The 57,690-nt window shown below is 36.6% G+C and overlaps 2 protein-coding genes, 2 long non-coding RNA genes and 1 pseudogene across 4 annotated transcripts; 1 reads left to right on the top strand and 4 right to left on the bottom strand.

The window, feature by feature from the left end:
• Positions 1 to 12,715: 12,715 nt before the first annotated feature.
• Positions 12,716 to 17,574, bottom strand: LOC112011174 (uncharacterized). The gene is made up of 4 exons (XR_002882845.2): positions 17,250 to 17,574; positions 15,973 to 16,034; positions 13,915 to 14,761; positions 12,716 to 13,526 (listed from the first exon to the last, which is right to left on the bottom strand). It is a non-coding gene; the product is annotated as an uncharacterized LOC112011174 (long non-coding RNA).
• A 6,144-nt stretch (positions 17,575 to 23,718) lies between these two features.
• LOC112011164 (germin-like protein subfamily 1 member 7) lies at positions 23,719 to 24,688 on the bottom strand (annotated as a pseudogene).
• Positions 24,689 to 28,584: 3,896 nt separating this feature from the next.
• On the bottom strand, positions 28,585 to 29,501 carry LOC112011139 (germin-like protein subfamily 1 member 7). Its single transcript, XM_024043530.2, has 2 exons — positions 29,387 to 29,501; positions 28,585 to 29,120 (listed from the first exon to the last, which is right to left on the bottom strand). Exons 1-2 carry the CDS (start codon positions 29,499 to 29,501, stop codon positions 28,585 to 28,587), a joined length of 651 nt encoding a protein of 216 aa, XP_023899298.1.
• A 14,121-nt stretch (positions 29,502 to 43,622) lies between these two features.
• LOC136069664 (uncharacterized) lies at positions 43,623 to 45,940 on the top strand. The gene is made up of 3 exons (XR_010630897.1): positions 43,623 to 43,915; positions 44,043 to 44,102; positions 45,826 to 45,940. It is a non-coding gene; the product is annotated as an uncharacterized LOC136069664 (long non-coding RNA).
• Positions 45,941 to 55,588: 9,648 nt separating this feature from the next.
• Positions 55,589 to 57,230, bottom strand: LOC112011119 (hydroquinone glucosyltransferase). The gene has a single exon (XM_024043513.2). The coding sequence runs from the start codon at positions 57,159 to 57,161 to the stop codon at positions 55,737 to 55,739; it is 1,425 nt and encodes a 474-aa protein (XP_023899281.1). The 5' UTR covers positions 57,162 to 57,230; the 3' UTR covers positions 55,589 to 55,736.
• Positions 57,231 to 57,690: the final 460 nt, after the last annotated feature.

Here is a 57,690-nt window from a genome sequence, read left to right as displayed (position 1 = left end):
CCGGCTGACGCCGAACTCCATCAACACTTTCAAGGAGCTAAGCGCTTAGTTCACCACGCACTTTATTGGGGGACACAGGTACAAGAAGTCCACGGCATGCTTAATGAGCATCAGGCAACGAGAGGATGAGACGCTGAGATCTTACATAACACACTTCAATAAGGAAGCGCTCTCGATCGACGAAGTTGACGATAAGATACTGGTAGCAGCCTCACAAATGGGTTACGAAAGGGTAAATTTTTGTTCTCCCTATACAAAAATGACCCGAAGACCATGTCAGAAGTACTCTACAGGGCCATTAAGTATATGAATGTTGAAGACGCGCTGCAAGCCCGTGAGGAAAAGCCAAGAAAAAGGGAGAGGCAGGAAGATGCACGACAAGACCAAGGGCAGAAAAGGCCGAGGATAGGAGATCGAAGAGATGAAAGGCGTTTTAAACCCCCGGGGGGAAGGTTCACAAGCTTCACCCCGCTAACCATCCCAATAGATCAAGTCCTAATGTAAATCAAGGACGAAGGGGCTCTGACCTTTCCTGGAAAGCTGAAGGGAGATCCTAGCAAGCGTTCTAGAGACAAATATTGCCGCTTCCACCGAGTTCACGGCCATGACACAGCCGATTGTTATGACTTAAAGCAGCAAATTAAGGCCCTCATAAGACAAGGAAAATTACAAAAGTTTGTAAGCAAGGAAAGAACGGATGCACCACCTCAAAAACAGCCCCCCCCCGATGGGATAATGACCGTCCTAGACCTCATATCGGCGACATAAGGATGATTGTAGGAGGAACGGCTACCGGGTCATCCAAAAAGGCTTGGAAGACTTACTTCAGGATAGTCCAGAATGTCCAGCTGATGGGCTCAGTACCAAAAATAACACGAAGAGAAAGCCCTATCATCGGGTTCTCAGAAGAAGATGTGCGATGTCTTCACCATCCGCACGACGATGCACTTGTTGTCAGCCTACAAGTAGGGAACTACAACTTGCACTGGGTGTTGGTCGATAATGGTAGCTCGGCAGACATCCTGTACTACCCAGCATACCAGCAGATGAGAATCGACAGAGAACGATTGATTCCGACGAATGCCCCACTCGTCGGTTTTGGAGGAACAAGGGTGTTTCCCCTAGGCACAATCACATTGTCTGTAACAACAGCTGACTATCCTCAACAGATCACGAAGGACGTGACGTTCCTCATGGTCGACTGTTCGTCTGCCTACAATGCTATCTTAGGGCGACCCACCCTCAATTCATGGAAGATGGCGACCTCGACTTATCATTTAATGATCAAATTTCCTACCGAATACAGAGTGGGAGAACTACGCAGAAATCAAGTGGCCGCACGCGAATGCTACGTGGGTATGATGGAAATGGATGATCACATCCAGGCCATGAGCATAGAAGAACATCAGAGTGCGACGGAGCCCGTTGAGAAGCTTGAAGAAATACCCCTTGACGACTCCAGACCTGACCAAACAACAAAGATTGGGACCCTCGCAAGTCCCGTGATCCGACAAACACTTACAACCTTCCTTAAAGAGAATCGGGACATATTCGCCTGGAGTCACGAGGATATGCCAGGAATAGACCCTTCAGTCATGGTGCATAAGCTGAATGTGTCACCCTCCTTTCCACCCGTCAAGCAGAAGAAGCGGGTGTTTGCCCCAGAACGAGATCAGGCCATAGCGGAAGAAGTCCGCAAGCTACAGGAGGCTAACTTTATTAGGGAAGTCTACTACCCTGACTGGCTAGCAAACATAGTGTTGGTCAGGAAAGCTAGCGGGAAGTAGAGGATGTGCATAGACTTCACCGACCTAAACAAAGCATGCCCCAAAGACAGTTATCCCCTCTCGAGGGTCGACACCCTAGTAGAGTCTACAACTCAACACCAGCTATTAAGTTTTATGGACGCTTTCTCTGGTTACAACCAAATCAAGATGCACAAAGCCGATCAAGAGAAAACTTCGTTCGTAACTAGCCAAGGCCTCTTCTGTTACAAAGTAATGCCATTTGGTCTAAAAAATACGGGTGCAACATATCAAAGGCTTTTGAACAAAATGTTCGCACAACAAATCGAGAGAAATGTCCAAGTTTATGTAGATGATATGCTAGTAAAAAGCCGAAGAGAGGAAGATCACTTAGAAGACCTTAGGGAAACATTCGACACTCTTCGCTCTTTCAACATGAAGCTTAATCCAGGAAAGTGCGCCTTTGGGTGACGGTAGGAAAATTCCTAGGATTCATGGTTTCCCAGAGGGGCATCAAGGCCAATCCGGACAAGATCCGGGCTATAATGGAGATGGCACCACCAAAAGATGTGAAGAAAGTACAAAGCCTCATTGGCAAGATAGCAGCGCTAAATAGGTTCTTCTCAAGGGTAACGGATAAGTGCTTACCCTTCTTTCGCACACTGAAGAGATCTTTTGAGTGGACTGTCGAAAGAGTCCTTCTTTCCCCAACACTGTTAAGTCTCTCGCAACCAGGTGAAGAACTCTTTCTCTATCTTGTCGTCTCATCAGCTGCCATTAGCGCCGCCTTGATCAGAGAAGAAGAGAGAGTGCAGAAACCTGTGTACTACACTAGCCGGGCACTTTGCGGAGCCGAAGAAAGATATCCGCCCATGGAGAAACTCGCCTTCGCTTTAGTTACAACAGCATGCAAACTCAAACCATACTTTTAAGCCCATACGGTGATCATCCTAACCGACAAGCCTTTGCAACGGGCAATGTGAAACCTTGAAGCCGCGGTACAACTAGCACTATAGGCCATAGAATTGAGCGAGTTTGACGTCCAGTATCGCCCCCGAACCGCCATCAAAGGACAGCTCATCATAGATTTCATAGCTGAGTTCACAAATGGCGAGGACAGAGGGGCAAAGGAATCTCCTCTATGGAGCATGCATGTAGACGAATCCTCCAACAGGTAGGCTTGGGGAGCCAGCGTCGTACTACAGTCACCCAAAGGAGACACGGTCGAGTGTATGGTCCGCCTTGAGTTCCTTACTACCAATAATGAGGTGGAGTACGAAGCTCTGATAGCAAGGCTTGACCTCGCCAAAGCTGTAGGAGCCAAAAGAGTGATCATTTATTGTGACTCTTAAGTCGTGGTCAACCAGATAAATGGGGATTATGAGTGTAAAGGCGAAAGAATGAAGAAGTATCTGGACCAAGCAAGCAGGAGGGTAAACGTGCTGAAGGTCAAAATTATACAGATCCCCCGGGGAGAAAACGAGCAAGCTGATCGCCTAGCCAAGGCCGCTTTGACCGAACATATGGCCACTCCTGGTAATGTACTCTCCTTCGTTCAACTCTCTCCATTTATAAATTCGGTCGATGTACAGGAGCTTGGTCCTGAAAGTGACTGGATTGCGCCATTAGTTTCTTACTTGAAGAACGGCACATTGCCAGACGGAAAGGAAGCTGCAAGAAAACTGAAGGTCCAAGCAGTGAGGTTTATTCTGAAAAGAAATGTCTTGTACAAAAGAGGTTTCTCCTGCCCCGACCTACGATGCTTAGGCCCTGAAGAAGCAGACTACGTCATGAGAGAGGTGCATGAGGGAATCTGCAGAAACCACTTAGGGTCAAGGTCACTAGTACACAAGCTAGTGCGAACGGGGTACTTTTGGCCAACCATGCAGAAGGATGCCGAGGCTTATGTAAAGACCTGCAACAAGTACCAAAGGTTCAACAATGTCATAAGATAACCACTTGAAGAACTCACCCCGATGACGGCGCCATAGCCGTTCGCTCAATGGGGACTGGACATCATGGGGCTATTCCCTACGGCAATACGACAATTGAAGTTTCTAGTAGTGGGCATTGACTACTTTACGAAGTGAGTGGAAGCTGAAGCCTTGGCCACCATTACGGAGAAGAACATACAGAGTTTCGTCTGGCGATGTATCATACGCAGATTTGGCATCCTTAGAGTCTTAGTCTCGGACAACGAGAAGCAATTTGACAACGACTCCTTCCGGGACTTCTGCTCGTAATTGGGGATACGGAACCACTACTCCTCCCCCGCCCACCCTCAAGCCAACAGACAGGTCGAAATCATGAACCGATCCTTGTTGAAGATTATCAAGACTCGGCTCGAGGGGGCAAAGGGTATATGGGCTGAAGAGTTGCCGAGCATACTTTGGGCCTACAGGACTACGATAAGAACACCAATAGGAGAGACACCATTCTGACTAACATACAGGAGCGAAGCAGTCATCCTAGCCGAAGTCGGCCTCACAAGCTACTGGGTGCACAACCATGACGAAAGGAAAAACGACGAGACCATATGTCTACAGCTCGATCTGGTGGACGAAGTCAGGACAGCGATAGAACAAAGGCTCGCACAGTACCAGGACCGCATGGCCAAGCACTACAACTCCCGGGTCAGACACAGAGACTTCTAGGTTAGAGACCTTGTTCTAAGGAAAGTCATGGGCGCAGCAAGAGACCCAACCCAAGGAAAACTTGGCCCAAATTGGGAAGTACATTACCGAGTCACGACGTGGCTGAGGAAGGGCACCTACCATCTGGATACACTAGACGGATGGAAGTTACCACATCCTTGGAATGCTGAACACTTGCGAAAGTACTACCAGTAGAGACGACGACGTGAAGAACAACCCCCCCCCCCCTTTTTTATTCATAGTTCACTCAGATTTATTATTTACTTTAAGTATTTGCTACAATAAGCCTAAGTGGCAGGTTTTTTCTACTTTGGTATTTGCAACAATAAGCCCAAAAGGGTAGGTTTTGTTTTTGGACTACTTTTTATATAGATGCATGGCAATAAGAGGAGTTTATTCAGAACTACTGAAGTTTCTACTTACAAGTTCAAATTCACAAAAAGTGGACGACCTTGAATCTACAAGAAAAATGGCCAAGTCCACAATAAACTCGGCTATAAAGTTGGCGGTCTAAATAAAAGACTAACGAATTGGCCAAGTCCACAAGATGGATGAAGCTGTTAAGCTGACGGTCTAAATAAAAGACTAACAAATTGGCCAAGTCCACAAGAGGGACGAAGCTGTTAAGCTGACGGTCTAAATAAAAGACTGACGAATTAGCCAAGTCCACAAGAAGGACGAAGTTATTAAGCTGACGGTCTAAATAAAAGACTGACAAAATTGGCCGTCCACAAGATGGACGAACGGTCTAATAAAAGACTGACGAATTGGCCAAGTCCATAAGATGGACGGAGCTATCAAACGGATGGTCTAATAGAAGACGCAAATTGGTCAAGTCCATAATATGGACAAAGTTATGAAGTTGAAGGTCCCACATAAGTGACCTCATCACAAAAAGTAATAAATTATCAAAACCTGGTTAAGTCCATAAGGTGGACGACCTCGTCCCGGGATAATAGAATGTTGTTAGAACTCCTACAAGCAACAAATTAGAAGTCTACGAAAAGGAAAAATCTATTTGATCCATAAAATAGACGAATCCCGCTTAATAAAATAGACGGAGTCAATAAGAATAACGGGCTCACCAAAATGATTGTCTACTCGTAAAAGTTGTCAATACTAACAGCTTTATTAAGTAGACGGCTCCACTAGAATACTTAACGTAAAGTCAAAACTGACAGTTTAATAAAGCTGACGGCACCATTAAGCTAGACGGTTCCGTAATCGTGATTCCGTTCCTTTAAATCATAACCTACAACTAGATGAGCCCAACCTACGACTGAGAAGTAGCCTTAGCAAAGATAGAAAAAGAAGCACTCGAGTGAATGGCCATACATACATGTTCAAAAACGACGGGTGCTAAGTATCATAAGCAAAAGTAAATTAATTTCAAATAGAAGCCCCAAAAACCAAGGGGGCACTTAAAAACATTTTTTAGAACAAAATACAACAGTTACAAGAAATAAAACTACGGCTGGGAAGGAGGAGCGTCACTTGAAGCCTTTTTACTTCTTTTGTATAGGAGGGTTTTCTGCATCTAGATCCTCCACAGAAGGATTGGAAGTAGTGACGGGAGGGTTCGCAGTAGGCTGCGGCAAAACAACACCGTCATCTTGAGGAGGATCTCCGAAGTCGTCACTTTCAACGTTGATGGGGTTATTAGCAGGCGTCACTAGTGGGAGTCCATCTATAGTAATTCCTAAAAGATCCAACTCAGGAAAGGCCGACCCAACCTGCTGAAAGCAGTCATCAAACCCTGTTCCGTAGTATCCACCACAAGAATTAATAAAGGAATCTGACTCCTTGAACTTTTGGACCGCGTCAGCCACAGCCTGCTCCACCTGTTTACGAAGGGCCATCAGTTCTTGTTCTAACTTCTCCTTCTAACAGTCTGCCTCTTCAAGCTTTTCCCTAGTCTCCTTCAAATCAATGTTCAAAAGATGAACAGCCTCCTTGTACTGAGCCTGTTGGTTCAACAAGTTGGTATTTTGCTTCCTAACGCGATTGACGACCCCCTCCTTAACCACGCAATGGTCTTGGAGTGCTTTTACGCGTACTGAAGCCTAAAAAGAACACAACCGTCGGTCAATAAATAAGAAAAAGATAAGAAACAAGGGTAGCTATAAAAGACGGCCTACTCGTGCCAGGTCAAAAATGGCTGACACCCCCAAATCCTCCGTCCCCATCTGAGCACATGGGTCTATGTCCATCGGCTTTATAAAGGATTCTACCTCCTCGATGGCATAGTCCTTGTGCGTTAGTAGGCAACGGGGCCCCTCCAAGATAGGGCCGGCAGAAGTCATCACCCCCTTTCCAACTCCATGGCCTGATTTAGGGGTTGACCTCTCTGAGGGCTCATTCCCAGAAGTGATGGCCACCTTTTTAAGCAGACGATTATCCTTCACGTCGGTCTTCCTCTTTGGCGTGCCTTTGGTTAAGGATTTGGGAGCCAACGAAGATGCCAACTCCCCCTTTGCCCTTTTTTCTTCCTTCTGATGGGCAGCGGCAGCCTTTATTCATTGCTTGGCTAACTCCATCTCTGCAAAGATACCAAATACATATGAGAAAAATTGACGGCGACAGCCAAAGTGACGGGACTCTAGGAAGAAATTACTCACAACGGCGAGAAAAATCTTCTAACTTGCGAGCTTCCGACATCAGTTCAGGACCCCTGCAGTACGCGTGAAGAGTGTAAAGAGTAATTAAATCTCGACACGATCGCTCCTCTAGGGGAATCTCTTGAACCCGACGGATAAAATCCTACTGCTCTTCAGTTATGAGAGGACGAGTGTTGGCTGATGAAGAAAAAAGGTAGACAACATTAAAACACTTCAAAAGGCAGATGGCAAATACATGTAAAAACCGACGAAGGTAAAAGCTGACGGATAAAACCTGAATCCTTGACAAAAGCCCAGGTATTGTCAAAATAACCACAGGGCATCGTCTCCCATTCTTCCTGACGGCACACCTAGTCCGTCCCTTTAACAAAAAAGTATCTACCCTTCCAATTTCTGTTTAATTCTGGCATCTCAGACACTAATCTAAACTCCTTCTCCCTAACAGAAAAATGGTACATCCTTTTAGAAGAAGACAGGTGTTGGGGTTTGTAACAGTAGAAGAACTCATCTAAAGAAAGCTGACAGTGTCCTCCACTTAGATGACCCCATAAAATCTCAGCACCTATAAAGATCCTCCATGAATTTGGAGCAATCTGGCTAATGGACAACCCCAGATAGTTAGCCAGTTGACGGTGTAAGGCCGTCAGGGGCAATCTGAGCCCCGCGGCAAATGTGGCATGATATATACCAACATCTGTGGTTCTCCCTATATAGCACTGTTCATCTTCCCTGGGGAGACGGATAGGGATATGGTCTGGGATTTGGAAACGGATGCGCAACTCTTTAAAGACCTTATCACTTATATTTGGTAAAAATTTATTGACGGTCCATTCCTCATAAAGGATGAAGGGACGGCTACCTGCAGGACTTCCTATAGTCCCCTCACAGGATTCCTAGTCACCTTCATCTCCGTCACTATCCCTCTCTTCTTCCACCTTAACTTCCCCTTCCTCACCTATTACCTCCTCCTAATCTTCGCCTTCATGACTCCCTAGCTCCTCGTCAGGGGTTTGGGCTAATGTTTCCCTCTCTAATGATCAGGAAAAGCTCTCGGATTCATCACCTGAACCAAATACCTCGTCGCAGCCCGCTCCATCGCGGACCGACGACTGATCACTCGACTCGTCACTTAACATCTGACTACCTACAAGTGACGGATTTGTTCTAAGCACCTAAGATGACGACCTCGCTTTAGAAAAATCAATCAAAATAAAGTATACACAAAGGAAGGAAAAGGACTTACAAGTTTCTCAAAATGGGTGACGGTTGAAAACGTGACGGCAGCAATGTAGGCGACGATGTAGGAGGATTGACAGAAGAAAGGCGAAGGATCTTCTCTCCAGGAATCAGAAAAGATGAAATAGGGAAAATGAGAAGGAAAGGTGGATTATATATAAAGGATATATGCACAGAAGATGAAGCGACGCCCTCGTCCAGAAGCGGAGCCAAACAGGATACGCCGCGTGTCCAAGCATTTATTACTGGCTGCATCACATATGAATTTATTTCTCTCTCCTCGCCAAAATGAAAGTCAGCAACAAATAACCCGTAACCAAAATAAAACTCCATAACCCGTCAGTTTTTACTGACGGAGATATAGAGTAGGGGGCAACTGATAAGACAAAATTATGGCACACAATGCACCCCATGCTTAACCCATCGGCTTCACTCAGAATGAAGCCTACAGCTCATGCTGACGGGCTAAGATATAAATGAGGCTAAAGACCCTGAGGCTGACGGACCGTAATAGGCTGTCGTGGAAGGAGGTCCACGAAGAACTTTAAAGGGCTAATTCCCTTATGAGCCTGACGACCCTTCCTCACTGAAGGGAATAAGACAAACTGACGGTCTTAAAGCCAACGGGTCTAATAAAACCATGACTTGGCCACCACGCATGAATAATAAAGAGATGACTTGTATTCCACGTTCAATGTTAGAGTCCTATAAGGAAAGGATTCTGCAATCTACGCTCATAAGGATTCCTATAAGGAAAAGACTTCTACTCCAAGAAAGAGAGGTCCACCCTCTACTACTATAAAAGCCCCAATACCCTCACAAATTAAGGTATGCATAATTAACCTCCCTCTAGCACTCTAGAGTTGAAAGAAGTTCTAACTTGACCTTCGGAGGGTATTTGGCCAGCGCCACACCGGTGCTCTCTGTTAGGTCTTCTCTTTTTTGTTGTGCAGGTGTTATTTAGAGTGTGCGAGTACTGTGTAGCTCACTGGTGGTTTTTTCGGTATCATCAGATAATATGCCTTATATGTGTTGATGGTATATTTAAAAATGAAATGACTGAAGCTTCCATGCATGTTGACTGTGTCCTCATTGCAATGAGTGGCGTAAACTCTTTAAGTCGAATGTTTTAAACTTATTATCTTATTTTCTTATCTTGCATCATTTTATTGACTTTATCTTGATTGATGGGTACTAAATACTTCTTAATGGTTTAGTTAGATTTTTAATGTTTTTATATTGTTGACGTTTACCTTTTTTTGTTCTCTCTTTATGTTGACCCTATATTTTTGTTGCATTTCGTTTAAAATCGAAGATTTTTAACAGAATATTACAGACGAATTCTCATTGCTTACATCGTGCAAAATAATTTTTTGAAAGAGATAGAAAGTGATATTTGTTGGACAAGAACAACATTCCAGGATTAATCTATGATCTAGATGTAAAGTAAACAAGAAGTACTGAATGACACAACCATGTTTGCTGTTACGTGTTAGTGAATTCCCTTAGAATACATTCCAATTTCTTTTACCGACAAATTAAAATATCAGAACAACCTTATTAATTATGACTGCGGATTTCCAAACATTTATCTTTCTGTGAAAGGATCAGCCATTTTCAACTTCTGTGGCAAACACCGCAAGGAAGAGCTGGCATTTAAGAGTCGGGATCAACGTTAAATAGTGATTCGGAAATAGTATCAAATATTAAAAAATTATCAAGTAATTTTGCATGTCAAAAAACAAATGCAGATTTTTCTTACAATAAATTAAATTAATAACGTACTAAATGAACAAACCTCTCACTTTTACGGTGTTTAAGAGAAGTGTTTGGTAGATAGTATTTTTTGAGTCCCACATTATTCTACAGAGTGAGATCATTTATTTTTTTATAAACAATTTTAAGTTACCATTGATATGTTAAAAAAGTGGGCTTAGTGAGGACTAAGGTTTTATCTATATCACATTCATGTGTGCCATCCCATAGCATCTCGCGCATGTGAGGTCCATGTGGTGATTAAAGAGATTATCTGTGTATAATTTTAATCACGTGACTTTTTTTAATGAGAATAAATTGGGTCTGGAGCTGGCGTAAAACTAGTGTTTTACGCCAACCAATGAGATCACGCCACGTCATTATTTCAACAAAAGCCAAAAACACCTCATCGCAGACAATAACAGCACTCTTAAATCCCAAATCACAAACGTTGATCAGACCAAAATGAAAAATCTCCTTTGCAGCTGTGCTTCCTCTTGCCCGAGCCTCCACCCCACCACACAACAACGCACGCCGCCACACAAGTCACTAGATTCGTTTATGGAGCTTGTAAACATGCCAGAGCTACCATGAGCATGGTTTCATGATTCCAAGGTTTGTTTTTCATGATATGCCCTTTTTCCCAATTTGGATTTCAAATTATTGATGGTTTGGATTTTTTTTTTGGGATGTTAATAACTTGATTTGTTATGGGTTTTTCTGTATTTTGGTATCTTGAGTGGTAGAGAAACGGTGACTACACAACAAAGATAGTGGAATGGATGGAGCTCCAGAATCAAATGCGGATCTATGAACTGGGTTCTTTCATCTTTGCCACCATTTTTGTTGGTTTTTGCTGGAAACATAGCCCCAGTGGACCACAGGTGGAACTAGCATGGTCTTGGTGGGGACAACATTCGTGGGTTGTGTAGAGATTTGCATCCTTGTCCAGTGAGTCTCTTGCATTGGAGTGGGAAAGGCAAGGCATGGGCTCAACTCGATGCCAACCACCCTTGCCCTTTGGATGTGGTGTGGGCACCTTATGATCTGTTACAAACTCAGTTTGCTCGAGTCTTAGAAATGGTATAATTTTTTTTAAATTTTTTTTTTTTACCTTGATATCTTGAAACCATGCTCACGGCGGCTCCAGACACTGGTTTTAAAAGAATTGAAGAAGTGAATAAACAAGAAGGAAAGCACTTCAAAAAGCAAAGACACATTGGCAGATTTGATTTTTACATGATTGGATTTATTTATTTTTTTTTAATTTGCAAAGAAATACTGGTTTTATTTAAATAATGACGTGGCGTGGTTTCTTTTTTAATTAGTCATATAACATATTTAAATAATACACATAAATAATCCAATAAATATTGCAACGTAATGGGTTGAACTAAGGTCTAGTTATTGTTGTGGCAAAATATAGGATAGGAGTGTCCACAGGTCAGGTTGGGCGCATGGATGGGGGACAATATTTTTAACCAACCCGCCAATAGCCTGTCGGGAAAATTCTAACCCTCTACCAACCCATCAATCGATAAATTCGACAAGTCGGTTAAAAATCTTAATGGTTTCAACTCGACAAGTTGAGTAGGTTGGATGGGTTGGCAAATTTAGTTGACTATATGAAATTATTTCAATAAAATTGGATATTTGTTTGCTCACTCAAATAAAATTCTTTAAAAAAATAAATAAAATAAAATAAAGAAAGGAAGCACTGCAAATTATTTTATTAAAAATAGTAACAAATGCTACATTGTTTTTTTATGAGAATGACTTAAAATAAAAAGAAACATGACAAAGTATATCTATATATACGGGCAGGTAGGCGGGTCATGGGTATTTTTCGCATAGGCCTAAATTATAGGATCCGGTGTCAACTATCAACATATGATGCCATATGGTTTTTTGTTTTTTTCTTTTGTTTCTAAACAATTTGCTTGTATGAGACTTGACTTATCGATGGAGTATTCGTTCACTTATGTGTAATGTGTGTAGCACTTTGTTTAACAACCCTTGTGTTTTGCAACCCCTATGATTCACATCAACTTGTTTACTTGACTAGCTGATCAATAACTATATATACAAAGGCACAGGGTTCAATTCCTGCAAGAAGAATGTCATGAGTGACACGTATTTGGGTATTCAAATATTCATGTTCTACTTCAAATGCAGCACAAGCTCTATTGTTCTCATCTTGCTTTGTTTTGCTAGCACGTACAGCCAATGAAGCAGAATAGTTGTGCGGTGTAGGTGTATGGCACATTACCGCTTGCTGAGGTGAACATGTCAGCCAATGCCGAAGTTGTTGGCGGTGCCTGTAGTGATGAACTCGTTGGCTGTGATCACAGGTAATCTTGCAGGTTACGGGTTAGTTGATGGCAGCTGCTTAGAAGGTTGTGAGATTGCAAAAATTTGGGTTGGGGATTTCGGTGTATCGCGGCTTGGTCAAGATCAAATTTGACTCTAATATCAGGGGTTTTTTTTTTTTTTTCCAAAATAACACTGATTTTCAAATAATTTCATTAGTTAGCACATTTTCAAAACTATTTAGGAAACTAACATCTCGAGTGTTGAAAGCTCGAAAATGTGTTGAAAACACAAGTGCTATTTAGACCCTCAAATTAAAGTTACGGCTCGATAGATTTTACACTAACTTAATACTAAGTGCGGAATAATATAAATGTGAATGGATGAACAAACAAGCTATTCTAATCCATAATAATAGCAACACAGCAGTAAAATTGAATGTAAAAGAGTAGAGAAGAAAGATGCAAACACAAGATAACACGTCAATGTGTCATCAAAGAGGAAACCGAAGAACTCGGCGAAAAACCTCTCCGTCGGCCTCCAAACAGTAATTGATCCACTAGACAATCAATTAGGATACATAGGTGAGCAAGAGACCCTTCAAGCCTAATCTACCCAATGTACCTAAGCCTTCCAACCTCCTACTTCAACAAGGCTTCTCGGAACCGTGTCTTGTCTAGCTTTTCAGATCCCGCAACAAGCTCCATGTTGCATCTGCCATCCTTGGCTTCTTCCAATACTTTCCAGCAGCACCAAAACCTCACTTGACACTTTGAAAATGTGTGGTAAGTGTTTGGGCTATCAACCTCTCAATGGTATGGAAATAGAGAGGTAGGAGTTGAGGAAATTCCACAAGTAAATGTGTAGAGGATTGTGGGTATAATGATCTCTAAGTCTCAAGGTGTTTGGCTAGGGTTTTCTCTCAAAAGCACTCCTCAACATTTGTAAGTAATGTGGGTATATATAGTGCGGGTACATAAAGTGTGTATCAAATAGTACAGTTTGGCAGAACATAATGTCTTGTGGGTGTCTTGCAGGAATGCCTTACCCGTGAGATACTCATGAAACACAACTGTCGCCATCTGTCCTGACTCTTCGCATTCTAGTCATGTGTAGGGCACATGGCTCACTTCGCAAGATTCTTAGTCGCGAGATACTCGCGAGAGCTCCTCAGTCTTCAGTTGCTTGAGTCTTCACACTCTCTCTCTCTATCACACAACCCTTACAATTAAATCCCACAATAATTACAGGGTGCAAAAGATTGAATAAAATTATAATCAAATTTGGCACGGAATAAAAGCCAACAAAACACATAGTTGTAAATCACAACTTTACAAGTGTAATAAACTCAATTTTGGAATGCCAAATTCAAGTCCATTAGACTCGTTTTCCATCAAATTGAAATTGAGCCGTTCAGACTCGATTTCGGTACTCACAACAAAAATGAAAACTACAAAGAGAATCAATGAAAGAGAAACACAACAACCAAAGAGAAAAGAGAAACAATCAAACAATCAAACACAACCCATTTCCAAAAACTCTTCTTCTCCAACAATCAAACACAACAACCAAAGAGAAACAACGAAATCAACAAACCTAAGACCCACTTGGGGTTTTGCTCGGATCGGATCACACAGGTTTTGTTAGAGTTGGTGGGATTAGATCAGATCATCTCAGAGTTGCTGGAGTTAACTGGATTGGATTGGATCGTTGGTTCTCTCTCACTTTGTCTTGTTCCATATCTCTTGTTCCCCACCGAAGCTCACCTGGGTTTTGCTTGCATCGGATCGGACCTGGGTTTTGCTAGAGTTGAGTTTTGCTTGAACAATGAAATCGTGTGTAATAGGCTCGAGCTCTATGTTGAAATCGACTTCATCGTGCTCGATTTAGAACATCGAAATCAAGTTTATTGCACTCGAGATGTTAGTTTCCTAAATAATTTTGAAAACTTACTAACTAACAAAATTTTTTGAAAATTAGTATTATTTTGGAAAAAAAAAATCCCCAATATTAGTTAAGAGTTGTTGAGTGTCACGCCCCAAACCCGATACCCGGATTTGTGACCATGACCGGCATGCTAATATCAAGCCTAAACATGATATTAACAAGAACCAACTTAACTTTTAATAAAAGCTTTGACAAAAGTTTCCCTCTTACTTTTCATTTTTGTTTCTTTACTTAAATGGTATAATTTTTCACTTGACATTCAGAGTATCTATACTGAACTCAAAGAAATACATAATCCACCAGTTACTCAAATTCTAAATTCCACTAATACATCTCTTAATGCTTTAAGATATACACTTTCATTAGATCCTAAAATGCACAATACTACAAATCTAAACATCATATTGCTAATTTAGGATCTATACATATAAAACTAAAACCAGCTCCTTCTAAAACTCGACTAAGGCTCTCTCTGCTCCAAAATAAAACCTGCTAACTGAAAGAGTGGAAGGGGTGAGCTACACAGCTCAGTAAAAGTAAGATATATGAGAATTCAATAAGGATGCATGTAAATTAAATCATTTCATTCTATGAATATTCGAATAGGAGAACATTTTTCTCATGCATAGTATTTTATACTATTCATAATAATAGCTTATACGCTCTTCATAGAAAATAATTGTTCTCCTTTTTCTTTTGAGGTTAATATTACCAAAACCTTTCGGATTAAGCTTATTTCATTTCCTACAAAGTCACCATATGTATATTCTCATTACAAAATAATCATTTTAACTTAATCAGATAATCGGCAACTTTGTATTAAACTAGAAACATCTTGACCCAATAAGAAAATCTTTCTCTATAAACATTTTCCCAAAAAATATTATAACTTTCACAGTCATAAAATTTTACATTTCATAAAGAACAGGTATCTGATAACTTTTAAACATAACTCGTACTTTCATCAGAAACTTTATCTTTATAGCACAACAAAACTTCAAAAACTTTCATCTTTAATGAACAGCTTTTCTTTTATCAGAAACTTCTTCTTTTCATGAGAGCTTTTAACTTTTCACAATGCATTTAACAAAATAATTCTCTCATGATTAATAACATTATATAGCTGTTCATAAATAACTTATTGGTTAATCCATAGCTGATAAGTCTGTACTTATTTGGGAGGCTTTTAACACCACAGTGCTAGGCATCCAGCATTCCCTACAATGCCAAGTATTCCCGAGATCACATCATAATACATATCTTCCAACCATGGGGGTAGGTTGGCTTCCCCCACAAGTTGGCCGTAACTAACAAGGAGCGGGTACAGCAGAGCCAATCCCACTTATAATGGCCAATCAGATAACGTTTTCCATGGAAAGCTAGTAATTAACCCCTACTAGCAGAGTTCAGATCACCAGAGGACATAACCCAAAAACATTTCATACTTTACATCATATTGACATTTCTTATTTTGCATAATATTTCATTATAATAGCATTTCCATTCTTTTCTTTAAACATCATGTTCGTGGAATTAGTAATAGCATTAATATGCTTAAATCATATACATAGGGTTTCGAAAGCTCACGAACATATCTTTGTCAGAATAATGATTATATGCCGTATCTCTAATCAAAACCTTTTAATGCATCATATACTTTAAAATAACCTCATGACTTACCAAATGCTCATACAACTTATCCCTTACCTGAAAGTAGAGGAACCGAGAGCCTAAAGTCGAAGGAGCTTAGACCTGGCGGCTGGTAACACCTAAACCGAAATCAAAACTTATTACTATCCATAACTTCCTCATCATAAACTTACACATTCATCTCAAAGACTATCTCTTAAAATTAAGGAAATCCTAATCCCACCTCAAAGAGGTTCCCACAAACATATTATGCACACATCAACAAATAATGTATCAACCTAAAGAAATGCCATCATTCTCATATTTATCTCATAAGAGCCAACTTCATTTCAAAAGGTGCTTTGACCTTAGGGCAATCTTGCATGCATAAACATAAACTCTTTTAAGCATTGTCATATAACCATAAACACTCTTAAGGAAACATACAGCATGTTCAACAAAACAGCTTCATAAATACAACCGTCAAATGGTTCTCCTTTGAGTACTAAACCTTGAACCGAGTTGTACAAAATTACTCTATGATCTAGACATATCATATGATGAGCATAATAAATTATAGCTCGAATCATTCACCCTAACTTTAGAATTAAATCCTCAAAGTTAGGCATGTCCCTTACTGTTCACTGTTTCATTCCAGCAGCATATACTTTAATTATAAAATACAAATGGACTAGCAATTCACATCCAAACTTCATGTAATTTTATAGAGAAATTCCCCTGTATGTTCAGTATGTACCATAAAAATTTCGGAGTCAAAGCATAAACCCATGATTTACTAAAAATCACACAAGACAGCATACTCAAATCTGTCCTGACAGAATTTCTTGCAACTTCAGAATTAAATCATTATTTTTCTACTCATCCAAATACTGTGAGACCAATTCCATAACAACCGTATATGTCTTATATTTCATAGAAAATAACCCTAGCATCCAAATTCATAGAATAAAATTTAATACATAATTTATCATGCATGAACACAGAATCCGTTACAGTGACAGCTTTGCAACATTTTCTTGTAAATTTACAAACAATTTTCAAATGATGGTATTTTCCTATGGGGATTTTTATGCACTCATTAGACATGTTAGAATACACTTATATATGGTCATTTAACCATTTAGAGCGAAACTAAATACAACAAAAATCCCAGCAGTAACATGAATAGTACTCATCCTAACTTTTTCTCACTTCCTTAATCATGCACAATCCTTAATTAATAAAAACCCTATGCTGCCTTCAAAAAATCACCAACACACCCATATAAAAATCATATAACCATCACTTAAGTTTAAAATGAACAATAGACTAAAAGTATTAGATTTTCCCCTTACCCTAGACATAGGTTCATGGAGTGATTGAGCTAGAATCACTCTAGCTTTAAATTGGGAGTAAAAGCTTGAGGAGAGTTTGAAGAAACTCTTGTTCCTTGCTGCTGGACCCGTAAGTGTGAGAGGGAGAGAGCTTAAGAGAGTTTTCGTGTTTCTTTGAGAGAATATGAAGAAGTTTTAAGGTGGAGCTTTTGTCTTCCTTTTGGTGTGTGTGAACCGGTGGACTTGAGAGAAGACTTGAGAGTTTCTAGCTCTTTCCTTAATAGAAAAGAGAGCAAAATGAGCTAAAATTTCTGATTTGTGTGATCAGTAGGAAATGAGAGGGAGTGAGCTTCTTGGAAGTTCCATTTGCTTGAGAAAGTCAAAGAAGAAATAAGGTGGCACTTGGTGATTTGCATGGCCAAGTCTTGGTCTTGGGAGTTTGTCATCATGTATGAAACTTTGGCTTAATGTGTTGAATTTCCATTGGTTGCATGTGGGTGAAATTCTACTATACCATCCCATGCATCATGCTTAATTAAAACACCTACAACTATATATATATATATATATACCATAACTTAGCCACTTAATAATGGTTTTTGAGAACCAATAACTACCATGGCATTTTGACTACGAAGGCATGAGATATATATACTCTTGTCGGTCCCTTTTTGTTGTTCTCATTTCATGCTATGGTGTTCTATGATGTAATTCTTATGAATGTTTGGTCAACACCATAGCTAAATCATATTTGTTACAATTCATGGCAAGATCTCTTACATCGAAACGCTTATTGAAGTTGTTGCATGAGAAGTAAAGTTAAAAACTTTGTTAAAAAAAAAAAAAAAAAAGATGTTAGACATAAGCCACAATGAATTCAAAATCGTAATTGTGTGAAATTATTCCATGCATAACACAAAACCGCAACTAGTTTCAATTTATAATATTCAAGCGAAAACTTAAAATGGATCCATTTTAAATGACGTCATATTATGTATCCCTTTAATTGAACCATGAAATTGTTCCAGTTAGGGTCACATTTTATGTAATTGGCATGTCTTTTGACAAAATGCATTTTACTTATATTTGGATATTTGTTCTAGTGTGTTCAAGAACATCATGAACATGATGATGTACTTTTACAAGTGGTAACAAGTGATATTATTGAAGACATAAAAAATACTCAAGAAACAATACAAGAAAAGATGGAACAAAAGATCTCAACACCTGGCTTGATATTTCAATCTATTAAGATTAAATGAACCTCAATACATCTCGATCTATCAAGATTCGTGAATTTAAAAAATTCTAGATCTATTTTCGGTCCCATGATGACTAGGCTTTTCTCGGGTTTTCGGCTCTATGTTTCTAGGGGATATAAAAGCAATATTTTATAGCCTTTTTCAGAGACACGGAGACTCATATTGAGATACACGCTTTACAAAAGCTACTGCGACTTTTTGTGCACCTTTGGTTTATGTACCAAGCTGCTTCCAGATCAATAAGTTTGGATATTGAAGAACTCTACATCAAACAACAACAATCAAGTTGTTGTTTTGTTAGTCACGTACTAGGATCCATGCAAAGAAAAGTCTCTACAAGAACAAGTCTAGTTGGGTTTGGAGCTAATACTGGTATAGGTCAGTAGGTTCAACTATAGGTTGGTATTTTGGATAGACTAGTGGGGTAAGATTCATTATACTTGTAAGTTTTAACTACTCATTTTTTTATTAGCAGATTTTTTGAGAGTGGTAACCTAAAATTCACTCAGTGAGGTTTTTTCTGCAAAGATTTTCCTCATCATGATCAAATCTATTTCCACTGCATCTAATTTAGTTTGGTTGATTTGATTGTACCTCCACATTATTTGCATGAAATTTAAATAATTAATCAACTTAGGTAATTGAATTAATTAACCGAAGTCAATTTATAATATAACAGGTCCATTTCAAATAAAGATAATTATTTTCTTATTTATTAGGAGCTCTTTGGAAAACATGAATTTTTTAGATTAGTCAACTCAGCAATAAAAATCCTCTAAAAAAAAAAAAAACTCAACAATAAAAAAGACAAGTTTATATCGAATAAACGCTAACAGTTTTTATATATATATATATATATACATATATAATATGCCATTTAAGCTGTCCATATTGTACCCAAGAGTTTTGTAGATCACATCACATTTCTTAGTGTTTCCAACGGAGATGTTCAGAGTTCAAATACCCACTCCCCTATTGTAGCTATTGATTTTTTTTTTTTTTAGAAAAAAAGTTGTCAATGCAGTTAATGTTCCATATCTTTCTTTTCTCTAGATGGTTATATATTCTATTTCTCTTTTGCATAAGTGCACTATAAATAACTCCACTGTCTACACAACAAATTGATATCAAATTTTCCATTATCTTAACAAGTAATTGTTAGATTTAGTACCCGTTTGGATACAGCTTTTCCCACATCTGCGTTTGCCTTTTTTTTTTTGGGAAGCGTGTTTCTGTGGCTATGGTGGTTTTCCAGTGGGTCTTGTGCACTATTCACGGGACCCACAAACCTCTTTTTTCAACAAAATTTTCATTAAAAATTAGTCTCACGGCACTATTCACACATTTAAAAATTATTTTGCTACAGTGTTTTCAGTTTTCAGTTTTCATCAAAATAAGCGGTATCCAAACAGATCCTTAGACCTCTGAACAAAAAATGTTTAACCAATTTTATGTCCAAGTTGTTAATTAGATTAATTATGCAAGCCTTAGGTTAAAGAAATAATCAAATATATCATGCACAGTGAAAAAATATATAACAAAAGATATGATGACCCAAGAAACCTTATAAAATAACCTGTTCCAAAGGAAAAACCTAGGGGGACTAATCCCAAGATGAACAATCCACTATTAGATAGAGATTTACAATCAAAAAATCAATTCATAGTAAACCTAAATAAAGTTAACAAACTTAGCTTTGAATCCCATAGACTTCTCTAATATAGATCTGTTCGAACATGAACCTCCAATTCACGCTTTAGATCTCATGTATACTTGATTGCTGAAGCTTGGGTTGCTACTTGATTCCACCAGTACTAAGTGTGTGAGTGTAATCTCTAGTAGAAGGCATAGAACCCTTCAGATCTCAAAAGAGTAGCTCTCCAAGTCCTGAAAACGTGTATTAGGGTTTCCCTTAAGTATTAATTGAAACTGGATTGAAAACCTAATCACTTGCTTCGCTTAATAGGCTGAAAAACAAAATTTGTAGAATCGATTTTCGATTGGTTGAATAACAGTTTCAATTGATCGAAACTGCCATATTTTAATTCCTTGAATCTGCATTTTAATGTTCTTGTGTTTTACCAATTATCGTATACACATATAGAACCTAACAGTAAGTTCATTTCATATGTGTCTTTGTGTTAGAAGTACTTTGAACCCTTAACCTTATATGTGTTTGTTTGTTTCTCCAAAAAAAAAAAAAAAAGTTTTTCCTGAGTAATCAACAATCAATAAAGCTTAAATTTAGGTGCAATTCTTTCTCCATTATTGTCACATACTAATCATGCAGGGTAGAAACGTGAAAGATATAACACTTTTTCACAATGAATTGTTGAACTTTCAACTTTTTTTTAAGCAAAAACACTAATTTGGTCCTTATATTTTGGGATCACAATCAATTTAGTCCTAACATTTTTATAGCAGTCAATTTGGTTCCTGTTATTTTCAACTTGCAGTCAATTTAGTCCTTGCTGTTATCTCACTAACAGAATATGCCTACATGGCAAAAGGATTGTACTCTTGGTACACTTAAGCTTATGTGGCAAGTAAAATAATATTACACAAATTTATTTAACATTTAAATAATGCCACATCAACATTTAAATTTAAAAAATAATTTTAATTAATTAATTTTTTCAATTTTAAAGAAAGAAAAAATTTTGTAAAAATGTTCCCAACTTTGCTGGCATTTTTATAGCAACCAAACACACCAACACCAAAAAAAATTTTTTTTTTTTTTTTTAGTATAAGTGTAGTCACCAACTCTCCTAAACACAAAAATAACCTAGAAATCCAAGCACAACATCATCTTTGTAAGAACATGTACTACGTTATTCCTTCTCTCTCTCTCTCTCTCTCTCTCTCTCTCTCTTTTGATTCACCCATACCCACTTAGAGCAAAACAAAACCTTTGCTTTGGAAGCCAGCTCGCCAAATTGAACCATAAACTAGGAAGAAGAAAACCATTTGATGCAATGTTTTGAATCCCTCCGTCCATTAGATTGATCAAACCTTACCTTTTTGTTGTTAATTTATGAGATGGGAAAGCACAGATCCACAAAGTTAAGCAAATAAACTTAGTTATGTCGAAGATGCATCACTCTACTACATGCTATAGGTATTTTGTTCTGATTTGGGTTTTCTTGCTTTGGTTTTGCTTAAAATCTTACTTCTTTCATCGATTGCAAATATTTCTTTTTGAAAATTAACAATTTCTACTGAAATTTGTGCACCCACTTGAGCTATCTAACTTGTGCTCTCTTCGATTTACCGTTTTTTCGTATTTCCTTTACGGATAATTTTTCTTTTTTCCTTCTTATTTTTTAAATCACAACAATTTGCAAAGTCAATCCAAGAAGCTACGAGTTACCAACAAACCCAATAAAGTTGATACTTTCTGACCTCAAAACTTCAATTCTAATTTTAATTTTAATTTAAGAAATTAATTTTTCTGGGTTCATTGTTCTTTTGGGTTCAGGTTCTTCTATTCTTTATTTTATTTTTTTGTGATTTTTTTTTTAATGGAATATGATTTTTCTTTTTCTTTTTTTCAAATTTTCTATTATTTTCTCCTTTAAAATTAAGAAATTAAATTTTTTTTTAATTTAAATGCTGACGTGGCATTATTTAAATGTGATATAAATTTGTTTAATAGTATTTTATTTGCCACGTAAACTTAAGTGAGTCAAGTGTACAATCCGTTTTCCATGTAGGTTGAAAGCTCGAAAATGTGTTAAAACACATGAGCTGTTTAGACCCCCAATTAAAATTACAGCTCGGTTGATTTTACTTTAACTTATCTAAGTGCGAAAACAAGAGTAAATAAAGCACAAACAATCGATACTACTCTAGTGCAAAAACATGAACAACCAACAATAAAAGTAAAGCACAAGAGTAAGGGAAGAGAGAACACAAACACAAGATAACACGCCGATGTGTTATCGAAGAGGAAACCAAAGAACTCGGCAAAAGACCTCTTCGGCACCCTCCAAGCGTTAATCGATCCACTAGACAATCAATTGGGATACATGGGTGAGCAAGAGACCCTCCAAGCCTAATCTACTCGATGTACCTAAGCCCTCCGAGCTCCTACTCTAACAAGGCTTCTCGGAACCGTGTCTTGTCTAGCTCTCCGGATCCCGCAATAAGCTCTATGTTGCATCTACCATCCTTCGCTTCTTCCAATACTTCCCAACAGCACCAAAACCCCACTTGACACTCTGAAAGGGTGTGGTAAGTATTTGGACTATCAACTTCTCAATGGTATGGAAATGGAGAGGTAGGAGTTGAGGAAATTCCACTAGCAAATGTGTAGAGAATTGTGGGTATAACAATCTCTAACTCTCAAGGTGTTTGGCTAGGGTTTTCTCTCAGAAGCACTCCTCAACACTTGTGGGTAATGTAGGTATATATAGTGTGGATACAGAAAGTGTGTATCAAATAGTACAGCCTGGCAGAACAGAATGTCTCGCGGGTGTCTCGCGGAAAGGCCTTACTCGCGAGATACTCGCGAAACACAGCTGTCGCCATCTGTCTTGACTCTTTGCATTCCAGTCATGTGCAGGGCACATGGCTCACTTCGCGGGATGCTTAATCTCAAGATACCCGCGAGAGCTCCTCAATCTTCAGTTGCTTAAGTCTTCACACTCTCTCTCTATCACACAACCCTTACAATCAAATCCCACAATAAATACAAGGTACAAAAGATTAAATAAAATTACAATCAAATTTGGCACGGAATAAAAGCCAACAAAACACATAGTTGTAAATCACAACTTTACATAGGCATATTTCGTTAGTGAGATAACGGCAAAGACTAAATTGACTACAAGTTGTGAAAATAATAGGGACCAAATCGACTGATAAAAAAATATAAGGACTAAATTGACTATGACTCGAAAATGTAAGGACCAAAATAGTGTTTTTGCATTTTTTTTTTTAAAAGTAGCTATTAATACAATTTTTGTCAGTTTTAATAGGTGCTTGTGATTTTAATCGTTCTAGATCCAATGTTTATTCAAGATTTAGTAATGCACTAATTCCTTAGCATTTACTTGGACACCATGACACATAAATAAATAAATAAAAAAAGAATCATAAGACAATTTTATTTGATACTAATTATTTTTATGAAATTACATATAAGGAATCAAGGTAAACTTTATTCAAACTCTGCTTTGTAATGGTCATCATTCCTATTACAAATAATTTTACCAATTGCTATTTGACTAGAATTGTTTTTGAAGATAATCAACAACATTCTTGTCCAACTGGAAGGCCTTAGCGAGAACATCAGTATTGATTGGAGGATTAGATCCAAAGACCGCGTTTGCTATGGTGATCAACCCAGGATTCTGACTGCTAAGACCGGCAAATGCAACCGTATTAGTTTGCCCTATGTTGAATTGGAAGTGAATGAGACCAATCGGGAATACAAAGACATCTCCCTTGTTTAGAACTTTGGTAAAGAGTTTGTTTGGGTTGGATGTGACAAATCCAACCAAGAGAGTACCCTCCATGACTACCAAAAGCTCAGTGCCACGTGGGTGAATGTGAGGAGGATTCAGGCCGTATGGGCCAAAGTCAAGACGAGCCAAAGATAGGCCGTGTTAAGACCTGGTAATTTATCAACGTTCACAAGATTGACACTTGATCCAAGTTTATTTGCAGCTGTGTTCCCTGGAATATTGAGTCCGAGATAGAAAAAATCGTTTGGTCTGACATATGCTTGGTCCTTGCAAAATTTTCCATTCACAAATACTACACAAAGAAAACTTTGTTATTGTCGCAAAGAAGACAGTTCTGTAACAATGGACAATAACTTGTCATGTAGGGAAAAAAAAAAATCTAATGTAGATGATATAATGTAGGTGATGATAATAATTTCAGCAATGCGTAGAACTTCATTAAAACGATCTCAAAATAACGTAGTGATAATAACACTACTACATACTACTAATAATGAGCGGGCATGTCGATTTGCAGTTCATCAAAAAAAAAAAAAAAAAAAAAAGAAGAGAGTATGTATAAAAAAAAAAAAAAAAAAAAAACTGAAGAGAGTATGTACATACCAGCAGAATCGGTGTTGTTAATTGCGACACAAAAGTCTTGCAATGGACTAGGGTCATAAGCAGAAGCAAGAGAAAATGCCAAAGCCAAGATGGCCACAGTAACAAGGTAAGGAACACCTTTCATCATTTTTTGAGCTTATGTTATCTCTATCTTATGGTATATTTAGTACTCTGCGTATTCTTGCTTGGGTGAGGAATGGGAATATAGCATATGGGGATATGTCTATTTATAGATAGAAGTCAGTGAACTGGTCTTTGTTTTTCACAAATATAGCATATAAGACTCGGTAATCCTTCAACCATTCTCAATTTCTTGTGTAATGGATGAACTATTCTACCACTACTAGTCTGTACACATTAGAAAAGCAATCAAATTGGATCACTTCAATACCATTGTGCAGTTTTCGTGTTGCACAAATTATCCTTACGTTGAAATAATTGGTTTCTAAAAATTTAAAAAAAAAAAAAACATTGAAATAATTGAAGCACCCATTACCCATGCATATATCTTGACTTTGTCCTCATTATATGTTTAAGATATAGTCAACGGTGTGACCCATATAATTAAGTATATATACTTGGGTTGAAATAATCTTATTGGTTTTATGGAACCAATAACTTCGAAGGCATCTGACTACCGAGGCATGTGGTATATTATTCTTGTCGGTCTCTTTTTGTTGTTCTCACTTCATGCTATGGTGTTCTATCTATGATGTAATTTTTTCTTTTTTTTACTCATGTGATATGTAATTCTTAAGAATGCTTGGTCCATACCATAGTTAACTCATATTTGTTACAATTCATGCATGGCAAGATTTCTTACATCTAAACACTTGTTGAAATTATTGTATGAGAAGTAAAGTTTAAAATATTGTATAAAAAAAATTAAAAAAAAAAAGTAGACATTAACCACAATGAATTCAAAAATATAATTATATGAAATTCTTCTCTATATCGTACCCAAGAGTTTTGTAGTTCAAGACGTCTAGAGTTTAAATTTCTCTCTCGTTGTAGTTATTCAGTTTTATTTATTTTTATATTTTATTTTTATAAGTTCTAGTTAGTTCAACTGGTAAAATATATTTTGTATTTAAATAAGAAATCTGAGATTTGATCATCGCCTACACCAAAAACTGATTGATGTTTTAGTCTAATAATTAAATCATCAGGAGCAAAACTACAACCATAAGTTGAAACTCTCTCCTTTTTTTTTCTTTTTCTTTTTTATTGTCCATGGCATAAATATGCCATATCTTTGTGGTCTCTATATGATTATATATTCTGTTTCTACGTTGCATAATTAAAGGGACCATAAACAATTCCACAGTCTCCAAACTCTCCACAACAAATTGATATTAAAATTTCCATTACCTCAATAGGTAAGTTCGTTTCATATACAGCTTCTTGAGTCATCTACTATCAATTGATATGAAAGCATCAATAAAGCCTGAATTTAGCCACAACTCGGTTGGTTGCCACGGATAACCCCTACAACAATATGAAATACTTTCTCCATTAGGGTCTGTTTGGTTTGAGGGGGATGAAGGGGGAGTAGAGAGAGGTAGAGTAGAATAGAATTGGTCAATAGTACACTAATTTTTAGCCAATTCTACTTTACTCCTCCTCCCTCCACCTCAGTCCAAATGGACCATTATATCACATAATCATGCGTCGTAGAAACATGAAGTATATGATGCTTTTTCATAATGATTTGTTCAACTTTCAACCTTTTTTTGTAAGTATCTTTCAATTCAATTAAACAATTAGTGTAGTATATACAAAATAAAAAGGGAAAATTAGATAAAAATTGATGAGGGTATTTAATCTTACAGAATTTACCATGTTTCATTTTAGATCTAAAGTTTTTAATTGTTTCAATTTAATGGGCAAAATTCAATCTCCGTTATCCATTTTTGAAATTCTAAGCAATAATAGAACATATAAAAGCACAAAACTATTGATTAAAGCTAAACTTTATGTTTCACCTGAGGCTTTGTTATAAATTGATTTTTTCTATCATTGAATAGAGAGAAAACGCTTTGTTTAGATTGAGAAAATTTCGTTTAAAGGGAGAATAATATTGCTAGAATATCAAAATCGATTAAAATAAAACAAAAAATAAATAAATTTCAACAATTTTCAATTTTTTACTACTCTATTACTATTTGGAATAACTTAAATGAATAACAAGGATGGACAAGGGGATTCAAATTGAAGAAGAAAAATGCTCTATAAGTTTGGAACTTTAATTGACATAATTAGAAACTTAAATCTTGTTAGGGTCAATAGATTGACTGTTGGCAAACTATGAATGAAGCTTTGAATCTTGTACAGTTATGATGTGTGTTTTTTTTTAACTCCAAGATAGAGACCCAAAATTAGTTGTAGGAAAATAAATTTCTGGAATCTCGACACCAAGCTTGATATCTTTTGATCAATTGAGACAGGCTCGAATGAAAGCTCTAGAGTAGTCAGTCAATCAAGAATTGCAAATTCAGTTTTTTTGTGATGTGTTTTATTTTAAGTCCATTATAGATGTAGGTTTTCATGACCCTAATTAAAGAGCCTATATAAAGACCCGGATTTTTCATAAAGTTGTAGCGGTAGAAACCCTAAGGTATTCAAAGAGAAAACCCCGGCCTCTACCTATTCAAACCATGAGTTCAGACGCAAATAAAGAACAATCAGATGCGGTGTGTTGTTGCAATAGTGCATATCATGTATGAAGCCACAATGCCTACATAGTCAACTTGTTTAGAAGAATCTTCAAGTTGGTACTTGAAGTCGCCGATTGGATTGTTCATGTGAAGGAATTCAAAATAAAAGAGTCTAATAAAATTCAAGCTACATGTGGTGACATGAGTAAGTTACTACTGAAGGTAACAATCAGGAACATGGGTTTCAATTAATTGTAAGTTTTTCAGTTCTATTAGTGGATTTTTTCTTAGGGTTTTGCAACTTTCACCGTGGTTTTTCCTTCAGAATAATTTTTCCATCGATTTTCCATTGCGTCACCATATGATGTGCTGTTTGTTTGTTTATTGTTTTCCAAATGATCTACGTTACTACTATGGTAACTAACCTAGAAATCAATATGAGTTCAAAACTAGTTAATTTAACAAGTAGATTAGTTTTGCAGTAAAATCAATCAAGGGTCTAAATTTTCCAAACATTCCTAATTTGAAATAGGATATAAACTTTAAGACTTCTGTGTAATTTCACAAATAATTATATTGAACCGCTTAAGTATTACATTTCTCACGAAGAGCTTTGTGGCTCAATTGGTAGTCACCTTCTAGTGATTCCAGCGGAAACATCTAGGGTTCGAATCTGTCCACCCATACTGTCAAATTATCCAAAATAAAAAGATAAAAAAGTATTATGTTTCTCAACTTCTTCCCCTAATTACCTTTAGGACTTTTTTCCAATATAGATTAGTGTTACTGAGCCCACAATTTGGCCATCTTTTTTTTTTTTTTTTTTTTTACAAGATAAAAATTCTACTCTAACCTAATCTAAGTATATATATGTGTGTGAAGCTCCCTCTTAGAGACTTGTTGTTACTGAGCCCACAATTTGGCCATCTTTTTTTTTTTTTTTTTTTAACAAGATAAAAATTCTACTCTAACCTAATCTAAGTATATATATGTGTGTGAAGCTCCCTCTTAGAGACTTGAACTTTAACCCTTGCCCCTCACACCCCACAAGCACTTATACTTGTGGAGTGACCATTGCAACAAAGATGTGCGGTGGTTGGCCATCTATTTTTAATATAAACTTTGTATTAGGTGCTTGTGATTTCAATCGTTGTGGATCCAATGTGTACTCAAGATTTAGTAATGCACTAATTGCACTGCATTTACTTGGACACCATGACACATAAAAAAATCTTATGACAATTTTATTTGATAATAATTATTTCTAAGGAATAACATTTAAGGAGTCATGGCATACTTTGTTCAAACTCTGCTTTGTAATGGATCAACATTCCTATTACAAATATTTTTACTAATTGAGCTTTGACTAGAATTGTTTCTGAAGATAGTCAACTACATTCTTGTCCAACTGGAAGGCCTTGGCTAGAACATCAGGATTGATTGGAGGATTAGATCCAAAAACCGCATTTGCTATGGTGATCAACCCAGGATTTTGACTGCTGAGACCGGCAAATGCAACTGCATTGGTTTGTCCTATGTTGAATTGGAAGTGAATGAGACCAATCGGGAATACAAAGACATCTCCCTTGTTTAGAACTTTGGTAAAGAGTTTGTTTGGGTTGGATGTGACAAATCCAACCAATAGAGTACCCTCCATAACTACCAAAAGTTCAGTGCCACGTGGGTGAATGTGGGGAGGATTCAGGCCATATGGTGCAAAGTCAAGGCGAGCCAATGATATGCCTAGAGTGTTGAGGCCTGGTAATTTATCGACGTTCACAAGATTGACACTTGATCCGAGTTTACTTGTAGCTGTGTTTCCAGGAATATTGAGTCTGGGAAAGAAAAAATCGTTGGCTATAACAATTGCTAGGTCCTTGCAAAATTTTCCATTCACAAATACTACACAAAGAAAAGTTTTTATTGTCAAAAAGAAGACAGTTCTGTAATAATGGAAAATAACTCGTCGTGTAGGAGAAAAAAAATCTATTGTGGATGATATAACGTAGGTGATGATAATAATTTCATTAATGTGTAGAACTTCATTATAATGATCTCGAAAGAACGTAGGTGATGATAACACTACTATGTACTGCTAATAATGAGAGAGCATGTAGATTTGCAGTTCATAAAAAAAAAAATTTAAAAGGGAGAGAGCATGTGCATACCAGCAGAATCGGTGTTGTTAATTGCGACACAAAAGTCTTGCAGTGGACTAGGGTCATAAGCTGAAACAAGGGTGGTTGCCAAAGCCAAAATGGCCACAATTACAACTTTCATCATATTTTTTGATGTTCTTTCTTATTGTGTAGTATTTTTCTTGCTTGGGTGAGGGATGGGAATACAGCATACGGGGAATATATCTATTTATAGAGAGGGATCAGTGAAGGAGCATATAAGACTTCGTAATTCTTCAACTGCTCTCAATTTCTTGTTTAATGGATGAACCTTTCTTTAAACACTAATAGTCTGTACACAATTAGAAAAGAAATCAAATTGGACCACTTGAATGCCATTGTGCAGTTTTCGTGTTGCTTTTTCCAAGCCACAAATTAACCTTACACTCATAGTATATTTAACATTGAAATGATTGAAGGACCCATGTATATATCTTGACTCTTTCCTCATTAGGAAATGTCTAATAGTCAACGGTGTGAACCATATAATTAAGTATGCTTGGGTTGAGCTAATCTTTTTGACCTCATCTTATCTGGTGGGTATTAATTACTTAATATTTTTTAATTGTTTGTTAGATTTAATGGTTTTCTAGAACCAATAACTACGAAGGCATCTGACTAACAAGGCATGAGGTATGTTTAATTATATATTCTTGCTGGGATCTTTTTGTTGTTCTCACTTCATGCTATGGTGTTTTATCTATGATGTAATTCTTATGAATGTTTTGTTAATTCCATAGTTAACTCATATTTGTTACAATTCATGGCAAGATCTCTTACATATCGAAACGCTTAGTGTACTTGTTCAATGAGAAATAAAGTTAAAAACATTGTTCCCAAAGAAAAGAAATAAAAAAGTTAAACCATAGTTGTTGGAAATTTAGACCCCTTAAACACACAGATTGCGTAGCCTAGATTAATTAGCCAAGTTGTTACTTAGTCAAATTATGCAATTCTAGGTTAAAGCAATCAAATAATCATATCAAGATATAAAGCAGCGGAATAATAAATAACACAAGATATGATCACCCAGGAAACCACTCGGTAAAAACCTGGAGAGGATTTGACCCACCGATTCTCAAGGCATAACAGAATTCACTATGAAAAATTGAAGTTCTTACAGAAGGACTACAAGCTCCCCGCTCGACTTCTTAATGCTACCCACCAGTAAAACTTCCTGACACGACCACGAACAGGCTCCGAATCCACGGACTACTTCTTTCTTGAATTCTTCAATCAGCTACAAGCTCCCCACTTGCTTTTCTTTTTAAGTTCCAATGGTTGCAACTATAATGATCTTCAAGATGTTGAAATCATCTCTACCTTGAAAACCCTAAGTTTTGTGTAAAGGAAGTTTCCTTAAAGATCTCACACGAGATTCACACAAAACAGCAATGTATGAGCAACAAAGCAATATGGACAACCCTCAAAAACGTGGCTAGGGTTTAGTTTATATACCTAGGGTAAAAACACAAAACCCTAAACGTTTAATGAAGTAGGGCTGAGTTGGAAAATCTGCAGAATATTCAACCTGTGCAATTTTCGATCGATCGAGCCAAGCCGAAAGTCCCAAGTACTTCTGCAGCCACTCGATTCCAACTTTACAACATTAAACCAACTTTGAGAAATTCTAAACAAGACTAAATACACTGTTTTGATCATGGTTTGCCAACATTACAAATTAGAGTTCTAAATACAAAAACTCCTAAGACCTTAGAACCTAACAATAGTGAATTCAAAAACATAATTATGTGAAATTCTTCCATGCGTGCACGGATCCGTGACTTGTTTAGATTTATAATAATTCAAACTTAAACATGAAATGGATTCATTTTAAATGATATAGTATTAGGGCAAAACTTTGGTATGGTACTTTAAATACAGTACCTTAGGTTCCTTCCTTAAAATTTTGACATCTGTATAATTTAACAGCCCAAGCAAACGGTGTTAAAACTAAAAATTCTTTTCTTTTCTTTTCTTTTTTCGCTTCTTCCTTCTTTTTCCTGCATTGCAAATGTAAGAGAACCCATGGCTTCAGATCTTTCAAATTGTAGGATCTTTGCCTTCCGCTGAAGAATAAATAGATATCATCATCAAAAGCAAACAAAATGTTGGGAAATTTAGACCCCGATTGATAGAATTAATAAGTTTTAAACCCAAGTTGTTAATTAGATTAATTATGAATAAACCTTGTTAAAATAAACAAACATCAATATCATGTCAAAATCATGCAGTAGAATAAAATAAATAAGACAAGATATGATGACTCAGGAAAACCAATGAAACAAACTAGTTTCACAGTAAAAAACCTGAGGGGAAACCTTACCAAAAAGCAATCCACTATAGTAAAGAGAAGTTTCAGATCTAGTACAAAACTTTTGTCCCTAAACTCTACAATCCCCGTAGATGAACTTATAGCAGAAACCTTCCATTGCTTCAGAACCTCTGAACTTTTCAATATATGAACGCCACCCTTTTTGATGCACGAATCCTAGTACGTGACTAACCAATGATGCACGGCTCTCAGTACATGACTAGCACACCAACTTGAAGAATATTGTTGGCTGCAAAGTTCTTCACTTCATCAACAATGAAGATCAAGAAGCACTTGGTTACAAAACCCAAAGGCGCAAAGACGCAGTAGCTTATTTCAGAGAGAATAAGGCATCGGTCACCTTTTGCATATGTTTTCCTTGTATTCTCTTGTATGACGGCCTCTAAAATAAGCCTTATATATGTCTATGGTTGTGAGAAAAAAAACTCTACACAAATACATAAGCATGGGCCGAAAATCAGATCTAGAAATCTGAATTTCGTAATTCTCAATTGATTGAGAGGTGTCGAGAAACTATCAAGCCTATCTGTTGCGAGTTATCGAGGGGACAGAAAGTTGCTCGATTGATCAACCTAGCTATCAAGAGGTATCGAGATTGCGATAAAAAGAAGCTGAAGAGCTCGATAGATAGCCTAGCCGTCGAGAGGTGTCGAACAACTATCGAACTTTAAAAAATCAGCACTTCTTCACTTATTTGTTAGATAGATTTGCATGACTTCAATACTAGACTTGAACTCTTGTTTCTTGAAGTATTAAATACAACCTAGATCTACCCAAATACAAGTAAAGTGTGTTTTGTCAAATGATTAGCCAACTACATAAAATATTGACATATGTTCCTAACATGATCCACATATGTCCTAATACAAAAAAACCCCGGCAAAAAAATAAGGAAAAAAGGGGAAAAAGGCAGAAAGCTTCCTTCCTAGACTCGCTCTTGATCTTTGAGTCCAACGACTCGCCTTTTCTCAAAATTGTCACCTTCTCCATCGTCGAACCGGTCTTCGTCACTCTCCAATTGTTTGCAAAGCTCAACCTCTTCGAGACCGACGACACCACCGTGGTGACATACCTCTTCTTTTCCTACCAGACCACCGGTTTCTGGCTAGATCTAGTGTTAGAATAGTTAAAGTTAGGGTTTCCATAGTTTTTCCGATGATAAAAAACCACCGGCTTCTTTATTTTCTCCTTTCTTCTTTATTTTTTTGCTAGGGCTTTTTTGTTTGCTTTTGAGGAGCACCGTGGGAAAGCAGAAAGCATAGCTTTTGATGGACTAAGATGAGAATGAGTTTACAACTGATGGGCTGCAATCCCTTACAATTAAATAATCTTTGCTACACATAAGTTCCTTGAAAGTTGTTTTAACTTTTAATATAAGTGGACATCTTTGTTTTCCTTTTTGTTCTCTCAAAAGGAGTACCTCTACTATCTTCATGGTTATTTTTATTGTTTTATATGGTTTTAGTTGCAGTGAGCTAGTGACTATTGGATTTATTTGGATTTATTCTTTAGCAAAAGGCACAAATCCTACAATTCGAAAGATTTGAAATTTGAAGCCATGGGTTCTATTGCAGTTGCAGTATAGGAAAAAGAAGGAAAAAAAAATAGTTTTAATGCCGTTTGTTTGGATTGTTAAATTGGACAAATGTCAAAATTTTAAATAGGGAACCTAAGGTATAGTATCTTAAATTGGACAGATGTCAAAATTTTAAGTAGGGATGTCACGCCCTGAACCCAAAAGGGTCCAAAGCATGAGAAAACATCTCAAAGGTACCTGTAGATTTTTCCCTTTTGAACAATACAATCCAAATAAATCATATCAAGTACCAACATAAGGAATTATCATAATAATTCCATTAAATATACTCCCAAAGTAAGTCAGAGCTCTATGCAACATGGCTATTTTTCAAAAATCCCATTAAAAAGCTACTTACCTTACAACCCGTAAAATGACCTAATTCTCCAAGCGCCAAAGGAGATTAGCTAAAACCTAAACAATATCAAGCAAACCTATCACAATAAGCATAAAGCTTGAAATTGTATCTAGCTACAAATTAGGAATCGCCAAATAAGCACTTTGATTAGGCAAGCCTAGTATTTAACCTCACAAATAAAGTGTTTTATGTTAGGTTCTAAAGATTTAGGATTTTATGTATTTAGAACTCTAATTTGTATTTTTGACAAACCATGATCAAAACAAGTTATTTAGTCTTGTTTAGACTTTCTCAAAGTTGGGTCTTTCATGTAAAGTTCGAATCAAGTGGCTGCAGATGCATTGGTGCATTTCAGCCTTGCTTAATCAATCGAAGGAAATGCTCGATCGATCGAATCTTGGCAGAATGTTTTTCTGCAAAATATTCCAGCTCAGCCCTAACTCATTAAACGTTTTGAGTTTTCTGTTTTTACCCTAGGTATATAAAGAAAAACCCTAGCCACGTTTTTAGAGTTGCTTTAGTTGTATTGTTGCTCATACATTGTGGTTTTGTGTAAATCTCTTGTGAGATCTAGAGGAGCGTTCTTTTACACAAAGCTTAGGGTTTTCAAGATAGAGATTACTTCAACATCTTGATGATCAACTCGGTTGCTACCATTAAAACTTAAAGAATATCAAGCGTGGGTTCTTGTAGTTGATTGGAGAATCCAAGAAAGAAGGAGTCCTGGATTCGGAGCTTGCACGTGGTCGTGCCAGTAAGTTCTACTAGTGGGTAGCATTAGGAAGTCAAGTGGGGAGCTTGTAAATCCTTTTGTATGAACTTCGATTCTTTCATAGTGGATTCAGGTTTGCCTTGAGGATCGGTGGGTCAAATCCTCCCCAGGTTTTTACCGTGTGGTTTCCTGGGTGATCATATCATTGTGTCTTCTATTTTTTCGCTGCTTTATATGTTTGATATGATTATTTGATTGCTTTAACCTAGAATTGCATAATATGACTAAGTAACAACTTGGCTAATTAACTAGGCTAACCAATCTGGTTGTTTTAAGGGGTTTAAAACCGTTCAAGTGGTATCAGAGCTGGTTGCTCTCTTATTAGAGATTTTTTTATCTCTGAGCTGATCCTTGACCCCTGTTGTCATGGAGCATGGATACTCTCTTGTTGTTCTTTCTCACTTTGATGGGAATAACTATGTTTATTGGAAAGTAAGGATGAAAGCATTCCTGAAATCTATTGATGAAAGGGTTTGGAATTCCGTTGAATACGGATGGCAGAAACCCACTACTCCTGTGAGTGAGTGCAAACTTCTGAAAAAGAAGCAGCAGGCTTCAGTAGCAAAGCTATGAATGTCATCTTCAATGCTGTTTCTATGGAGGAATTTAAGAGGATCTCAAATGTTGAGGTTGCTCATACTACTTGGAAAATCCTCCAAACTGTGCACGAAGGCACAAAGGCAGTTAAAATCAATAAACTGCAGCAATTGACTGCTAGATTTGAAAGCATCAAAATGTCTGATGATGAATCTTTTGATGAATTCTATGCTAAATTGAATGACATTGTTAATTTTGCTTTTAATTTGGGTGAAATCTATGATCATCCTAAAATTGTTAGGAAGATTCTTAGGTCTTTAACTGAAGACTTTAGACCCAAAGTGATTGCCATTACTGAAAGTAAGGATGTGGACTTTATCCCTATTGATGAGCTTGTAGGATCTCTTCAGTCCTATGAGTCTAACCTACCTAAAGTGAACAAATCCAAATCAATGGCTCTTAAGTCAGTTGATGATGTTGATGGTGGTGGATTTGATGATGAGCTCTCTGCTACAGAGATTGCATACCTTGTCAAGAACTTTAAAAACTTTCTTAGGAATACCAACAGAAAGGCAAAAGGTACAAACACTGCTGAACTTAGAAATTTTAGGAAGAATGATCCCACTAAGGTGAATAATTTTGAAAAACCTAGAGAAAAAGTTGATCAATTTTCAAATAATTCTTTGGGTCCTCAGTATTTTGGCTGTCAAAGGTATGGTCATGTGAAATCTGAATGTCCTACATTCTTGAGGACTAAGGGTAAAGCCATGGCTGTAACCCTTAGTGATAATGAAATTTCTGATGATGAGTCTGGATGTGATGAGGATGGAAACTTCATTGCTTTCACTGCTACAGTTGTAGTCAATGAAAGCGTATCTATTGAAGAGAACCCTTCTTATGGGGAACTCTTTGAGGATGCAGATCTTTAAGATGCCTACAATAAACTTTGCAAAATTGCTGCAAAGGATGCTATGAATGTTGAACTTGGCCTGAAGAAAATTGAATCTCTTGAGCTTGAAAAGAAAATTTTGCTTATTAAACTGTTTGATGCTAATTATCTTTTGAACAATGTTAAATCTGAAAACATGCTTTTGCTTGATAAAGTTAAAACTTTGGAATATGATTTATCTGTTGCTAAGATCTGTTAGTTCTAAACTTGATCAAATGTTGAATGTTCAAAAGTATCCTTCAGACAAATCTGGTTTAGGATATGTTGAAAGCATCTTTGATTCTGCACCACATTCCACGAACTTTGTTCCTTCTTCTTCTTCTTCTGAACCTTCCGTAAGTGAGGTTGTGAGTGAAACTATCAAACCCCCTGTGAGTGAGGTTGTCAAACCTGTAGAAGTTTCACCTCCTAGGAACATTAGGGTTAATCTGAGAGAGTCTAAACCTAAGGATTCTACTCTTTCTATGGACAAGATGCATGGTAAACTTGCTTGAGTTTGTCATTATTGTGAAAATTCTGGACACATTCGTCCAAAATGTTACAAGCTTCAAACTGCTAAGAGAGCAAACAAACCAAGGGTGCCTGTGCCTCAAGCACAAGATCCTATGACACTTATTGGTGAATTGGTAAAGGCGTTGAACCTTTATTCCAATCCTGGAGTTGGAAATCACTCTAATGTGAATAAGAACTCCAATGCTCATGGTGTATCTAAAAGGTTTTGGATGCAAAAGACTCGTCCTAATTGAGTCTTTTTGACATGGTCCTTGTGCTTCACTGCTCATTCCTTTGTGACCATTGTTCTTTGATTTTTATTGTTTTTGTTTGTTTCTAGGATTTTCATTGCATTACATTTATGCATTTCATTCTAGGATTTATTTGTTTTCTCTTTTAAATATATATAAATAAATAAAAATAAAAATAAAAGGGAAAAGCAAATTGTGTTTGGCACTATTGTTCTTGGTCTTTGAAGACAAGGTTGGTCAATTTATTTTCACATAACATATCTTATGTACCTTGTTTAGTTTTGATGAGCTTATCTTTTGCACTTGACTAGTTGAAGTTTTGTAGTGCATGTTGTGTGAGAAAGATATTTATGGTGTTTATCACTTTGTCTTAATCTTGAAGTTGCATGTTATTTGACTGTCGGACTTGATCCTTTCGAGAAAGGCATAAATAACCATCTCACCACTGTTCACTAGCCAATCATGAATACCTTAGTGCATATCATAAGATTTTGTGCTTGAGAAAGTGTAGCACATGCACCCAAAAAAAAAAAAAAAAAAAATAAGGTGTAGCCTCAGTTTAATTGTTTAATGCTTAAAACCTGGTGTGTACTATTAGGCTTGATGCCAATTCAATTAATTAAAACTGGTGTGTACTATTAGGCTTGATGCCAATTCACATAATTAAGAGGCTAAATTCAAGAAACTTACATGATTGTAAGCTTATGTTCTAGGAGATGTGAAAGTTATATGATGTAACTCTTTAGGTGATAGTCTCTTTTAAATTTTATGTGATGGATTTTGTAGACTTTGTGATTGATTTCTATTCACATATCACCTCACATGTATCTCAAGCTTTTGCTAGTTTGCACACACTACACGAGTTACTCTTTTCTAAACACTGTACATGTTATTGTGTGTGTTTTTGGTCTGACCAACCAAGTTTGAAAATATCTTGAGAGTTATGCAACACATTATTTTGCCTGAGAAATTAAAGGATGAACTGGCTGAAACTTTCTTGGGAGAAACTGGGATTACAAATTTGGATTTTTGAAAAATCATTCCATTTCATCTCATACTCATGCATTGTGTTTCATTGATTTCAATGCTTTGAGGAGTTCTTTTTCAAAAATTGGTTTGAGGTTTTCAAAACTGTAACTTTTTTCCAAAATACTATGATCTGCTGCCTGTTTCAATCGATCCAGTCTGTTTTTTGATCGATCGAAAATTTTAAAATTCCTTTTAAAAATTTCGGAGTGACTCGATCAATCGAAAGTAATTTTCGATCAATCGAAAGTCATGAATCAGCTTTTTCAAATAGTGTTCTTTGACTGATTCACTTTACTTTTCAAAAGTTTTTTTCAAACCTCTTTTCTCTCTCTGACAAGGCAAGGATCTACAACAAATTTTTTGTCGTTTTCCTCCAAATTTTTTGCTAAGTTTCTCTTTCCTCAAGCCGATTAGTCTCTTTTGCCCCTCTTTTTTTTGAGTTTATTTGCATTTTTCATGCATTTTTCATGCATTCTCTCTAAAATTTTCGGACCTCTAAATTTTTGAGATTTTTAATGTTGCAAGCCCAATTTTATGCAATTGATCAATGGGTTTTTATGGGGACATGTTATAAACTTGATTGTGATTATTTGATTTGATCAATTTTGGGTTTTGTGAGAAATTGAAAATTCTAGGGTTTATGTTTAGTTCCGAATTGGAGATTTTGTTCAATTAGGTTGAAATTTATGAAATTGACTTGTTGATTGGATGTAATTAAGCATTATAATCTATGTGTAATGTTTTGTAATGCTTAATTCATCCATGTTCTTCAAAATTTTTCAAGTAGTTTTCAAAATTTTGGGGTTTTTGTTAGAAACTCTGTATTCAAGCCAATTTTGTGCAATTGAACTTTGTTTACTGCATTAGTACATGTATCATGCCATTTTAAATGTTCATGCATCATATAGATTTTTGCTCTATATTTTTCTTGTGCTAACTTACAGTCTGCCCTTGGTTTTTTATTTTTGTTATTGGTTTTCTCTTGTGTCTCTGTCCTTTCCTTAGCATCATGCCTAGGAAAACTAGGGCTCATAGGTCTGTCACCTCATCTACTCCTTCCCCTCCTCCCTTTGACCGAGAGAAATTTCCTAGTGAGAAAAACCAAGAGATTTATGATAAGCTGAACCTTAAGAGGAAAATATGGTCTAAGCGTTCTGTCATCTTAGATGAGCTTGATCCTGCCATTAGGGCAAACTTTAAGCGTAGAGGCTGATTACCCTTGGTGGATATTTCTGATCCTCCTCCACCTGCTACCTTGATTAGAGAGTTCTACTCAAACATCTCTATCCATGTCTATGATTCTAACACTTTGGTAAAGAGTTGGATACAAGGCGTAGAGTACACCATTACTTCTAAGGTAGTGGCTGATGCTCTAGGGGTACCTTTGGTACAGCACCCTGTCTATCCTTATGATGAGTCTCCTGTTTTGAGTGATGTCATGTCTTACATCACTGGGTCATCTATCCAGTGGGGTTTTGATCCTCGGATCACCACTGCTGAGCTTTTTGCGTTACACTATCTCTTCTTTAGGATAGCCTGTCACTCTATCTGGCCCATTTCTCATCTTCACACCATTCCTCTCGAGCGGTGTGTATTTTTGTACGCTCTTGTCACTGATGCTCCTATCAGTTTTCCCCATTTGTTTCTTCGTTCTTTGAACTGAGTTTATAGGAGTTCATCTTCTGCTCATGCTCTTGTTCATCCTATTTTCATTCATAGGATTTTAGTTTATCTTGATCTTGGTGGCTTCCCTTCCTCTGAGCCCGTTCATATGATTGCTCCTATAGGTGCATCTTTTCTTAGACAGAGGGCTGCTTTTCGAGTTAGCTCTAAACACCCTAGGTCTGAGCCTTCTGGGTCCACACCTTCTCCCTCTTCTTCTACAGGTCCTGCTGGTGAGGCTGTTCCTGATCTTGATGTTGCTGCTGCTGCTGTTCCTCCACCTCCATCAAATGACTTTGATATCCGTCGTACTTTGGAGACTATCATGACCGTTCAGGCAGCTCATGGTTAGCTTTTGGTGGACCTTTTTGACGAGATCCAAGCTTTACGAGCTGATCTAGCGCATCTTCGTTCGCCTTCACCACCTCCTCTTGATGATGGATTGTGATTGCCCTTTGGCATTCCGTCACAAAAAGGGGGGAGTAGAGTTTGTAAAGGAGTTTTGTAGTTAAGGAGATTTTGTTTGTTTTGTGGAGTAGATTGTATTTAGGCGCTTCACCTTGTATATCATTTTTGGGATATTCATGTTAGTGGGAGTAACATTGATAGATATATTTTTTTTATTTGATTCTTGTTTCTTTGGATTCACTATTTATTGATTTATATTCTATGAGTTATTCATTGATATATGTCTTTATTATGTGTTGTGTGAATCATACAAGAATGTTATACCTGCTTATATACTATTTTCTGTCACACATACATTTATGCGTTTGTTGAGTATTTCAGGAATATACAGGTTGATTCAATTGAGCTGCTGTCTACACTTGCAACTGATGGATAGTAGTTAGAATTGAATTTAGTTTTTATGAGCATTATTTTTGTAAAGGGTTTTTTAATTGTAAACTTTGAGCTTATTGTTTGTGTTTTGTCACAGATTGCCAAAGGGGGAGTTTGTTAGTTTCTAAAGATTTAGGATTTTATGTATTTAGAACTCTAATTTGTATTGTTGGCAAACCATGATCAAAACAGGTTATTTAGTCTTATTTAGACTTGCTCAAAGTTGGGTATTTCATGTAAAGTTGGAATCGAGTGGCTGCAGATGCATTGGTGCATTTCGGCCTGGCTCGATCGATCGAATCTCGGGGAGAATGTTTTTCTGCAGAATATTCCAGCTCAGCCCTAACTCATTAAACGTTTTGGGTTTTTTGTTTTTACCCTAGGTATATAAAGAAAAACCCTAGCCACGTTTTTAGAGTTGCTCCAGTTGTATTGTTGCTCATACATTGCGATTTTGTGTAAATCTCTTGTGAGATCTAGAGGAGCTTTCCTTTACACAAAGTTTAGGGTTTTTAAGATAGAGATTACTTCAACATCTTGATGATCAACTCGGTTGCTACCATTGAAGCTTAAAGAATATCAAGCGTGGGTGCTTGTAGTTGATTAGAGAATCCAATAAAGAAGGAGTCTGTGGATTCGAAGTTTGCACATGGTCGTGTCAGTAAGTTCTACTGGTGAGTAACATTAGGAAGTCAAGCAGGGAGCTTGTAAATCCTTTTGTATGAACTTCAATTCTTTCATATTGGATTCAGGTTTGCCTTGAGGATCGGTGGGTCAAATCCTCCCCAAGTTTTTACCCTGTGGTTTCCTGGGTGATCATATCATTGTGTCTTTTATTTTTCCGTTGCTTTATATGTTTGGTATGATTATTTGATTGCTTTAACCTAGAATTGCATAATTTGACTAAGTAACAATTTGGCTAATTAACTAGGCTAACCAATCTGGTTGTTTTAAGGGGTCTAAAACCATTCAAATGGTTTCAGAGCGGGTTGCTCTCTTGTTAGAGATTTTTTTATCTCTGAGCTGATCCTTGACCCCTGTTGTCATGGAGCATGGACACTCTCTTGTTGTTCTTCCTCACTTTGATGGGAATAACTATGTTTATTGGAAAGTAAGGATGAAAGCATTCCTGAAATCTATTGATGAGAGGGTTTGGAATTCCATTGAATACGAATGGCAGAAGCGCACTACTCCTGTGAGTGAGTGGGAAACTTCTGAAAAAGAAGCAGCAGGCTTCAATAGCAAAGCTATGAATGTCATCTTCAATGCTGTTTCTATGGAGGAATTTAAGAGGATCTCAAATGTTGAGGTTGCTCATACTGCTTGGAAAATCTTCCAAACTGTGCATGAAGGCACAAAGACAGTTAAGATCAATAAACTGCAGCAATTGACTTCTAGATTTGGAAGCATCAAAATGTCTGATGATGAATCTTTTGATAAATTCTATGCTAAATTGAATGACATTGTTAATTCTGCTTTTAATTTGGGTGAAACCTATGATCAACCTAAAATTGTTAGGAAGATGAAAAAAAAGAAGTGTTTGTTGTATGGAGAGAAAATGAAAAAAAGAAGAAGAAAGAAGCAGGTGAGTGGCCGGGCAAGAGAGTGAGGATATTTGTGAGATGTGTGGTTGAGGGGAGTGGGGTAGTTGGGGTCACACGTGTGGCTCCTTAAAATATCTGACTTCCACCTTTTTTTTCCATTTTTTTTCTTTACTCTTGAATTGAATTGGGGCGTTACAAGGGAACCTAAGGTACTGTACCTAAATTTTGCCCATAGTATATGTATCTCTTTCATTGAATCATGAAATTGATACATTCTAAATGGAGACAATTCTTTTCTTATTTATTAGGGGCTCCTTGGAAAACATGTCTTGTTTAGATTAGGCAACTCAATAATAAAGATGACAAGTTTCTGTAGAATAAATGCTAGAGAAGTGTATAAACTAACAATTTTTTATTTTATTTTATATGTATATAATCATATTATGTCATTTAAGTTTTATATATCGTACCCAAGACTTTTATAGTTCAACTGATATTTTTTAGCGTTTTTATTGGAGACATCTAGAGTTCAAATTCCTCTCTCTCTCTCTCTCTCTCTCTTTTGTTGGAGCTATTCCATTTTATTTATTTTTATATTTTATATTTATAGGTTTCAATTAGCTCAACTGGTAAAATCTTTTATATTCGAAAAAAAGATTTAGGATTTGATCCCCACCTATACCAAAAATCAATTGGTATTTTGATCGGATGATAAAGAGCACTATATCTTTGTGTTATGTTGCTAAATGGACTATAAATAACTTCACAGTTTCCACTACAAATTTATATCAAATTTTCCATTACCCCAATAGGTAAGTTCATTTCATATATAGTTCAAGTGCTTTAGTCTTAATTCCTGCCTACACCAAAAACCAGTTGATATTTTAGTCTGATAATAAAGAGCAATCATCTGGAGCGAACCTACAATAGTAAGTTGAAACTCTAATAAAAAAGACATAAACATACCATATCTTTGTGTTCTCTATACAATTATATATTCTGTTTCTATGTTGCATAAATGGACTATAAATAACTCCATAGTCTCCACAACAAATTGATATCAAATTTTCGGTTATCCCAATAGGTAAGCTTATTTCATATATAGCTCAAGGTTTTTTCCTAAGTCATCTACCATCAATTGATATGAAAGCATCAATAAAGCTTGAATTTAGCCGCAACTCATTTGGTTGCCATGGATAGCCTGCAGCAATATGATAAACTTTCTCCATTGCTATCACATAATCATGCGTGGTAGAAACGTGAAGGATACAATGTTTTTTCATAATGAATTGAACTTTTAACTTATTGTTTTTTAAGAAGCCTTCAATTCAATTGAATAATTAGTATAGTACATACAAAATAATAAGGGAAAATTAGATAAAAATCTTACAGAGCATATAAAAGCACGAAACTATCACATAATCAATTTAGGGGCCATACACAATCTCCGTCATTCTAAGCAATAACAGAGCATATAAGAGCACGAAACTATTGATTAAATTTAAACTCTGTGTTTCACCTAAAGCTTGCTTATAACTTAAATTCTAGTTCAGAGAACCAAAATCTTCAAGAAAAAAAAAAATCATATTTTCAAGCAAAACTAGAGCTACCACGACGACGACGACAACAAAAGCCAGGCCTTCCACCAGTGCCCCTATAAGAGCATTAGCATTGGGGAATGCTAATGCCAAATCTAAGGGATATTTAGCATTTTAAGTATCAAAACCAACCACATCAGAGGATTGCAAACAGTACTATTGCAAATTTTTTCAATATTACTACAGTGCAATTCTAAACATAGAATTGCACTGTAGCAAGTATTGTACCAAAAATAATATATTTTTTGATGTTTTCCCCTTAAACTTCTCTCTCATCAATACACTTTGCGCAGGGACTTCTCTCTCTATTCCTTCTCTGTTTCTCCATCTACTCTCTCATCTCTGAAGCTTCAACACCATCTCCGAAATTTCTCACCCAATTCACCCTCACCCATCTCAACTGATTCACCCTCACCCATTCACTAATTCACCCTCACCTCACCCATTCACCCTCACCCATTCACCCTCACCCTCACCCATCTCAACCGATTCACCCTCACCTATTCTCAAGGGTTTTTGGGTTTGGGTTCAGATTTTGCAAAAATGAAACTCCGTCAGTGTTGGTGCTGACTGTAAGGTGGGTTTTGATCAATGTATTAGAGTTTTTGTGTTTGCGTTTCTTTTCTCTCTCTACACGAAAAAGAGGGATTTAGCTTGTGTTTGTGTTTGGGTTTTGATGAAAAAATTGTTGTTGATGTTTGCAGAGTTTTTGTTGTTGATTTAGCGTCTTCAGAAAGTTTGCTCAGGTTCATCTTCAATTACTAGTAAGTATCTCTCTCTATCTATTTCTCTCCCTTCTCTCTTTTCAGTTTTATACTTCTATGTGGCTGTTTGTGTGGCAGTTTTCAGTCCAGTGAAGGTAATATTTAAACAGAAATCAATAGAAAATGGGCATACCTCAGTACATTAAGCAAAGCCCCAATCTGTCCATGCAAGTAGTTCACCCTTGGCTCATCTTTTAATGATGAATTGTTCATTGTTTGATCACTTTTACTTTGAATGGTGCAAACATTTGAAAGGAGCAAGAAAATGTATGTGTTTTATGGCCTTTTAATTTTAAGGCCATGTTAATTATTTTTGGGGTGAGAAAGAAAATGATTAAAGAAAAAAGGAGCACGAAAATTTATGTTTTGTGGCCTTTTAATTTTAAACTTTAGTTAATTCTTTATGTTGTTCAAAACATGAATAACAAATGGCCACTGACATTGAATGTGTTGTATTGGAAATGTGTGTAAATGTAACTGTGTAAGTTGTATTCAAAATGAGTTAAATTTGGCATTGGATTGGAAAAGGTGATCTTTCGACAACAAAAAGGCAACAAATAAGAAATGGCTCACCATTCACATTCTTGCAGTTGGATTTGAAGTTTAGACTTAAAATTTGGGTTTCTTCAAGTTTCTGTAAGACTTCTTCCATGTTTGGTCTTTCTTGTTCATTTGGAGTAGTACATTGAACAGCTATTGATAATAAATTGAAATTCAGTTACAATATAAGCCCCATTTAAGCATGGATCTGCCATGGTACTTATGCTTCCTCCTTTCATTATTGCATTCCTTGCCTGTATCAGTGGCAAATGACAATAGAAATATATTCAGCTAATCTGCTGGAATTTACCATCTTAGGTGAAAAAAACTACTTATAAAATAGTAACATGCTAGACTATATGGGAGACAACATGTCAATTAAAGCATACCTCTTCAACCAGAGATTCTGGCTTTCTTCCTGTCAAAAGTTGAAGTAGCACAACCCCAAAATTGAAAACATCATTTGCAGTGGTTTCCATCCTTGCAGTCTTCTTTAACTTGTAGTTTGATAAGATGGGGTCTGAAATCTTAAGCTCGAGTTTCTCAGTCAGTAATATGTTTGCTAACTGAGACATATTGGAGTTTTGGTTATTAGCAACATCACACTTAGCATTAGCTATAGGTGAAATGAATTAATTTTACCTTTATGTCTCCATGAACTAATTTTTCCAAGGGATTGGTATGAAGAAACCATAAGCCCCTTGCAATGCCAATAAATATCTGCATCTGCCGCTCCCATGTCAAGATTACTGTCCTTTTGTCACCTGTTAGATACATTCATTGCTTATTAGTGCCATACATTGTATGTGGATTTAGGTTGAGTACATTCCTTGTGACTTAATTCTGGATTAATCTTCAGTTAGATTTTGCGCAACTCATTGTATTCTTCAGTGTCTGAATATGACGCTTATCACCCCTTTTTAATGCTTTCCCTTAAGAATGCCATGGGTTGTTGCGTTTTGATCATGCTATACCTTGTTTCATTGTTGCCTGAATGAATTAAATGAACAATTTAATGGCTGTAGGCCTGATATGTTGTGCACATGCATAATAAATCTGAATAGTAGATGGAGTCCTGTTTGCTAGGTGTTATTAGAAATGTATCTATTATGAAAGATGTTTTTGTGTTGTTCATTTCCTTATATGAATATTATTGTGAATTCTTTTCGTTTCTGGTTTGTAGGTACCAACACTTGGGATAGATTTGAACTTCGTATCCACAAGCGTGTTATCGATCTGTTTAGCTCCCCAGATGTTGTTAAGCAGATTACCTTCATTACGATTGAGCCTGGTGTGGAGGTGGAAGTAACTATTGCCGACTCTTAAACATGGCAGTTAGTTTGTTGTATGAACACTTGGGTTACAAAGGATTGAGTTTGTCATATGAACACTTGTTGTATGGCAGTTAGTAACTATTGCCGACATTTGTCGTATGAATACTTGGATTACCTCAACACTTGGGTTTTTTTATTGTCATTATTCAGTTGTGATGTTTGAATGTTTGAATGTTACAAAGGCTGTGATATGTTTGAAAGGCTGTTAAAGAGAAGAGGGGTTTTTTATTTGTCTTATGTTTGAATGTTTGAATGTTACAAAGGCTGTGAATGTTATTGTCATTATTCAGATGGGAAAAGTTGGGCTATTGATGCTAAAGTGAGAAGGGATTGATTTGGTGTTGCTGGGTTTTCGGGTTTGATATTTTGATTAGGATGCATATGTGTTGGATATTTGGGTGAATTATATAAGTTTTGTTGTGAATTATATTAGTGTGAAACTATTGTTGCGGAACCCAGCAAAATGTGACTGTTGGAAATCATAGGTAAGCTACAAACTGAAAAAGAGTGACAGTTAGAAAGAAATAATAAAAATAGATTAAAAAATAATATTTTAATAAAAATGGAGTTTTGGGATGCTAGAAGTATTGTAAAATGGTATAGTATAATGATAAAATGAGGTTTTGAAATGGTAAAATAGAGTAACATTAGCATTTTCCAATGCTAATGCTCTAAGAGGGCTAGAGATATTTCTCCACATGTGAACTACGCGCTATACTTTTTTTTTTTTTTTTTTTTTTTTTTTTTTTTTTTTTTTTTTTTTCTGCACAAGGAAGCCACGTGACATCAATCATCGTAGTGTCTATTTGGCATCAACTTTTAACTTCTAGTTTTAAAGTACAACTTTTTAAAATTTTACATTTTCTCATTTTTTTTTCTAATTTTTTCAGTGTACAAAAATACTTTAATACACTTTTTGCAAAAAAATTTGAACAAAAGCCAAATAACTGTTCCAAACAGACACATACATTTCTCTTTTGGTCGGTATGGGAATAGTACTTCAACCGTCTTTTATTTGTTTTCATTGAAAATTCCAAAAGCTTTGTGGGTAGAGGGATTCTGGGCCCCTTTCTTGTTTTCTCTGTTTGAAGTTATCAGCATTGAAAATTCCACTAGCACCTCAGTATTACTTTATTTAAAAGACCATACTCTCTCTCTCTCGTAAGCACTCGTGATATCATCAAACTACCAATAATGTTTCAGCCACTGCAATTTTTACAACTCTTTTGAGGTTAAAAATTATGTTTTTTCATATGACCCACATCATTTTACCATCATTCACAACTTACTGACATACATGTGAAAAAAAAAATTCTACAACTTACTCTCTCCATCGAACTGACTGTCAAACTACCATTGTTCGTAACTCAGAGGAGGAGGAGAAAAAAAAAATTACCAGTTGGTTGGTTGGTTGGTTGTTTTCGATGCATATGTTTTCTTAAGAAAAAAACAAAAAACTTTTATAGAGCACTCACAGTCTCAAACCGACCAAACACGTCTCTGTCTGTATATACAGTACACCACAATGTTTGCCCACAGCTTGAACTCACAAACCGAACATTCAACAATATAATGTGGACGTTACATAGGTTGTTCAATGGAATTTTTCCACAAACCCAATAGCCAACAGAAGTCACCCCACGTAACCATTGTTCCCACTCCAAGATCTATTATAATGTTGACGTTACATAGGTTGTCCAATGAAATTTTACCACATGGCGTGATCAAAAAGTGTCAACATTTAGTTTTTTTGGATTTGTTTTTTAATTTAAGAAACTAAAAAAAATACCAAATGGCGATATTTTTGGGACAGCGAACAGCACAATGTGATAGAGTGAGACGAAATGACTATATTATCTAAAAGTGATAGTTCCAAACTTCCAATACCGAAATGAAATCAAAATTTATAAAAGTGAATCGAATTTTATAATAAGTTACAGGATGCCATGTATAATTTAATTAATCACTGAGATATTTCTCCACATTCCATCAAAAAAAAAAAAAAAAAAGAGATATTTCTCCACATGTAAACTTCGATACAAAAAACTGCAAAACAAAAGCCACGTGACATCATACGTTCCATCTCTCTCTTCTTTTTATTTTGAACTGGTTAGAAATTTACTACATAAATACCCTACCTAACCCATTCCCAGGGGTTTGAACCGAGGCTTCCAAGTTCTCCCAAGCACTTAAGGCATGAAGAGGTACCATCCGACTTAACTCACCCAGTCACTACATCTTTCTTTTGGCTATTCCTAGAATAGTATTTCAAATGTTTTTTCATTGTAAATTCCATGAGCACCTTTGTATCATATTACTTTATTTAAAAAAAACCATATCTCTCTCTCTCTCGGGCACTTGCGACATCATTTTTTTTATTTAACAAAAAAGGTCAAATTCTAGGAGTGATTCACTTTTCATCTTGAAAAGTCAAACTCATGCGCTAGATGACCCCATCATCCCTAACTCGAGCCCGAGAACTAATAAGGTGAATGATTTGTTGGACAACCAAATTCTCACTTGGGATTAGCACTTGTCACATCATTCATGCTTGATTAACACTCTTATGATGCAGGATGTGGAGTCAACAAGAAGCAGAACATGTCTACTTCTAGATTTTAGAAACAAAACATGTTTGCTTTTAAAAAAATAACTTTGAATTCACGAGAATCCTTGAATCCACAAGGAGAAAGGAGTTTGATATCCACCAGAGAAACAATAGACAAAAGATTGAATTTTTATTAATCTCAATAATTCTTAAAAACGTTTATAGACTTGGAGGTCAATTTAAAGGCTATGTAAAACTTGACAGACAAGAAAATATATTCTAAAATAAATTCTAAATAGTATCTAACCATAATAGGAACCAAATTTGACCTAAAAAATATTTAAAACACCTAAAAATAAGGAAATAAATACTCTAGAACTAAAATAACGAAAATTATATAAAAATACTAAAATTAATAAATTACAAAAATTAAATAGTAGATTTTGTCCTACACTAGACTACTCCACTTGAAAAAGAACTTGCCCTTGAGTTGATAGTTGAGATTTGAAAACTTCCACGCCTAACAAACAAATACTTGGAATACTTGAGTCCCTTGATTTTCTTTCCATACTTGCAACTCATCAATTGAGGAAACAAATTAACTTCGGATTCGTTCTCTTTCCTTAGCCTTCATGCAATTGACAATATTTACTAAATACGAGTCAATGACCATGTCAAATCTTTCAAACCCAATAAAATCATCAAAATGTGCTGTATCGCCTACTACTAAAATATTAGGATCATGAGATTGACAATCATCGAGCTGCTTAACAATTTCCTTTTCTATTTCTTCTTCTATGCTTTATGCCATCTCGACTTCGAGATCTTTCTGTATAATAGGATGTTCAATAATATATAATCTCCTCCACAATCTTTATTTTAGGATCTTTTTCTATAATGAGATATTCATGAACTTCCTCATAAACTTTTATATTTTCTTCAAGAAAAGTAACTTTTTCAGCATGCAATAGCTATTCTCTTCCCTCTTAAAACCTTTTAGGGCATGTTTGGTAGACTATTACCACAATCTTGATTTTAGGATCTTTTTCTATAATGAGATCTTCATGAACTTCCTCATAAACTTTTATATTTTCTTCAAGAAAAGTAACTTTTTCAGCATGCAATAGCTATTCTCTTCCCTCTTAAAACCTTTTAGGGCATGTTTGGTAGACTATTACCACAATCTTGATTTTAGGATCTTTTTCTATAATGAGATCTTCATGAACTTCCTCATAAACTTTTATATTTTCTTCAAGAAAAGTAATTTTTTCAGCATGCAATAGCTATTCTCTTCCCTCTTAAAAACTTTTAGGGCATGCTTGGTAGACTGTAATAGACATTGTAATGTAATAATTATTTCTATGTTTTATCTATTCAATAGTTTGATTATGTGTTTATTACAGGGAATAATAATTCCTTATGAATAGCTATTTTTTAAAATGAGAAATAATTTTTCCTATCTAAAAGGTTTGTAATAGCTATTCCTTAGTAGGCAAAATAATTTCTAATGTTAAGGGCATGTTTGATAGACTGTAATAGACACTGTAATATAATAGTTATTTCTATAGTTTAGTTATTCAATAGTTTGATTATATTTTTATTACAAGGAATAGTCATTCTTTCTAAATATTCATACCTTATGAGGAATAGATATTCCTTAGTATGTGTAATAATTTCTAATATTAATATATTTCCAAATAAAAAACTTTCCATATCCACGTAACAATTATGAAAATAAAAGATCATTAAAAATAACTCATCTCTCTCAAATTAAAAAATATTATTTTATGAGTGAGATATTTGTAAGATAGATTTTAAGTTTTATTCTAATGCTACAACTCATAACCAAACTAATGAATATGTTTAGTTATTGCATTAAAATATAGTTTATTTCCAGTAATAAAGATTTTCATTCATATTGTAATTCACATATAGTGTACCTTAATATATTTTCAAATAAACAAACTTTCCTTATTCATGTAACAATTATGGAAATAAAAAATCATAAAAAAAATAACCCATCTCTCTCTCGAATTTAAAAATATTATTTTCTAGGAAATATAATTGTATGAGTAAGATATTTCTTAAAATAGATTTTAAGTTTTATTCTAATTTTGCAACTTACAACCAAACTTTTAAATAGGTTTAATTATTCCACTACAACACTTCTTATTCCCAGATGTAAGGATGCAATTTAAGTCCCTAGCCTAAAGGATAAATGAACTTAGGTCCAAAAAGCCCAATACACTGAATTTGTAGAAAGTGAGTTGGAAAACTGGGTTTTAATGAATCAGACAACAAGTAAAATGGATTCAGATGATAAGAAAATGAATATAGACTGATTTAATTTAAAGAAAATCGTCCTCGGCATAGTCCGATGAGATCAGTTCTTATATATTCTTCTTAAGTTAGATTACAAGTTCAATTCTTGATTGCTACATTGTTTTTCTCTTTATTTTCGATCCTTTTCTCTCAGGGTATCCCTTCCATTTTATACTATCTTACCCATTCATCTCCACCTTCCACGTGCATACCAGATTGTTGGTGTTCATCCTGGTCTTTGGGTAGTAGCTGTAAGGCTGAAAGTTACAGTTCAGGTATCACTTCCTCATTAATGCGGCCAAAGAATTAGCAGCAGAGTATTTAATGCAATGGTAGCAGCTTTTCCTTTAGATATTTCATAGTCTCCCTATATCATGTTCCTTCTTGAGACCTATCCTTATTAGTGGAATTGTCTGGAACATTGCTCTTGATGTCAGACCATACATTCTAACCTCGGCTTTGCTTAGCTGAGGAGGCATTCCTCCTCAGACCATCTTTTTAGATGACCTTGATTAGATTTCACCTCTTTACTTACCAACACGGATTCTTAGGAAGATGTTTACCGGTCCTCGAACTATTTAATGTCCTCGAATTAGGCTCCTGGCCCAACATATACATGGATATGTATTCCTGGGCCTACCTCCCTTACAATAGCCCCTCCAGATTCTTCTTACTGGCTCCTTGGGAAGAAAGGAGGATCTCAATGTCACTATAGTTACTCCGTACCCATCATACATCATCTCTCGCTGTGCAAACGCACTTTTCACTGCCTAAGGCATGCTCTTAATGCTTTGGCATACGAGACATGTCCTCATTAAATTTTTGCAGCTCCATGTTCCCCACGTTTTACGGTGAGACGTTGATCCAATAGCTAAGGTTTTTCTAGAACCCGGGCGAGAATTTTCCCGCTTGTAACTCCCTCTTTGATATAAATACCACTCAAATCAATTATTCATCTCACTTTAGCACTCATACACCGAACCTTCAGATTTACCCAAACTATTTGTGCCCTTATAAATACCAAGAGTTAGTCTGAGGAGATTAGTTCCCTTTTTTACGTAAGTCCTTACAAATCTCTTCATTTACTTTTTCCATTTGCTTTTCTTTTCTTAGTCTTTTCCTCCTCAGCTCCTCTTATTTCTCTTAATCTTCTTAGTACCTCCAAACCTTTCTTAGGAATGGGTAGATTCGCTTATTTGGTAGACTCCGAGGAGGGAATAGAGAGTTTTAGAGCTCTGTATAGGATTCCTTCAGGAGTGTCCATTAGGTACTGTAAGGAAGGAGAATGTCATGAGAAAAGGCAAGAGGGAAAAGTGGTGATCCCAATGATTGCCTTTATAGGGGGTGAGATGAGAATTCCCATGGGCACCGTAACTAGGAACTACCTTAGGGCTCATAGGTTAGCTCCCATCCAGCGCTGAAACATGTTTAGGATCTTAGGGAGTGTAGATGTCCTTAATGAAAAGATAGGCTTAGGGCTTACCCACCATGATGTCAACTGGGTTTACAACCTTCACCACCTAAAGGGGTGGGGGTATTACCTAAAATATAGGTACCTTGAGGTTAGGCTCATCCAATGCCTCCCTGAATCCAACAAAGGCCTGAATAAGGATTTCTTGATCGTGTCAGGGGAATGGCACGATGGCCTCCCCTACCTGACGAGAGAGGGGCAACCAGTGGGGTTTTAGGTCTATGACGATTATTTTAAAGTTACCCCCTTGATTTGTTCCACTCCTGTTTTTAACAGCTTTTTTGTTTTCCTGATGGTTTTGCAGATAAGCACGCTGCCGAACCAAACTTCAACCTGGTCAACGAGGAGAGTCTAGAAAAAATACTCAAGGTCGAGGTTTTTGTACACAAGGACGGCCAACTATGAGTGGCCCACTTAATCCTAGGATACATGCCAATCTTGTCCAGCTTCCAGGCACCCAAGTGCGTAATTAAAGCAAAGGACCCCCGCCTACACCGAATAAGTGTCTTTGCTCTGGGCTTCCTTATCTCCGGTCCCATCCCAGAAGGCGTCCTCACCATCGACCCTATTCTTGAAGGCGTACCCATATTAGCATTGCCATTTCAATGAGCTGTCAAGGAAGAGGCCACACTATCACAACCTACCATGAAGGAAGAGGAAGAGGTAGTTGATATCTCCGAATTCGAAGATGATTTTGAAGTCTTCAGCTGCCTTCAATCCTCAGAAGTTCTTATCGAGGATTTTAGCTACTCCCCTTCTGCCCAAGTGAGTCAGATACAAGAAGATATGGGGATACAACGCAAACCCAAGGCCAGCCTTATGGAAGTGATGGAGTCCCAAGTTGGGGGAAAGGCGCCCAAGGTAGCTGCTCAAACTAAACTCTCCCGTCTTCCCACTCCTCATGACCTCCAGCAAGAGATTGCTAATAAGAAGAAGATATGAGAGCAAAAAGGGAAAGAGGTAGTTGAAGAGGGCCAATGTGGCCTCCCCAAGGAGATGAAGCCTCAAAAAGGGGCCAAGGTAGCCAAGACTAGCCAAGCAAAGTCCCTAGGCGATGGAGCACCTAGAGATAAGGGACGAGATCTTCATGCTAGGGTTCCAAACTGGAACCCCCCCTAGTGCTAGATGGGTCCCCTCTCCCTACGAACTCATCAATTAGGGATTTCCAAAAAGGAAAGGTCAGGTATGTAGTAGATGTGTAGAGCATGCTCTGCTACTACCCGAGGACATGGTTAACCTGAGGACCATGAAGAAACACGAGGTGTTTCTGAGTTTAAAAAGAGACCTCGCTATGATAAGCCTTTTAAGCTAAGTTTTTTTTTTTTTTCTTTTTTTTTAAATATATTTTTTTATAGGGTGAGTTTGGATTGAACTTATTGTTGCTGAAACTGAAAACTGAAAATTGAAAACTGAAATACTGTAGCAAAATAATTTTTAAATGTGTAAATAGTACCGTGGGACCCATTTTTAATATTTTTTAGTGCGTGAACAGTGCAAAACAGTGCATGAACAGTGTTTTTTGTCTCCTGAACAGTAAAATCATGTGATTTTACTGTTCACTTTTCCGGGGAAAAAAAAAAAAAAAAAAAGGGCAAAACGTGAAACGTGGACTCAGCAAAACGCTGAGTCCAAACGCACTCAATAAGTTCAATCCAAACGGACCCTAAGAGTTGGCAATGCTACATCATCAATAGTGGCTTTTAAAAGAATTTTGCATTTTATCTTTTGAAAAAAATTTAAATATTGTAATTGACTTTCTCATAATTTACAAATCAATTAAAAAGTTATATAAATTATTGTCACCTCCGTAAGGAATTTTTTTTTCTATGAGATTTTTTTGGTTGAGTTATTGAATTATGATATTGGTAATTTGTGAATTTTTTGTTGTGCTGTATTTGGACTATGGAGGGGCCATGAGTCTAAAAAAAGGTTTAAGTGATTAGTTTCTTTTGAACTATTTAGACCAATCTAAAAATTTAAGGAAGACTAACTATAAACTCTAAAATATGAACATTAAAAAAGAAAAAAAAAAGCAAATTTGAAAAGAGAGTCCTGGCCAAAATAATTGAAGAGAAACAGTCCAAGCTAAAACCACAGCCACAGGAGCCGAAAAAATTACAAAATAAGCACCACTTAGCTGATGAGGGGCTGATTCAACGCTACTTGTGAGACTGTGAGTAGAACTTCGACGAACTTTTATTCATTTTTTTTTTTTTTTTTGGTAAAAACCTTTTTCTTACCTTTGGTAAGTACTAGTGCGCCTTGGGACCCAATACTTTTTTTTTCACTTTCTTTTTAGAGAAAGTTAGAAACTGGGACCCGATTCTTTGGAATTTGGACATGAGTCACGTGACTCATGTCACAAGACTACGTTTATCAACGACTCTCATCAGAGAAAGTTATTAAAACATTTATTATTAGAAAAAAAAAAAAAAAAACCTGCGCATCTCAAAATTATTAATAGTGGGTAAAAAAATTTAATATCAATAAATATTGGTAAAAATTAGTATAAATTTGGTCAACTTAAATATTGTAAAAAATTATGCTGAATTTTTTATATATTTAGCATTTCTCCTCCGTCAATTGCTACATATGCAGCTCTTTCCAGTTATCTGCTCAGAGCCATTGAGTCCGTAGCTAATCTGGTAGGAAAATTTATATTTCTTACGTATGTGATACACACTCAGCTTCTTGAACTAAAATGATGACTTAAAGTTACAATTTCCTTTCTACTTGAAATTCATGACTTCAAATTATGATTTATATGCAAAAGTGGTGAGTATCTGTATTGAGCGTGTAAAGCGACTGTGTGAAATAGACAAACACCACACAATCCGGTAATCCTTGCGTGGTCTTGCTTGGGAAACTACTTGATGCTCAATTATTACATGCTTAACCAACTAGATATAATACAGTTATTTTCTCTCTCACGCACACCTTCCTTTCTCTTAACAGAGAAGAGAAGATAAGGTGAACAGGACAGGAGTAAAAGTTGAGTCCAGTGCTCTAGAACCATTAGAATTTGTACACGTGTCCAAACCAATTCCCAAACAATTCCATTGCACAGAGCATTAAACTTGAGATGTTCCGGTGAATGATATTTGCAGTTACAGTCGCACGCACATGTATCACTTCTTTGAAAGCGGTCCGTGCTTTGCACGATGTATCTCCGTACGAAGGCAATAAACTCTAATGTCCTGATTCCAGGTAAGTTCTAGCTGGAAGGAAACTGAATAATGTGTGTATATACATGCAAACATAAAAAATAAAGTATGAGAAGTCTCCCAAACTGTTATTTCCTTAGCAAAATAAGGAGTGCTGGCATTTGACAAAGAAAAGTACATAAATTAAACGAAATTCAAGCAAGGGCACAATTACATAGATACTAAAATCTCGATTGCTAGTTAATAGCAAGTACATCATTTTTGGTGTCTCTTCCATAACTGAGTCACTTCAGCCAGTGATTTTGTAGACCACCCTTCAAGGCTCAAAGTCTTTTCAGCTGCATCCTTTAGTTCTTTCATTTTGCTCCGAAACAATTTTCCTTCTTCTCCCTCCATTAGACCTCTAGCATAGTTTGCAATGTCTTTGTGTCCCACAAGGCCCTCATCATTCACTTTGACCCTCGATGCAACCTTCAAATCATCAGCTACCAATACAGCATTCATTCTTTGCTCTGCATAGAGTGGCCATGCAATCATGGGCACACCATGTACAATACTCTCTAAGGTTGAGTTCCACCCACAATGGGTCAAGAACCCCCCGGTTGAGCCATGACTCAAGACCTGGACTTGAGGAGCCCAAGAGGGCACCACTAGACCCACCTCTTTTGTCCTCTCCAAGAACCCTTTGGGAAGAAAATCAAAAGGGTCATTAATGCTCTGAACACTAAAATAAGTGGCATTGGCTGCTTTTTCATGTGGGCTCCTTACAACCCAAAGAAATCTTTGTCCACTCATTTCAAGTCCTAAGGCCAATTCGTTTAGTTGCTCACGTGAAAGAGTCCCACCACTACCAAATGAAACATACAAAACTGACCCACGTGGCTGTTTATCCAACCATCTCAAGCACTCAGCGCCAGACTCATCAACCACAATATCTGAACCGGACTTAATTAGCGGTCCAATTGGGTAAACCATTGGCTTACCCTCTCCTCTTTCCATCAAAGCTTTAAAAGCACCAGGCTCCAAATCCATGAAGCTATTGACCATAATTCCAGCAGCAAGAGGGTGCTGTTTGCAACAGCGTAGAACTATTTTGTAACATTCATTCTGTCTATCTTGAATCGGGTCTATCAGATCACTCCCATGGAGAGGTACACACCCAGGTAATTTGACCGGTTCAGGCAAGTCTCTATACTCACATGAGAACTTTTGATCAAGCTCTGGTAAATAAAAGACTGACAACAAAGCCATTGCTGTTGTAGGGAAAAATATGTAAGACGAAACACCGAATTCTTTAGCAACATCAAAGGCTTCCGTACCAAATAAATCAACCACCAAGGCCACTAGCCGAATTGACTCCGCTAAGACCTTCAACGAGTCTCGTAGAGCAGGGATGGACCGCGTTAAAGTGAGCCCAATCCGGGTCTCAATTTTAGCATCCTCAGGGAGGTCATCAAAGGTCACAGGAGGAAGAAAGATGGAGGATATGGCATCAGGAAGGGCCTCAAGGACAGTTTTTTGAGGTTTCATGGGTGACCCATCGGTGGTAATAATGAAGGTGACTGAGAAATCGTGGTGGAGGACGAGTCGCTTCGCAAACTCAACAAGTGGGATTAGGTGGCCCATTCCTGGAGTGGGAACAATGGCTACGTTGGGTGGCTTCTGTTGGATGCGTTCCATATTGCTGGGTTTGAGAGTTTAAGGCTTAAAGCTGTGCGCAAACATTCTGCGTTTTAGGGTGAATATATAGATAGAGAATTGGGTTTGGTGGGGGGGTGTGTGTGAATACTTTAAAGTTTTTTTATTTTTTATTTTTTTATTGAGTGGTTTAAAAATAAGTTTCATGTGAAATGAAAAGTGATATAACTTATGTACGTAAGACGTTCACAACATTTTATAAGTGAAAAATTGTTACTAATTTTAATTTAAAATTTTCACTAAAATTTAGTTTTTATCAATCCATAACAGTTGGTAACAATCTGTTATTTATAATTTATGTGAAAGTATTGTGAACATAACATTTTTTATTAGAAATTAGATAATTATTTGGGGATTTTCTTTAATATTGGAGTATTTTATTTCTATAGTTTAAACTTACACATTTTCTATCTAACTAATTTTATAGACTATTGTTATGTTCATAAAAAAGGAAAATAGCTTGACTTACGCTTGATTCATGTGTCTTCCAATGGAAAAAAAAAAAAAAAAA

Source organism: Quercus suber, unplaced genomic scaffold, assembly GCF_002906115.3.
Source record: "Quercus suber isolate HL8 unplaced genomic scaffold, Cork oak 2.0 scaffold_183, whole genome shotgun sequence".
Lineage (NCBI taxonomy): Eukaryota > Viridiplantae > Streptophyta > Magnoliopsida > Fagales > Fagaceae > Quercus > Quercus suber.
The sequence above is the reverse complement of the archived record's forward strand: the minus strand, read 5'-3'. Positions and strand labels throughout refer to the sequence as shown.

Excerpts from the sequence above, each read along its gene's own strand:
- LOC112011139 (XM_024043530.2), bottom strand. The coding sequence starts at position 29,501 with ATGATGAAAGTTGTAATTGTGGCCATTTTGGCTTTGGCAACCACCCTT. Across the intron at positions 29,121-29,386 it reads TAACAACACCGATTCTGCTG|TATTTGTGAATGGAAAATTT; the intron begins GTATGCACATGC and ends TTCTTTGTGTAG.
- LOC112011119 (XM_024043513.2), bottom strand. The coding sequence starts at position 57,161 with ATGGAACGCATCCAACAGAAGCCACCCAACGTAGCCATTGTTCCCACT.